At 48.7% G+C, this 60,948-nt stretch overlaps 2 protein-coding genes across 5 annotated transcripts; both read left to right on the top strand.

The window, feature by feature from the left end:
• Positions 1 to 4,767: 4,767 nt before the first annotated feature.
• On the top strand, positions 4,768 to 12,155 carry STOML1 (stomatin like 1). The gene is made up of 5 exons (XM_032772674.2): positions 4,768 to 4,896; positions 8,134 to 8,337; positions 8,999 to 9,221; positions 10,046 to 10,261; positions 11,932 to 12,155. Exons 1-5 carry the CDS (start codon positions 4,768 to 4,770, stop codon positions 12,153 to 12,155), a joined length of 996 nt encoding a protein of 331 aa, XP_032628565.2.
• A 5,740-nt stretch (positions 12,156 to 17,895) lies between these two features.
• LOC116820314 (protein PML-like) lies at positions 17,896 to 37,901 on the top strand. Of its 4 annotated transcripts, none has more exons than XM_032772664.2 (10): positions 17,896 to 18,055; positions 20,387 to 20,865; positions 21,821 to 22,401; positions 26,352 to 26,671; positions 27,191 to 27,260; positions 29,255 to 29,292; positions 32,456 to 32,702; positions 34,052 to 34,110; positions 34,967 to 35,105; positions 35,786 to 37,901. In XM_032772664.2, the coding sequence occupies exons 2-10, from the start codon at positions 20,390 to 20,392 to the stop codon at positions 36,556 to 36,558; spliced, it is 2,703 nt and encodes a 900-aa protein (XP_032628555.1). In that variant the 5' UTR covers positions 17,896 to 18,055; positions 20,387 to 20,389; the 3' UTR covers positions 36,559 to 37,901. The 4 variants fall into 4 exon arrangements, with proteins under 4 accessions (XP_032628555.1, XP_032628554.1, XP_032628556.1 ...); XM_032772663.2 differs by having other exon boundaries at positions 17,913 to 18,055; positions 35,789 to 37,901; XM_032772665.2 differs by lacking the exons at positions 26,352 to 26,671; positions 27,191 to 27,260 and having other exon boundaries at positions 17,929 to 18,055.
• Positions 37,902 to 60,948: the final 23,047 nt, after the last annotated feature.

Here is a 60,948-nt window from a genome sequence, read left to right as displayed (position 1 = left end):
GTCAGGCATATTTATTGTTTTGATGGATATATAATGTTAAGTTCAAGTTTTATTTGTTACAGGATGCTAGAGCTGGCAGCAAAATAGTCAAAAATGGTAATTATTAAAAAAATGAAATTTCACAAAGGTTTTCATGATTCTTTCCCTCCCCTCTTCCCATTTTTCGTAACCATCTCCATGTTTTTTGTTCACTAAAGTTATTGTAATTTTACCTGTGAAATTAGGACCACACATTATCACTGCTGCAATTGGTCCATTAAAAGCCTGATCCTGAAGCCCAAATACAAATCCATAGAGGACAACCACAGAAATGAACATCTGTCCAGATATCTAGATAAATAAATCTGTAGAAACTGACGCCCACACCTACCTGCAGATACACACATGTATTCATATGTACACATCTAGCATGCACTAACACATATACTTCCACATTATTTAATATTACAATTGTTGTTTAGTGCCTAGTGTCACAGATTGTGGGGGGACACAAGGCCCTGCACCCCCTGCTTCCTGCAATTCACCATGACTCTCAGCCAGCCAGTAAAGCAGAAGGGTTATTTAGACGACAGGAACACAGTCCAAGACAGGTCTTGCAGGCACAGACAACAGGATCCTCCCCAATTAGGTCATCTTGGGGGCCCCAGGGGCACCACAGCCCCATTGGGAAATCAGAGCCCCGTCTGCGCTTCCCTCCATTCCCCAGCCACCTCCTGAAAAAACTCTGTCTCCCCAGCATCTCCTCCTCCCAAAGTTTGTTTAGTTTCCTGGGCAGAGATGTCACTTGGCCTCAAACCCCTTCCTAGGTTCTCACGTTACATGCTCAGGCATCTTTCCTCAAGGCCAGTCTCCCATCCCCCAATGCAGACCATCTTCCCAGGCCAACCCTCCCCACTCAGCATTCACAGACCACATTAAGAACAGTCCCAGTTCGTCACACCTAGAGATCCCAACTAAGATCAGGATTCCAGAGTGGTAGGTACATACTGGACATACACATAAAAAGAGAGAGTGCAACAAAGAGTCTATAACGTAGCTAGACAAAGGTAGGGAGAAATGTATGATACACTGGCCCTTCTGCAATTCCTAGTCAACAACATTCACTTTTTAAGAAATAATACATTTCTTCTAGAGTTCCTGTCTCTTTTAAAAACTTACAAAATGAATACACATATATTTTATGTCATCAAATTTTTTGTGCACAAGCCAGCAAAAGGAATAAAAGTCAAAGAGTTAGACTGCAAATTTTGTTCACATAGATATACCCACATGTGGCAATACACACACCTCCCCTACACAAAGACACACAGTCTCTTATACACATATAATGCATGCATGTACACACTTGCCTACACAGACACATTTTTTCATACACTTTTCCAGGGGTTGCCTAAATCACCCAGCTGGGAAGAGAGGAAGGTGGGCTGGAGGGTAAAAGATGGGGGTGGGGTTGAGGAGAGAGGATGGGGAAAGAAAGAAGCCAAGGATGAAAGCAGGATGAGAGTGACAGGGGGCAGTGGAGGAGAGAGGATGGGGAGTGAGTGGGTATGTGGGGTGGATGGAGATGAAGGGGGAGGCAGAAGGCAACAGGTGTATGAGGATGTGGGGAGACACAGGGGTATATGAGACATAATAGGAGTGCAGCAGTATATGGAGGTGAATGGGGTGCAGGGCTGTGGGGGGTGAGGAACATGTGGGTGGCAGCTCTGGGAGGTGGAGAGGATGGGTGGGAAAGCACTGTAAGGGGTACAGGCCTGAGACAGGTAGGTTTTGGGGACAGGACAGGATGGGACGGGGGAAGGATGCAGTGAGGGGGGTGGGGAGGGGACAGGGAAGGATGCAATGATGCCCCCAGTGATGGGGGATGGGGGTACAGGGGGGTTGGGATGGAAAGGGATGCAGTGATGGGGGTGTGGGGACGGGACGGGGAGGGATGCAGTGAGCGGGATGGGGGTGCAGCCCCATTCCCAGCACTTGGAGATGGTGATATTCATACCTCAAACTCCTGGATGCTGGTGATGGGGTGACAGACAGACCGTGGTTCACCGCAGGGCACACAATACAGCTCAAGCCTAGCCATATGAGGAGTGCGAGGAGAAGAGGGCCAGACAGCAGTGAGAGAGGCGTGCGCCATGGGACCCTTCAACAGCTGCCTGCTGAGCACTTGCGAGTTCCTCCTTTGCCCTGACCCAGCTAATGGGAGCTGCGCCTGCAGGCAGGGGGTGGGGGAGCATGTGGACTCCCCGTCCGCCCCTAAGACTAGGAGCCGGACATGCTGGCTGCTTCCTGACCCAGGAGCTGCACAGCGTGGCAGCTAGCAGGGAGCATGTCAGCCCTGCTTTGCGGCACAGTGGCGCCGCCAGCTGAACAGCCAACAGCCTGGTCAGTGGTGCTGACTGGAGTCGCCAGGATCCCTTTTTGACTGGGTGTTCCAGTCCAAAATTGGACATCTGGTCACCCTAAACCCACATGAGGCCCATTGCCCTTCCCCCATGCTGGACCTCTGGCCTCATGCCATAGGATGGACACCCCCAAAAAAGCTGTTTGCTGGGCCCACTGCCAGCCCTCTGCCTGGAGCACCACTCCTGCTGTGTGCTCAGGCTGGGGCCTGTCCCAGAAGAGGGATGACTTAATCCCCACCCAGTGCTCTGCGGGTATGGGTACGGGGGGAGCCTTGGGGGCAGCATCCCAGCAGAATGAAGCCATGACAAGCAACAGGTTGGGGATCCTATTGGGCAGGTGTTGGCCTTGCTTACATAGGATTTTACCCCTTCTCTGCAAGGGGTTCAGGCTGGGGATGAGTGGGTCCTTTGACTGATAGGTTTGTATCAACCCCATTGTCAGAGCCAGCCACCACCTGACTGTCCAATCAGGACCCTCTGCCAGTGCAATCCTCACCTCCATGCTACAGAAACTCTCTGATTCTCTTCCCACAGCCCAGCTTCCCTCCACCCCAGCCTCCCCACCCCATAGAAAAGCAGAGAGTGACAGATGAGGAGCAGCTGCTGCCTCACACCAGTGCTGAGAACCTGGGGCTGGAGTCTCTCCCCATAGGGCCGTTTCAGGAAACAGGGGAGGGGGGAGTGGGTCAGCCATAGTCGGGGGGGGGGGCATGGGTGACCCCAGGGGATGATTTGGCAACTGAGAAAAATCTTCCCCACCCACAGCCTAAATCCCCTGTGCTGGGCTCCTAGTGAATGCTACTCACCCCACACCCCAGGGGCTGCCCTTGGGGATCCCCTCGCCAGTATTCTCATTAGATTTGTTGACAATGATCACCCCAAAGGGAAATCTCCCTCCCAAAGACTTTCCCCCCAATCCCCATCCTTGCTGGTCAGTGTCAGCTTTCGGAAGGGGTCCCTGCAGCTCAGCGAGAGGGGAGCTCCTGGAGAGATGCCATTCTGCTGCTGCCTCTGGGGAGGTTGAATGGAGGCCTCCCCATGGCAGATGGAGCTGTTCCGCAGCTGATGAAGCAAACCTTCTTAGGAAGAAAACCTTCCTCCTCCCCTGCTCTGCAGCCAGTACTGTTCTCAGTGCCCACATGACATAGAAAAGCAGGAAGTGCTACTGCGCCAGCCTCCCTGCCTGGAAGGAGACAGACCAGATCAACTGGCAAGGGCTACAAAGGGATCTGCTGGCGTTACAGAGGAGACACAAAGCAGATGGAGACACCCACTGCTCCAGCCTAGGAAGGATTGTCTCTTAGCAGCCACAGGAGGGGATTGGATCAGGGTGCTGGGGAGCGAACCCTTAATGTTGCTCTGTGATGGCTCCCCTCGGATTAGCAATGATTGTTGCATTGCTCACTGCATTGTGTACTGCTGCAGCCTTTCCAGTGGGCACCTATGGCATAAAAGCCAAGTGACAGGAGTGGCAGCATTCTCTCCACCTCAGGCCAACCCCTTTACGCTGCTGAGAAGACCCAGCTCTCCAGACTAGAGCCAACCCACCAGCTAGTCTATAGCGAGTCTAACATCAGGAGTTCCTGTAGCGCAAAGGCTGCCACTGGTGCACACAGTGCTCTCTCTGCATTTCTAGGGCACCTTTCCCCTGAGGATCAGAAAGGCTTTATAATCATCATGAATGAAGCCTGGCAATGCTCAAGGTGTGAGTGCAAGAGGATCTCTTGGGGGACTGGAAGGGAGCAGTGTCTTTATTTTCTACTATTAAAATTTGTATAAATGTGTATTCAAGGCAAATGCAGCTGCAGGCTACTGGCAAGTTGTCAGTGCAGCCTGTGGCATCTAAAAGTTAGGGATCTCCTGGTCTTGAGAGGTGCCGCGTACCCTTGACTCCAGTGGGAGCTGAGCTTGCCTGTAGTGTGCATCATCTGGACATGAGATTCTGCTCAGCTTACTGAGTTTACAAGCAAACTTCTGGGGTCACCTGTCAGAGAAGGGTATACCTCGCAGGTGGGGCCACATGACTTTTAGAAATCTCAGTAGTTTTTCATTTTCTCCTCGGTGGATTTGAATGTAATGAATCATGGTCAGATGCAGCAGAGACCATGGTTGTCCTTGGGGATTGAACCCACGAGCTACACACCAGAAGCACAAACCCTTACTGTTGGTGCAGAAGGATGAGCTCCATTAGCTATGTGGGGCTTTTATGTTTGCCAGAGCCAACCACTAGAGGGAGCACTGTGCATTAAGCCCAAGCATTGTAGGGACAGAGAAATAACTTTTCTTAAACTGCCCAATGTGTGTTTTTCCTCCTGCCTATTTGATTTAAATGTTTCCTTTCCAGATAGTCCCTGCCTATGAGCAAATGACTATATTCCGCTTGGGCTGGATCCGAGCCCCCCAGGTGCCAGGCATGGTCCTGCTGTTGCCATTCATAGATCACTGGCAACTAGTAGACTTGAGGACAAGAGCCTTTAATGTGCCACCACGTAAGGTGAGCTACATCCATTTCTAAGGTGGAGGGTTTGCTATGTGATGGGGCAGCTTCTCCAATGAGCCTGGTTATCCATTGCAACTCTCTTGAAGAGATCAGGGTATAGACCTTTGCAAACCTTCCTAGTGAAAGCAACATGTTGAATCTTGCATGCTTTGGGCTTTCATTCCAGTTGTAAAATTGTAGTACAGATTCACAAACCTTTTAGATGAACTGAGGCCAAATATCATGAGATCGCAAGCCAGGTTTTCCTTCCACACAGCCTTCCAGGGGGCATGCTGAGCCAAGATTTTCAAAAGCAACCAGTGGTTCTGGGTGCCTGAATTTGTGGGTGTCCAAGGTAAGTGACATCTGCTTTTCCAAAAGTGCTGAGCATCCACCTGTGAAAATCGGGTCTTTTTCAGGTTTCTGCAGGTAGGCACTCACAATCACTACTCTTGTAGAACTTGGCTGTGATTTAGACCAGCCCAACCTTGGTGGTTTGGGCCAGGCTGGTGTTTATTCCAACTTAAAATGAAATGCGGGGAGGGATCTGAGCCATGGACAAAAGACAAATGTCTCATCAACAAAAATTATTAGTTGCAAATCTGTGTGATCTGAAATTGAGATGATGTTGTTAATGTAACCCTTCTGCCATGTGGAGCCAGCAGCAACCAGGGTTGGGTTCAATATCTAGGAGTTTCTTTCCATTGATGCAACACAGAACCGGCTCGAGCCCCCACCGCATAACCTGTGAAAATTACACATCACCCCTAGGCGCACCTGAGAGGCAATAGTTTCCCACTTGGAAGCACAGAGTTTGAGTGTTAATGAAAGGAGGGAAGTCACCCAACATTAATTAGGGAAAATGCCACAAGCGGGATTCATAATCATAAAACTGTGAGTAGGACACCCATCCCAGCATGCGTGGGGCAGTGCTTTCCGCCTCATGTTCTTGAGTTCTACAACCAAATGTTCCTTTTCTTTGCCACTCTCTGCTCCCTTACCATACCCCACTCACAGTGATTGTCCTTGGTCAGAGAAGATCCAGGGTTCAGAGGTGCATCTGTGTGAGTTCACCTCCCACCTGGGGAAGAAGGCACCTTGCTTGCTTCACCATCTGAGCACTTGCTTTAGCTGGCCGCCCCATCAGCTGTGGTTCCTCTGCACTGGCCGTCCTGCCAGCCGCTTGTTCTCACTGCTTCACCAGCTGCTTGTTCGCCAACCGACTGTCAGTCACCTTCTGCTGTCCTCTGCACACCAGTCTCTTAGTAATTTTCAACTCTGTGCAGAACACAGTCCCACCCCAACTGATATCAGCTCTGATTGAGCCTTTAAAATAATAAGGAGGCTCCTAATGAAGCCTATTTAGCGCTTTCTTTTAACAGTGTGGAGGAACAGGTTAAATCAGTCTGGGGAGGACCCCTGGGGAGGGCCCACATCTAGCTGGAACACCTGTCCCCACCCCTCTTACTGTCACAGGGCTCTGGCATTCGAGCCCCTGGCTTAACAAGGTCCTTTCAGCTGTGGGGGACCCTTTCATTTGGGACAGGTTAAGCAAATTTCTGTTCCCTTTTATTCATACAATACTGACAACATTGGTAACAGCATTTCACTGCCCCTGCATTCAGTACTAAAATGATTTGTAACCCAACACTAGCCAAAGTTGACTACTTTGAGCAACACACCATTCTATCTGCTTGATATCTAAGCAGAGCAGGAGCAAACTGTATTTACATGAACACACTTAAAGTCTCCCTCCCTCCCAGCTAGCTGTCAGGGAAGGATTCATTCAGACCTTGCTTACATCGATAATAATAATCATGTTCTTTATGACAGTGTCTAAGGGCCAGCCAAGAATGAGGCCCCGTTGTGCAAGAAGTGGACAACCACAGAGTACCAGATGGCCCCTGCATCTGTAATCTTACAATCTAGATAGACAAGACAGACACAGGGTGAGGGAGGGGGTATAACTTGTGCCCTCCCCCCATTGGTGCTGGGTGACCCTGTGAGGGCGTAGCGTTTGGGTCTGGACAAGTACCTTAAAGTTGATTCAGATACTCACCCAAGGCAGCAAAATTCAGCCAGAAGGCTCACGCTGACAAGTTGCCTGGTGAAATCTTGAGTACTTCCGATGTCAGCTTGGGGTGGAAACTACACAAGAAGAGGAGCCCTTAGTCTCTTGGTTGCATTGGCATCTGGTTCCAGAAGGACCAAGAAGTGCCATCAGTAAGGCCCTACCAAATTCACGGTCCATTCTGGTCAATTTCATGGCCATAGGATTTTAAAAAATCATAAATTTCATGATTTCAGCTATTTACATCTGAAATTTCTCGGTTTTGTAATTGTAGAGGTCCTAACCCAAAGAGAAGTTTGGGGTGGTGGTATCACAAGGTTATTGTAGGGGTGGTTGCAGTACTGCTACCCTTATTTCTATGCTGCTTCTGGTGGTGGTGCTGCCTTCAGAGCTGGGCTGCTGTAGAGCGGTGGCTGCTGGCCGGAAGCCCAGCTCTGAAGGCAGAGCCAGTGCTAGCAGCAGCACAGAAGTAAGGATGGCATGGTATGGTATTGTCACCTTTACTTCTGCGCTGCTGCCTGCAGAGCTGGTCCCTCAGTCAACAGCGGCCATTCTCCAGCTGCCCAGCTCTGAAGGCAGCAGCGCAGAAGTAAGAGTGGCATGGTATGGTATTGCCATCCTTACTTCTGCGCTGCTGCTGGCAGGGCACTGCCTTCAGAGCTGGGTACCTGGCCAACAGCTGCAGCTCTCCAGCCACTCAGCTCTGAAGGCAGCCAGAAGTAAGGGTGGTAATACCTGAAATAACCTTGTAAGCCCCTTGTAACTCCGTTTTGTGTCAGGACCCCTCAATTTGAGAAACACTGGTCTCCCCCATGAAATCTGTATAGTATAGGATTAAAGCACACAAAAGACCAGATTTCATGGTCCATGACACATTTTTCATGGCCATGAATTTGGTAGGGCCCTAGCCATGATGCATGAAATGAAGGAGAGGGAGTTAACTCATTTGGGTTTTTGTAACTCTATAAATAAGGTTTGGTTTGAGATTTATGGAGGTTGGTTTGTGGGGTTTTCCTACATTTTGTTTTGCCTGTTTAAATGAATCAGGGATGCCCCACTGGTCAGGAATCAGAATTTGGGGGATAGCAGTCCAGATCTTCCAAGGTGTGTGGGCACTTAACTTCTATTGAATCAATACCTTGGAGAATCTAGGCCATCTTTGTTAATGCTGCTGTTCACAGCTGACCTCCAAGGATGGAGCCGTGATCTCCATGGGGGCTGATATCCAGTTCCGAGTGTGGGATCCAGTGCTGTCTGTCATGATGGTGAAAGATCTGAATGCAGCCATCCGAATGATGGCCCAAAATGCCATGACCAAGACCCTGCTGAAGAAGAATCTGAGGGAGATCCAGACAGAGAAGCTGTGGATTGGGGACCAGCTCCTGGTGAGGGTTTGCTTATGACTTTGGGCCCTGCTCCTGTGCTGTGACATGGAAAGTGAAGCAACCCATTACAGTCTGTGCCTCACCAGCTGCAGGACCCCGAATCCCTAATTCTCTAGCTATGGAACACACAGAAATAATGACCAAGGAGGGAAACTATAGTTTCCTATAGTCCTGAGACAGGTAACCAGCCCAGCTACACCTCCCTCTCCCACTCCTGCTACATGCTCTGCTTTTATCCTCAGGAAGACACTCTGAGTCAGCCCACAAGGGACTATGTGGACTCTCAAGGTTTCACTGTGTCTCAGAGCCAGAGGTGTGCTGGGGTGTGTAGGATGCAGGGATAGGGTGGAGATGCAGCCCCTGTGGGGCAGTCTGGGGTTGTTACACCTGCACAGGAGAGAGGCAGGCAGAATGCCTCAGGGGGAATCAAGCGAAGGGCTACCAGGTGTAAAGAGGATAAGGTGGATACACAGAGGACACCTCAGGACTACAAGGAGGGAATGGAGCATACTCTGGGGGCCTCTCTCATTCCACGCAGCCTGCTCAGCCAGAGCTCAGAGTGGAAGGGGTCCTTTCCATGCTCCATTATAGTCTGTTGCTTTGCACTTACCCAGTTCTGACTGGGATGTTTTTGCTTCTTGCTTTGCTGCTGTTCTTTTAGCTTGAAATCAACGACATGACCAAGTCTTGGGGCCTGGAAGTGGATCGGGTTGAGCTGATTTTGGATGCAGTGCTGCAACCCTCCCAAGAGAGTCTGTCCGGACCTATGACCATAATGCCCCAGATCCCTGGGTTTGAAGGACTAGATAGCACTATTCAGCAGCTGGCTGCTCACCTCTTTAGCAATAGCATGGCGGTGGCAGCAGCAGCTAGTCCTGAGACAGGTAACCAGCCCAGCTACACCTCCCTCTCCCACTCCTGCTACATGCTCTGCTTTTATCCTCAGGAAGACAAAACAAGAAGTCCTTGGTTGGCTTTTAAACAGCCCGGATGTCTATAGGCATCAATAGTTGAATCTGGCTCTCAGATCCCGAGTGGGACAGACCATGTCTGTTGTGGCAAAGTTTTGCCAGAAGTGACCGTAGAGCAGCAGCTGAGGTGCACGGACACCTCCCGTTGTGAGAGGAGGGATTTAACTGGTATCTCTGATGCTGCTGTGCAGTGAGTGTTGCCAAATGTCTCTTTAATGGTCACTAGGACAGGAAGAAGAGATTAAATGAGGACTGTCTATTTAGGTACTTCTCAAACCCTTGCCCTAGTATATGGGCACCTCACAATCAATTGTATTTAGCTGCACAGTCCCCAACAGAGGTTGGGCAGTGCTTTTATCCCTAGTATACAGAGGCACAGACAGGTTAAGAGACTTGCCCTAGCTCAGACAGGAAACTTGTGGCAGAGCAGGGGATTGAAGCTGGGTCTCCTAAATCCCAGACTATTACCCTAACCACTGGATCATCCTAACTCTTAGAACAGGACTCACAGTACCATTCTCCTCTATTTTTATGTTGTAGCAGGGGATTCGCGTGCTATACGTGTGGCTGATAGAGGATGGATGGACAGGAAGGACTAGGGGACTCCTTTCTGACTGCTTATCAGAGCTTTACTGGACAGTGGCTTGTGGATCCCTGCCACTCCTGGGCTGACAGCTAACTTCATCCCAATCAGCCTGGCACCCCCGAACCCATCTCTACACCTTTGTCCCCAGCAGATAGCGTGGTGACAGTGAATGAGGCAGAACCACCAGCTCCTACCATCACCACCACGAGTAGCAGCAGCAGGAGGAAACCTAGCCCTGAGGAGCTGCTGTCAGCTGTGGAGCTGTTCCTGTCTGAGTCCTTGGTTAGCGCAGTCGGAGCTTCCTACCAGTTCAACATCATGCTTCTGAGTGGTGCCCAGAGCACCTACTTCATAGATCTCACTTCAGGTCACTGCTATTTATTCTCCCTGTGTTTGAGAGGCACTTTGGTGGGTGAGGACTTTGAGCTGTGTTGTGTGTGGGTGCAAGTGTGTGCATGCTCTTTATTCCCCACACACAGAGCTGAATTCATTAGTAGAGTTGGTTGGAAAATGCAGAGTTGGGGGAATTCCTTGGAAAAATTCAACTTTTTGAAACCAATTGAAATATTTTGGTTCTGAAATGGTGCCACTTTGGAGTTGTAGTATGCTGGAGGTGGGGTGGGGGGGGTGAGGCACCCCAGTTTCCTCTCTAACACAAGCTCCTGGTAGTATTTGTTCTCTGTATAGGGGTGCAGCACCCCATGGATCCGCCAGAATTCACAACCAGGACAGCTTGGGTATAATCAAGGAGGCTCCCTGTTCTGCTGTGTAAACAGAAACAGGACGCTGAGCAGGAGATGGGACTATAAGCAATCCAGGTTGCAAGGGGTGATGATATTTCTCTGTCCTAGGCTCCAGAAGATGAACCTGACTTGGCTCAGACACTTTGTGTCAGGGGTCTGGGTGCTCGCAGCTCAGCTCAGTGGTTAGAACTGGGCTGAGGGAACAAATGGCTGGAGCACAATCCATCACAGCTGCGGGGCCCAGCATTGAGCAGCCAGTGACCGGTTGCTGAGCTTAAAAACAGGCCTGCTGACTCTCTTTAGGCAGCACTAGCAGAACCCATCAATCAGTCTGGACAGTACTCAGGCCCAGTGGGAGGTGCCTGGTTCTGACACCTTGCTGTGAGGTCTTTGAGCTGAGGAGTTGTGAGCCAGGGTCTAAAGGAGACAAATTTACTCTGATTAGCTTGTTTTTTGGCTTCCACTTGTCCAGATCCTTTATGAGGAACATTTTGATACCAACTGGGGAATATAAGATAGAGCTAACCTGCAGTGTCACATTCAGCGACAAAAGGGTGCACAGGGATGGCATATAGCTATATATTTCCCATGATACCACACTGTTCCATGACCATGCCTTTCATGGCAATGATGCACCATGGGAGACGAAATCCAGCCTGGCTGGCACAGGAAGAATAGGAGCATGAAGCGCCGAAACTACAACTCCTATCAGGCACCGCGGCAGCATTTCCAAATAGAAGTATTTTGGTTTTACAGCTGAAAATATTCCAGTTTTTGGGCATTTGGTGGTTCAAGAAAAAATCAGTTTTCTGTGGAGAGCAAAAACCCAATATTCCTTCAAAAAAACATTTAGATGGAAAATTTTACATACAGAAATATGTCTCCTGCTCATCTCCAGAACGAGCAGTGACTGTGGTGTGGGATTGCTAGTTGTTGTCCACCTGTAGTCCAAGGTGGCAGGAAGACACTCCCTCCAATGGCTGCTTGGCCTAAAGCACATTGTCTGGGTGATCTCCACTTCTTAGCTGACGGCAGCCATGTTGCTCGGTAACTCACCCTCAGCGTAGAGAGTGTCGAGGAGGACATCCCTTCCCATCTGGGATGCTGCTGGAGCAGTGTAGGGAGAAGCTTGCCCTGCTGTTGGAGGGAGGGGACTGTCCCCTTTCACCAGTGCTAAATTCACTTCATTAAACAAACCAAAAACAAAGGGCCTCTGGCTTCCCCAAGGTGTTAGATGTTAAACCCTGATACTGATCCCCTCTCTCTCCCTCTCTCATATATCCATGCCCTGCAGGCAGTGGGCGGCTTGGCCATGGGGACCCTGAGCGCAACCCTGATGTGATTCTGAAGATGATAGAAAATGACCTGCAAGCTTTCTTCTCAGGTGAACTTCATCCTCTGAGTGCCTACATGAGTGGGAGGTTCCACGTCAAGGGCGACCTAAGTGTTGCCATGAAACTGGAGGAACTCTTCAAGGCAATGAAACAACGTAGACAGAGAAAGAGAATGTGTGTGTGAGTGTGCGCGCACATGTGTGCCTGGTGTGAGAAGGCAGGAGAAGCGAAGAGTCTGACAGGAGAACCATCTGATTGTGAAGGGAGTGAGGATTCAAGCTCTTCTATTCTCTATTTCATGCTCTGGGGATATTGATCATTGACCAGGGAAGCAGGAAGACAAAGCCCCTCTTTGATGGGATCCCTGGGGTGCAGCCTGGGACCATGGGACTGCTGTACCCGCTTAACTCTCCAGCCTGGGCTGTCTCTCACAATGCTTTGCAAATGACAAGTAGCAAACCCCTCTAGGTGCTGTGATCACTCAGCACAACAGCATGTGGAACCCCACACGCAGATAGATTGCATGAATGCTCCCAGACCCACTCATGAATCACAGAGAAAGGCAGCAGCCGAATCCCGCCAGTTCCCAGCACTGTCCTTCAAGAATATACCATCCTGCACTGCTCAAGACAGTAGTGCAAGTTTATTAATTGGTTTGCCACTTCGTCAATGGAAAGTGGATATACACCAGCCTTTGCAAACCTGAGCAGATTTACCAAACACTTCAAGCAAATTCACTGGTAAAGATAAATAGTAAAAGAAGTTTATTGACTACAAAAAATAGATTTTAAGTGATAAGCAAAAAGTCAGTGTTAGTTACCAAAATAAAATAAATATAAGCATGCAGTCTAAACTCTCAATTCTATTAGACTGGGTATTATCTAGATTAAGCAGTTTTTCTCACCCCCCTGGATATTGCAGTACACAGATTTCACCCTTGAAACCTTGGCCCGTCTCCTCTGTTGGAGTCTTCAGTCTTCTGAGCACCCTTGCTGCTTGCAGCATAGGTGGGGGAAGGAGAAAAGGCCAAGCATGTGGCCCTGTGTTCTCTTTTATACCCTTAGTCGATGTGCTTGGAGAACACAAGTCCAGGCATGTCTGGTGGGCATTGCTGAGTTACCACCTGACAAGGTTAAGCAATTCCACTGGCATGGCCTTATGCAGGTGAGTCATTGCATTGTAGCTCCCTTGCTAGACAATGGGTGTTGATGGTTGTTCAACACTCGCCCAGGCATTGGTTATCACCCTGGTTATTGTCTCTGGAGAGCTAGGATCCGGGAGCTTCCCAAACCCACAGCGTATTTTAGTGACAATCATACAACACAATTCTCATAACTTCATATGCACCAATGATATATATATATATATATATATATATAGATGGAACAGTGGGTTTCAGCAGATCATAACCTTTCCCATGATACCTTACATGGCATGTTTTACATGCAATTTCACAGTTAGATACAAAATGATTAATATGTAGGTTATAAGGCGCTCCCCTGGGGTGTAGTGTGTCACACCTGCTAAATAGGAATGCCCTGGGGGAGCACAGAATGATAACACCAAGAGGTCACACTGAGAACCCAGCAAAATCCGCTTGGCACAAGGCTCTGATGATGGAGGTTGTGTACCAATGGGTCAGGCCTAAGCAGACTTCCGAAGGGAAGTGGTGGATTCTGCAGCTCTCAGTGCCATCACAAGAAGCCTGGAAGCTTTTCTGGAAGATGTGGTTTAGCCAAGCACAAATTGTTGGGATCAGCACAGGTGTACCTAGGTGAATTATCTGGCCTATGCTATGCAGGAGATCTAATGGTCCCTTCTGGGCTTACAATCTATAAATCAGCTCAAGAAGAGGAAAAACATCAGGTGAAAGGCTTCATGCACAGCTGGGTTTCAACCTAGGCTTTTGTTTTTGTGGATGCACATGTTAGTACAGAACCTCTCCCCCTACCCCACCACTGAAATTTGTGTTACTTCCTAATTGAAATCTACAAGAGTTTTGTATCCCCTGAATGGGGACATTTGGGCAACCAAACCCTTAAAATACCATCCATCTTGCTGGGCATCTTGCCCTGTCAGGTGAATTCCATTGAGTGGCATTGGGTTCCTGTCAACAAAAGATAAACTACTCCCTTCCAGCAGGAGAGGTGGAATTGCAGTGCTCCAGGACTGCAGCTAGTCATCTAACTACTTGATTTGTTGGTGCAAAGGGATGTTTAGGTCTTGTCCACATGGAACATTACTGCAAGGCATGGCAAGGAGAGATGTGACTCTACAGCACACTAGCTTGCCACAGTGCAGCATCCCTGTGTGGACACTGCTACAGCATATTAAAAATGCCAGAATGTGCATGGATTCACACCCTGACTTGCCATGCAGTAACTTCTACATAGACAAGCCCTATTCTCTAACAGCTGATTTTTGCACCCACGATTTGCAAGTGAAAAATTGTGCCTTTGAAAACAAAAGCATTTCTAAAACTTTGGGCCACAGAATCTATAGAGGAGGGGTTACAGAAGGAGATTTTGGGAATGTCCTAGACTAAGGATCCCTAGAAGTTCTTGAATGTCCCTGGACAAGTTGTTAGAATTCAGTGGTTGGGCTAATTTGTGCTTTAAAGTGATTTGCATGCTTTTGATTAGCTATATATGTGGGTGTGTATATCAACATATATTTATTTTTTAAGTTCCTCTAAATTAATTCTTGATCTACAATAAACATGTTACATGTACCTAGCTATCTGAGTGTGGTGGTCTGATCATCTGTATACATTAAGAAAATAAAGCACTGGGCTAGGACTCAGGAGATCTGGGTTTTACTTCTGGCACTGCCACTGATTTGCAAGTGTCCTTGGGTAAGTCACTTTGCCTCTCTGCCTCAGTTTTCCCATCTGTAAAATAGGGATAGTGATACTGCCTTCCTTTGTGAAGTGCATTGAGATCCATGGGTGAAAAGCCCTACATGAGAGCTTGGGATTACTAATGAACACTTTTGTGGTATCTGTAGCTATGTAACTTTGGTGTACTGTGGCTTTAAATTTCTCTAGCTCTGCTGTCTGCCAGGATGCATTGCAGAACTCATGCAGCATGCTGGAAGTGGGAGATCCCCACTCTCTCTCTGCACACTTTCTCAGGGGAACAATCATTTGTCTAAAATAAATGTTCAGCCTGAAAATATGGAGACTACAAAGAGCTCTGAAGGCCAGGGGCCAGATCCTCAGGTGCTGTGAATCAGCATAACTTCAGGGAAGTAAACAGAGGGAACCTTCAAGCTCCATCTTGTGAGGTGCTGATCCCTGCCTCTGCATGTGCTTTGAGATCGTAGGGTCTAGGACGATGGGGCCCAGAATGGGTGACCTGTGGGCACTTATACAGTAGAAATGTTTATTAATAATGTGCTGTACACCAAGGATAGATGACTCCATTCATCTGGCACCAACTCCTTTTAAAAGATACAGGAAGACAAGGACTTGTCCTAGCATCCAAAGCTGAGACAGCCTCAAGAGCAAGCTAGGCCTGCAGCAGACCACTCAGCTGGCAGCTGACACAGTCATAAGCCTCCTGGTTCCATACCTGTGTCATGGCCAGGGGTGAGGGAAAAGCAACAAAGGAAACACGCCCACCGCTCCCCCTATAGAGCATGTCTTGCTCTAATCTATGGTGTGAGTATATCCTGGGCAGGGCTGGCAGGTTCCCTAGCCAGGAACCTGATTGTTGCCTTAAGCACCAATCTTTGAGCAGCACAAAACCACCAGGGGCAAACTCTATTATCCTTAGTCAAGCAAAGAGCCCAGTGCCTTGATCAGGAGTTTTGCTATATAAGGAAGGTGCACTTTGGCCCATAACAATTCATTACTAAGCTGCAATAAACAAGGAGGTGCCTTTTTACCGGTGTTTTCAGGCCTGATCTACAATCCCTTCTGCTGGCCCCGCTTTCTGTAAATAACCATCCTGTCCTGAAACAAGCTTTAGATTTCTTTTAAATAGCAGGCCGAAGCCCTACTGTGGCTGAAAGCAAAACTGCAACAGAGTAAGAGATTTATTCCCCTCCCCACCCCTCCTCTTGGGCCAAGACAGGCTAGTGTTAATCAGAAGTCCCCACAAATGTTGAGGGAACTGATCTGACAACATTGACTTAACAGATCAGGAATCTGGCCCAGTGAGATAAAAGACCTACCTCTGCTCCTGAGCCTTGTGCTAAGGGGAGGTGAGGATTTCATTGGCACCCATGGCAGCACTAGGCACCCAGCACAGCTGTTATTGTGTGGTGAATCCCATGCATGTTACACTGCGATTGAATCCCAGTCAGAGGGTGGTCCTCAGTGCCTGTCCCTTGTCACACATCTCCAATGACCCTGGTAGCAGCCATGAAATGATGACGTATGTTTGCATGTTAGGTCATCTCTTGTATTGTGCTTATGAGTCACAAAAGATGAAGCAGAAACAGAAGGGGTCTAAAGATGCCACAGAAATAAACAGTGCCATGGAAACCACATCAGCCCGTTTGTATCATTCTAACGCACACAGGGGTTTAGCTTCTTCTCTCCCATCCCCTTCAAGCTCCTCCTTCCCGCCGTGCCTGCAGAGAAGACATATTGAGGTGTGACTCAAACACTACTGCCGCCTGACCATCCCCATCTGGTACAATGGTCCCTTGGGGGCTGCTGCAATCACATGTTGTGGAATTGGTAAAGTTACCATATTCGGAGTTGAACATTGAAAAAAGAGGACACTCCAGGAGGCCCCCTTCCCCGGCCCCATTCCAACCCCTTCCCCAAAGTCTCCGCCCCCTCCCTGACCCATTGGACCCCTTCCTCAACTCCCCGGCCCGGCCCCGTCTCCTCCCCTGAGCGCACCACATTCCCCCACCTCCCCCCTCCAGCTACCCGAAACAGCTGCATCCTCTCTAGGCTTTAACTTTCCCGGGTCCCGCCGCTTTCCAGCCCAGCCGCGGGATCCCTCTCTGGCTGGGCTGGAGTAGAGAAGTGCTGCGTGCGTGGCCCAGGCCTTGCCCCCGGGCTCAGGGGGGCTTCCACCCCGCTGACAGCCGGACCTGGGGAGACTGCGGCAGCTCAGGCCGGGCGGCTGCGGGAGGCGCTGCAGCTCGGGCCCTTCCTAGGGGGAGGGAGCTCGGGCTCCCGGGAACCGCTGCCGCGCGCCGAGAAACTTTCCCCTGCGCTCCTTGGGAGGGGAAGGGGAGGCAGCCCCAGCTTCACAAACCGCTGTGGGCGGCGCTCCTTGCACCGCCCAGAACCGTGGGGGATGCTCGGAGGAGGGAGAAGCGACCGCGGGTCCCCACCCCCTCACCCGCAGCTGGCTGCAGAGACAGGAACGCTCTGTAACAGCACTGGAGGGAGAGGGGGTTGCAGGCTGCAGCAAGCTGACACCCCAAGAGGAGAGAGAAAGGGGCAGTGGGTAGGGTTATCACATATCCCTACTTTCCGGACGTTTTATAATATGTAAAAAGTCCTCCCTGACAGCGATTAACAACTAAAAAGCCGGAGGTGTCCGGGAAAATACGGACATGTGGTAACCCTAGGAATCGGTCCACGTTAGCAGCTGTCCCGCCCACTCGCAGCGATGTATGGAGTGAGTGCTGCAGGCAGCTTGTCCAGCGGCACCTCCCTGTCTGCCAAAGGGGGCCTGGAACAAAAATGGGGTAGTGAATTAGGCCTCTTAATTGTAAGTTAAAGTCTTTTCTGAGAGGTTCAACCTCCCAAATGCTGATCAATGCACCCTAGAGCTTTGGAAAGCTCAGGCCTGGATCCAGACCCAACATGCATGGCCTCAGGGAGATGATAAGCCTGAGAAGCTTTTTCTCTGGGAGGGCCGGGTGTTCTCAGAATTATCACCAGAGGGCAGGGCAGGAGAAGGCTGCACAGGAAAAGAGACTCACTACAGGCCAGAAACAGGAAGAGAGGTTATTTTCCCTTCTCAGAAATCGAAACTTACGAGCCAGAACCTGCTGAAGCAGTTACTCAGCAGAGGAGTGCCCGGATCACGCAGGTACAGTTCTGATAGAAGCAGGGCCTCGTGGACTGTGGCTCTCTTGTCCCAGGTGAGCCCAGGCAGTCTACAGACACAGGTGAGCTTATTGTGATGGTCGGATCTTCTCCCTGAGGGACTGGCTGGTGTGTTTAGTGACTGAGACATTCTGCTACATGTAAAAGGAGAACGAGGAGCAGCAAGATGTGTAGGAGGCCTGGAGATGCCTGAGGACCCCACCTCCCCATTGCAGGTGGTACCGTGTCCAAGCCACATGGGAGCTTAGCATGACAGTAGTGACCATGTGGCAGGGGAAGTGACTGGGCAAAGGGGAAATAGGGCATCAAAGGGGGCAGGGAAAGTGAGAGACAACCTGGAAGTCGGGAGGTCTCACAGCTCTGTGGAGTCTCCTGCTTGCAGCTGGGGATTCTTGCCAGTTACCCAGCTCCGCCCAGGACTTTTGTAGGCTGCTTCTTCAGCATGCCCTTGAGAGGAAGGGTGGCCCAGTGGTTTGAGTGCTAGCCTGGGTGTATCAGGAGACTTGGGTTCTATTCCTGGTGCCCCACAAGTTCCCCATTGGACCTTGGCAAGTTGCTTGACAAAGCCCTGGCTGGGATGATTTAGTTGGGGATTGGTCCTGCTTTGAGCAGGGGGTTGGACTAGATGACCTCCTGAGGTCCCTTCCAACCCTGATATTCTATGACTCAGGCCCAGATCCTCAAAGGTAGGGAGGTGCCTAACTCCCATCGACTCTAGGGGGGTTTCAGAGCCTATTTGAGCATCTGTCATGATATAATTCCCCACTCTGAACCTTAGTGTCCAAAAGATGGGGTACCAGTATGAATTCCTCTAAGCTCAATTACCAGCTTAGTACTTGTAGCGCTGCCACCAACCAGGAATTCAAGTGTCTGGTACACTCTGGTCCCCCCAAAACCTTGCCCAGGGAACCCCAAGACCCAGATCTTCTGCGATCTTAACAACAAAGGAAAGTAACACTTTCCCCCACTGTTGCCCTCCCAGGCTTCCCTTTCCCGGCTTACCCTGGAAGATCACTGTGATTCAAACTCCTGAATCACAAAACAGAGAGGAAATTCACCTTTCTTCTCTCCCTTGGAGAGGAGACAGTAATCCTAACACAGAGAGCAATTTGTAGCCTTTTTCTCCCAGCTTCCCTCCCTTTCTCCCCACCAGTTCCACGGTGGTGAATCCAGAACCCAGTCCTCTGGGGTCTCACAACCAGAATAAACAAAAAAACCAATCAGGGCTTCTTAAGGACCCAAGCAACACTTTATGATAATTTAAGAAAGAGAAAAACAGTAAAATAATTATCTTTGTAAATTTAAAATGTAATAGGTACAGGGTCTTTCAGCTGTTACGACACTGCCGGTGAATACCCTCCCAGCCTAAGTATAACTAGACTAACAAATTAAATCCTTTAGCAAAATACAAGTGTTGAAACTCCTCCCAGCCAAATACACATTTGCACAATAAGAGAAACAAAACATAAGCCTAACTCGGCCTTATCTACCTTAACTCATTAACTCACCCTATTCTGACTTATAAGAGGCCTGTATTGGAGAGATTTGGAGCAGAAACCTGCTTGCACGTCTGGTTACCTCAGAACCCTAGAGAAGAACAACAACTAAATTCTAACAGCCCACACAGAAACTTCCCTCCCTCAAGATTTGAAAGTATCCTGTCCCCTGATTGGTCCTCTGGTCAGGTGACAGTCAGGCTTACTGAACTTGTTAACCCTTTACAGTCAAAAGAGATATAAAGTACTTCTGTTCTATTAACTTCTACTATTTGTTTATGACAGCATCTGTGTCACAGTTTCCGATCTGTAAAACGGGCCTAACTGATCCCCACCTCACCATTGTAAGAGTGAGTGCCTCAATGGTTATGAGGAATTGTGATAACAGGGGTGCAATAAGTACCTTAGAGAGATGGAACAAGGCTGGCGAGATGCATCTACAGTGGGGGAGGGAGCGTCAGCCCAGAGTCACTGAGCAGTACTCCCTCTTAGCCCTGCCAGAAGAGAGACAGCTTCATGGGGAGGGAGTAATGTACACCCTGGGGGGTGAAAAGTGAGGTGTGAGAGAGAAGGAGGGGAAGAGACAGATGTAGGAGAGGGAGGGGTTTCTTGGGATGGTACCCAGCTGAGAAAGTAAAAGATACTTTTCCTCTGTCTCCTCCATGCCATGCCCCTTATGCTGAGGCTGGGATAGGGGGTGACACAGGGTCACCTCACACCCCCCAAGAACATGTGACTTGCTCTGTGCTACCAAAGCAGCAGTGGGAAAGCACCCTTAATGGGGTCCTGGCCCATCAAGTTGCCTGCATATGGCATGTGTCGCCTCCCTCACTGGGCTGCAGAACAGAGCTGTACAGCACTGGTAACCCCAGGTCTCAATCTCTCTCCTTCCCAAAGGCAATGGAGGAAGAATTCCAGTTCCTGCTCTGCCAGGGATGCCAGAAAGAACTCAGAAATCCTAAGCTCCTGTCTTGCCTTCACACTTTGTGCACTGACTGCCTGGAAGAGAACAAGCCTGTTGGCCAGTGCCCCATCTGCCACCATCCCATCCCACAAGCCAGTGGGATCCCAGACCAGGACAACCTGCTGTTTGCCAATCTGCAGGCCAAGCTGAGCATCTACCAGAAGATCGTCCAAGGCAATGACCTGGTCTGTGACAACTGTCTGAAAGAGGGAGAGTTCTGGTGCTCTGACTGCAAGGAGTTCCTCTGTGTCAAGTGCTTTGAGACCCACCAGAGGTATCTAAAGCGAGAGAGCCATGAGGCCAAGGCGGTAAAGAATCTCAAGATGGGATCTGCCAAGGAGTTTCTTGATGGTTCCAGGAAGCTCAGTAACTTGTCCTGTCCCAATCCAACCCACGCAAACCAAATGCTGAGGTAACGTTCACAACCTGATCTTTTTTCCATGCAGTTGCACCCAAAGTCTGTTTCCAGGCCCAGCTTTCTTTTTCACATATAGGCAAAATAGTTCCTCAGCCCATCCTGGACTCCAGCTCCCAGCCCTGTGCCTTGGTCAGTCCTTCCTGCTTCAGGGCCTGTTGCAGGATTCTTCTGTCCGCTCTTAGCTGAGCATCACCTCCCACCGCTCTTATCTCAGAGGCTCCCATTCCCCAGCAGGTTCCCACTGCCTCCCCTCCAGGGGACTCGCTCTGCTCCTGCTCCCCCTTCCCTCTTGACAGCCTGGCTCTTCACAGCCCTAGCTGCTGCCCTGTATCTTAACTGGCCAAGCTGAGAGCACGTGTTCTAGCACAGGGCACTGGATCTGCATCGTTTAAAGGGGCCCACCACCCTGTGGCAGACACTGTTGGGTGACAAATCATATTGGGCCAGCTGGTGTCAATGGGCCTCACCTCTTTAACTGCAGTGGTTTACCCCAGATGGGATCTGGCCCATTTTCTTTAGCAAGCAGACGCAGATTGGCAAAGAGGAAGTCGGAGAGAGGAATGAGAATGTCAGTGCAGACATAGGAGGGGGAGGTGGCTGGGAATCAGGCAGTCTCTGTCCTAGTCAAGGAAGTTGCTGGGGAAGTGGGTTGCGGGAAGAGAAGGGATGTTCTGCCTGGGGAATGATCTGAACTCCTCAGCAGGGAGCAGTATAAGGAGGGAAGAAATGAAGGCCTTTATCTGAACAGTCAATTGAAACTCAGCACAGCCAGACATCCCAAGTCACTCATTGCTGGGTGTAATGGCTCTACTGTTGTTATCCTTGGCCACTTTCCCATACTTCCCTTAGACGAAGGAGAACTGGCACTGGGAAGGGGGTGATAAGGCCACCAGCAGAATGGGGTAAGAGTCATTTAAATGACTGCTCTAAATTGTATTTTCATCAACAGCATCTACTGCACAGAGTGCCAAAAACCGATCTGCTGCATCTGTGCCCTGCTGGACAGCTGGCACACAGGCAAGCACTGTGATATCAAGGTGGAAATCCAACAGAGGCAGCAGGAGCTGGGGAGCGTGAGTGAAGAGCTGAACAAGAAGGAGGAACTCTTCCAAGATGCCTATTGTAACCTGAAGAGAAAAGCTGACCATCTGTACCAGGTGAGGAATGAAACCCAGGAGCTGATCCAAAAGAGAGTTGAGCAGATGGTGCAGCTGATCCGAGAGAAGGAGCAGGAACTGCTGGAGATGGTGGAGAGGCTGCACCACCTGGGGAATGAGGAGCTGGAGGGGAAGCTGCAGCAGACAGAAGCTGTGCTCAAGAGGATGGGCGCCAGCAAGCAGCTGGTGGAGAAGATGCATCTCTATGCATCGGACCAGGAAGTGATGGACCTGCACTCCTTCATCAAGGGGTCACTGGAGGACCTCAGGAAGCTGCAGCCCCTGGCCGTGGGAGCCACTATCCAGGCTGGAGGCTTCGCCAAGTGTAAAGCCAGACTCCAGGCTCTGTTTGAAAGAGTGACTGGGGAGGGAGGTAAGACACTTTCACAAATCTGACACATGTCTGTGAGGTAGTGGTTGTGGACATGGTACCATCGTTATCTCTGGCTGCTGCCAGCATGGGATGGAGTGGGGCTGGTGACCCTGTCATGTGTGACTGCATGATGGAGCTTTTGATTGCTCTTTTAATGTTGTAAGTTGGGTGAGTCTGAAGAGTGAGTATGGAGCATATTGCCTCAGATAGTGTGTGTGTGTGTGAGAGAGAGAGAGAGAGAGAGAATAGAAGATGAGCATCAATTCTACAGCCTGTCTGGGAAATGCCCTGTCCTGTGTTATGCAGGTGACCAGACTAGATGATCATCATGGTCTCTTCTGGCCTATGAACTAGTGATCACTAAGGCTGGCAATTAATCGCAGTTAACTCATGCGATTAACTCAAAAAAAATTAATCATGATTTAAAAAAATTAATCGTGATTAATTGTGCTGTTAAACAATAGAATACCAACAGAAATTTATTAAATATTTTTGGATGTTTTTCTACATTTTCAAATATATTGTTTTCTGTTACAACACAGAATACAGTATACAGTGCTCACTTTATATTATTTTTATTACAAATATTTTCATTGTATGAATGATAAAAGAAATAATATTTTTAACTCACCTCTTACAAGTACAGTAATGCAATATCTTTATTGTGAAAGTGTAACTTACAAATGTAGATTTTTCATTTGTTACATAACTGCACTCAAAAGCAAAACAATGTAAAAGTTTAGAGTCTACAAGTCCACTCAGTCCTACTTCTTGTTCAGTGAATCGCTAAGACAAACAAGTTTGTGTACATTTATGAGAGATGCCGCTGCATGCTTTCTGATTTACAGTGTCACCTGAAAGTGAAAACGGGTATTTGCATGGCACTTTTGTAGCTGGCATTGCAAGGTATTTACGTTCTAAATATGCTAAACATTCATATATCCTTCATGCTTCGGTCACCATTCCAGAGGTCATGCTTCCATGCTGATGATGTTTGTTAAAAAAAAATAAAGTGTTAAATACATTTGTGACTGAACTCATTGGGGGAGAATTGTATGTCTCCTGTTCTGTTTTACCCCCCTTCTGCCATATATTTGATGTTATAGCAATCTCGGATGATGACCCCAACACATGTTCATTTTAAGAACACTTTCACAGCAGATTTGACAAAACGCGAAGAAGGTACCAATGTAGATTTCTAGAAATAGCTACAGCACTCAACCCACGATTTAAGAATCTGAAGTGCCATCAAAAATCTGAGAGGGATGAGGTGTGGAGCATGCTTTCAGAAGTCTTAAAAGAGCAACATTCAGATGTGGAAACTACAGAACCTGAAACACCAAAAAAGAAAACTCAGCCTTCTGCTGGTGGCACCTGACTCAAGTGATGAAAATGAACATGCGTTGGTCCACTCTGCTTTGGATCGTTATTGAGCAGAACCCATTACCACCATGGACGCATGTCCTCTGGAAGCATGGGGTTGAAGCATGAAGAGACATATGAATCTTTAGAGCATCTGGCACGTAAATATCTTGCGACACTAGCTACAACAGTGCCATACGAATGCCTGTTCTCACTTTCAGGTGACATTGTAAACAAGAAGCCGGCAGCCTTATCTCCTGCAAATTGTAACCGAACTTGTTTGTCTGAGTGATTGACTGAAGTAGGACTGAGTGGACTTGTAGGCTATAAAGCTTTGGTTTTGAACGCAGTTATTTTTGTATACATAATTCTACATTTGTAAGTTCAACTTTCATGATAAAGAGATTGCCTCTACAGTACTTATAATGGGGGAATTGAAAAATACTATTTTGTTTTTTTACAGTGCAAATATTTGTAATAAAAATAAAGTGAGCACTATATACTTTGTATTGTGTTGTAATTGAAATCGATATATTTGAAAATGTAGAAAACATCCAAAAATATTTAAATGGTATTCTATTATTTATTGGTGTGATTAATGGTGATTAAATTTTTTAATCGCTTGACAGCCCTGGTGATCACCCAGTTTCCCCACACCATCGACGTTATCTGCTTACCATGATCATTCACTAGAGTGGGCTGAATGGTAAAAGAAAGGATTTGCCAATATGTCCTCTAACCCAAACATCAAGCTGCATTCACTGGCTGGTGAGGGCGCATTATCTGTGAGCATCTGAAAAATAGCTGGGTGTTTGACAGCCCTGAACTTTCACTCTAATGAACTGTTGTCTGAAAAACAGTGCTGGAAAGAGGGAAATTCCTTACTTGTTATACTCAGTTATCCAGTCAGGGAGTGAAAAGGGTTAGGTGACAAATCATACGGCAAGAATCATGAACAGTGACTAGTCAAAGTGAAACATTGGTGAACAATCCTTGATCTGAAATGTGTTTTGTCCAGACTCTTCAGTGAGTACTGATAATAGCAAAGACACAGCTGGTTCTGGAATGACTTGCTAAGCAAAAACAAGGGTTAAGGCCGGAGTTTCCAGGCGTGAGTGCTCTCCTTTGGCTGCACTGAATGTGATGCTTGTTTTCAAGATGTCAGTTTGGCTGTATAAGGGTTTCAGAAAATACACACTGAACACTGCCCATTAGGGATGGGTCTTGGCCCCTCTCCAGGGGCGTGTGTGCAACTCACTGGTAGGTGGGTGTGACAAAGCCTCTGTCTATGTCCGGTGCACAGGAGATGTCTGTTACAGCTCCAGTTAGTGAACTCATGCGTTTAGCTCTGGCCAGAGCCGCTCAGAGGATTCAGGGGGCCTGGGGTGTTCGGCGGTGGGGAGCCCCCGCTTTGGCGGCAATTTGACGACAGGGGGTCCTTCTGCTCTGGGACCCCCAGCCGAAGTGCCCGAAGACTCACGGCGGGGGGCCCCCGCCACCAAATTGCCGCCAAAGACCCGGAGCGGAAGAAGCTCTGGGAGCCTGGGCCCCGCGAGAGTTTTCCACGGCCCCTGGAGCGAGTGAAGGACCCCGCTCTAGGGGCCCCGAAAAACTCTCATGGGGGCCCCTGCGGGGCCTGGGGCAAATAGCCTCACTTGCGTCCCCCCTCCACTCCCCGGTCTGGGTGGCCCTGGCAGTTCCTGGTTCAATCCCAATGTGTTGGTCAAGATAAAAGCAGTCACAAGTGTTCAAAAGGAGACAGTCTGGCCAGGAAGTAGTAGCCACCTGGGGTATGGGCAGCAGCAGGGTTGCTACTAGACATAGCCACTTCACCATATGATGAAAGAAGAGTGTACTAGGGGGAGAGACCTACCCGCTTGGATGGGCAGGAAGGGAGGCACATAGCGATGAAACATATGTAGGCAGACAGCACAGTGGTGGACCCTGGTGTAAAGGAACAACTGGGCTTGAATTACATGCACTGTCGTGTCTCATGCTCCGCATGGGAGCTGTGCACTGCTACCTCAACCTTCATGAGCAGTAGCACTGATGATTAGATGCTAGCCTTGGAGTCTGAATGAAGCAGCGTAGCTGTGCAGCAGATGGCACTAGCTCTGAGGCAGACATGCAGCATCACTGAAATAAATGTGGCGTGTGTGGTGGTCTGTCGTGGGCTAGCTGGTCGGGGGCACAGGGGCTCAATGTCTCCACCCAGGATTTGGCTTTGCTGGAGGGCATGCTTTGAGACACCATAGTGGGCATTGAGAGATTGGGCATCATTGGCATAGCTTGCAACTCTGTTCATCCTTCCTCCTGGGGTCCATGGCACAGAGCTGGGGACAGGCATTTCAAGGAGGTCCTCAGAAGACCCCTACTGTAGCCAACTGGAAAGAGACTGCCCTAGATGGCTGGGGTTTCCAGTAAAGAATCTCCATCCCATCTATTCTCCTCCCCCATCTACAGTGTTACCACCTGTGCGAGCAGGCGCCCGTGAACCCTACGATCTGCTCTGTTGACTTGGTCACTGGTCCCATGGAGCAGGCAGCCCTTCAGCTCCTGATTCTCCCTCCTATGTCCCCCTCCCACAGGTACCTCTGCTCCCCAATGTGCCCCCCCGTCGGAGGACAAGAACACTGTGACACTCAGCCTTGAGCCTCTGCATCCTCCAGAGGCTTCCCACCAGCGGAGACACCTCCCTGCCAATGACAGTGAAGGGCTGTTCTCCCATGAGGACCTCATGTGTTCCCCCAGCTCCCAGACTGAGCCCTGCCCACCCGAGGATGGAGGAGGAGATGTCTGTCCAGCTAACTGGGGTGATGGCTCTCCAGTGCTACAAATCACTCCACCAGCCCAGGCACGAAGGAATGGGGAGGAGGAGAACGCCTTCAGGCAGCTCACAAGTGCTGAGGTGGAAATCCCGAGTGTCCTTGGGGGGATACGGGGCCCTCTGGCCTCCAAGCATGGGGATTTAGCAGCCTGGTCCAGGGCCAGTGTGAGCCAGGCAGACAGCCTCCTGGTGTTAGGAAGCAGCATCCTGACAGGACAGCAAAGCACAAACAGGCACATGCTGTCTATGTTGCGTGGGGTCACGTCCATCTCCCACTCCCTCCACACCCTCACCTCGGCCTTGATCCCCTTTCTGCAGGAGACCACTAGCTGGTGGCAAGCCATGCAGCAGCCTCCTCCAGTCCCTCCGGGCCCAGGGAGCCCATTCCTCCCTGAGACCATGGGCTTGTCAGTGCCATTATTGCCCTCCATCCTGCTGGACCTGTTCCTTCCTGACACCCCCGAGGGCAATGTCCCCCTGCTCCCAGCAGCACCCATTGCTCATCGCTCCAGCAGCCACTCCATCTCCCCTCCTCCCCAGGCATCTACCTCCTCCACCATACCACCTGTCCAACCCCAGCCTTTTCACTCCCACAAACAGGCAGGAGAGAGGGCCAGGACAGGAGATGGGGCCAGGACAGGAACCGGTGCATCGATGGATCATGGCAGAGGCAAGTGATGCAAGCGCAGAAGCCAGGGCCTGACTACAGCCGCTTCCAAAAAGAGGAAGCATTAATGTTCCCCTTGCTGGTCCTCTTGATTTCCTGGTGCTTTGATAATTACCAGAGTTGGATGCTGCATGTTTCCTTTCCCCTTATGTCCCTGAAAAGCGAGTGTCACTAAGGAGAAAGGATGGCCTTGTGTATAAGGAAGACTAAGGTGACCTGGGCTCAGTTCTCTGGGTGAGCCCGGGCATTGCATTCCATCTCTCCGTGCCTCCGTTCCGCAGTACAGAGGGGATAACAGCACTGTGTGTATCAGTCTTTTGGGGCAGAGATGGTCATACACCATGTGTTTGTACAGCACCTAGCATTAAGGGGCCTCTGCATAACACTAGTACTACAATGACATCATCTCAGTGTTCTGCTGGAATCAGCTTCTGTGCCAGTATCCGAGTTACAATGGAGTGTGAGCAAAACCTCTCCTTAGATTACTGCAGGAATCAGAATAGTCATCTCATCAAAAAGCTGTGAGGGAAATAACTGTTCTTGACCCTAGAAGAGAGGTGGCAGCCAAGGCCTAGCACATGCAGCCACCAGCCCCTGGGGCAGGAGTGACAGATGGACACAGCAGGTCAACCCCCAAACCCATTGGGCTGCCTCATCCTGGTGGATTGTCTAGTCAGGCTGGAAGCTGTTCAGACCAGCACTGTTTCTCATTATGTGTCTGCATAGCATGCAGCAAATACCCCTGACAGGTTCCTGAGGCTCTGTCTGTCACCCTTGTATAGCCTGGCAGGCCAGTGAAGTCCTGCTGGATTGAACTGTAGGTGTGTCTCTGCATCCGGGGGACCATTATGGTCATCTAGTCCAACCTGCCTGTATAACACAGGTCAGTGAACCCACCTGGGGTCCTGCAGAAAACCCAAAGCTTATGGTTGATCTGAAGTGTATGTTTTAGACAGACATCCATCCAGTCTCAGTGTAAAGACTTCATGGCATGAGAATCCACTGTCTCCTTTGGTAAGTTCTTCCAGTGGTCAGTTACCCTCCCTGTTAAAATCTGCCCCTTATCTCTAGGCTGGGTTAGTGCACCATTAGCTTCTGGCCATTGGACTTTTGGATTCCCCTTCACCCTCCGCACCTCCTCCTCTCCTCCTTTGTGTGCCTCAGCAGCCTCTTGTGGCCTTGAGAGAAGGGCCATATGGCTCCTTCCCCTCAGGGCCTCACTGCTTGATGAGGAAGTTCCCCCTTCCCTTACACCTAGCCCCATCTATTCCTCTCTCATGAGTTCCCTAGTACATGTCTGCATGTGTGAGTGCATGAGGATGTGTGTTCTCTCTGCCTGCCCCTCCCAGGTCCCGTGTGCAGCCCCGATCCTGCAGTGTGTTAACTGGGCCTTGTGAGCAGTGAGTAGGCTGCTCTGCTGGTGTGCAATGGCTGCTTAGTCCAGGGAGCAGCTGTGTGAGCCGAGTGGATTAAGTGGTGCCAGCTGACTCAGTCAGAGCAGCAGCACATGTTCAGGCATGTAGGACAGTTGCTAGGGCTTTTGAATAATGGCAGCTGATGTGCCATGGCCATTCATCCCATGCAGCTCCAGTGTACTGCAAATTTGAGTCCTGTCCTTGGCAGCTTTCTGAGAATGGGTTGTGCATATTAGTTGCTCTCTGGCTGCATTCTTCAGGGGCTCCTACCAGCAATTTTGGAAGGCAGCTTTGCCTAGTAAATAGACCACTGGACTAGGATTCAAGAGACCTGGGCTCTGTTACTGGCCCTTCCCCAAGTCTGCTGGGTGATCTTGAACAAATCACGTCACCACTCTGTGCCTCAGTTTCCCCATCTTTAAAACAGGGAGAATGACGCTTCTTTTGCAAAGCTCTTTGAGATGTACTACTGAAAAATGTTACATTAGAGCTAGGTTTTGTTATTAGCCAGAACTGCTGTTCCCATGTATGTCAATGGTGGTTTGGCCAGTTACTTAACTCATTCTTTTCTGTTCTTTCTAGAAGCTGCCCCAGCTGGATTCACGGATAATTTCAGCAAGGTAAGACAGTTTTGTGCTTGTTCTGACAGAGGTGGGGATCAGCACATGCAGCATTCCCTGCACCTGTGGCAGGAATCCAAGCTCAGTTCCCAGGCTCATTGGCTGGAATGGAGAGCTGGTTGATATACATGCTCCTCTTGCCCCGTCTTGTTTTTAAAAAAACAGCAATTTTAATCTAAGGTCCTATTGTTCCGTCAGTTCCATCCTTTTGCTCTGCCTCAAGGTTTGATCGCACATATATACTGGTGGACACGTGAGCCAATAAAAATATTAATCTCTAGTTCTTATTCTCAGGAGGTTGGTTGGGTGAACCGGGCTGACAGCACCATCCAATGATGTTCCAGGATATAGCACCCAATAGTTGGGGTTCTAGGTGCTGCTTTGTTTCATGGGGTTATTGCCCCATGGTGAGATCCCAAGGGGCCACTTCGCCTTGTGGAGATATTGCCTTGGTGGGAATCCAGGGGACTGCTTCAACTCGTGGCGTTATTACCCTGTGGTGAGAGTCCAACGCGCCACTTCAGCTCACAGCCTTATCACCCCGTGGCTGGGAGTACATGGGCACTCTTCGCCTTGTGGCGTAATGGCCCTATGGTGAGAATCCAAGGGACCGCTTTGCTTCATGGCATTATCGCCCTGTGGTAAAAGTCCAAGGGACCGTTTCGCCTCGTGGTGTTATCACCCTGTGGTGAGAGTCCAAGGGGATGCTTCGCCTTGTGTCGTTATCGCTTTGTGGTGATAGTAGAAGGGGCTGCTTTGCCTTGCACAGTTGTCACTCTGTGGCTGGGAGTCCAAGGGGCCGGTTCGCCTTGTGGTGGTATCAATCCGTGGCTGGGAGTCCAAGGAGATGCTTTGCCTCGTGGTATAATCGCTCTGTGGTGAGAGTCCTAGGGACTGCTTCGCTTCGCAGAGTTATCATGCCATGGCTGGAAGTCCAAAAGGGTGCTTCGCCTTGCGGCGTTATTGCCCTGTGGTGGGAGTCCAAGGGTCCGCTTCATCTCATGGCGTTATTGCCGCATGGTGAGAGCCAAGAGGACATTTTGCTTCACAGAGTGATAGCATCATAGTGAAAGTATGAGGGGCCGCTTCACCGTGTAGCGTTATCCACCTGTGGCTCGGAGTTCAAGGAGCCACTTCACAGCATTATCGCCCATGGTGAGAGCCAAGAGAATGCTTCGTCTCACAGAGTCATCACCCCTGAGTGAGAGTCCAAGGGGCCACTTCAGCTCATGTGATTATAACCCCGTGGCTTGAAGTCCAATGGGCCGCTTCACCTCACAGCATTACCACACTGTGGTGGAAGACCAAGGGTCCACTTCCCTTCACAGCGTTATCACCCTGTGGTGAGAGTCCTAGGGGCTGCGTCGCCTTGTGGCGTTATCACCCTGTGGTGAGAGTCCTAGAGGCTGGTTCGCCTCATAGAGTCATCGCCCCTTGGTGAGAGTCCAAGGGGCTGCTTCGCCTTACGGAGTTATCTCGCCGTGGCTGGGAGTCCAAGGGGCTGCTTCGCCTCACAGCATTGTTGCCCTGTGGTGAGAGTCCAAGGGCCCGCTTCACCTTGCGGCGTTATCGCCGTGTTGTGAGAGTCCGAGGAGCCTCTTTTCCTCGTGACTTTATCGCCGTGTGGTGAGAGTCTGGAGGGTAAGGGAACTAGGGCCCACCCTACTCCATCATGTTCTGACCCGGGGCCCTTTAGAACCAGGTAGCCTAGCACAGAGCTCAGGCCCAATATCTCTAAGATCATACCCTGGGTTGCTTCCTGCCCTCATCTCATTTCCTCCGGCATCATCTCCAGGGTCGTGTGTGGGGTATCTCTTGTGATTGCACTGGTCCATCTGGGGCAGCTCCTCTGCCGGTAATAGCAAGTTATCCCCTTTGGTTCCCATGGCGACTGACTAGGAGGCTTGGCCCCAGCAGCTGGGAGTCCTGGCAGCTTGCTGGGAAGAGACTGCAGCACACAGCTGCTCTCCTCAGTGAGCCCAGACTGTGTTGTGCTGCTCCCTTTTGAACACTCTCTCTACTGGGAGCATACCCAGAAAAGGCAAGGGGGTGTGACGTCTTGGGCCCAAAGCAGATTGTTAACCCTCACCTCGCCAGTGTGGGGTTGATACACCCTGTCAGACTTATCTAGCACTTGTCATCAGTAGATCTCAAAGAACTTTACAAAGAAGATCAGTAGCATTATCACCAATGGGATTGCTGATGTGAGTAAGAACTCACCAACATGAGGAAAGGCTGCAGAGCCTAGCCTTCACTGTCCTTCTTGCCCTTCCCATGCCACTCCTAACCCTGCCACCTTACATGGTAGGGTGTAGGAAAGACATTGAGCCTTGAGGCATCAAAACACAGGCCATGTAAATATTCCAGATTCTAATGTTAGCAAATGCTCGGGATGTACAGGTGCATATGAACGGTTCCCTAATTGATACTTGGCAAGGGGATTTTTTTGTGTCTTTGGCTCTTTACTCAACATATGTAATATAAAGGAAGCACATGGGTATAGTGGCTCCAAATGAGCATGTTTACTAGACATCTCGGCCTCCCTATGTATATAGGCCGCTGTTCTGACAGGGTCCTGGTGGCTTCAGAAGCACAGAAGAAAGTGAGGGTCACTAATGGGCTCACAAACTATTTAAGGGGATGGGAGAATAGGAGATGTATTGGGGTGCTGGGAGGATGAAGTGACTTGCTGAGAACAGAGACAGAGCGAGTAAGCAGATGTAAGTTCTCCTTATGTCAGAATTTCCTGATGAGGGTTTAAATTGCCAACTTCAGTTTCAATTAACAAAGTTATTTGTACTGAATTACCTTGGGTTTTTTTTCCCCAAAGAGAAAAAAATAATGATACTATCACTGACTATGACTTGGGTGCTGCTCCCTTCTCTATCCACTGGCGAGTGGAGGCTGAAGGAGCCACCCATTTTCCACATTTCTGGGGTCATCTCCAAGAACTGAGAGCATCCACTGCTGTCTGTCCATCCATCCACCATCTATTGTTATGGTATGTCAAGGCCTTTCCTATTATGTGTGCCAAACTGTGTAAAATGTGTATGTCTAGCCTCCACATTAAGTAACCTAGAGCCACGCCATCTCCAAAGACTCTTTCAAACATATTCCCAAGCAGAAAACAATGAGCTGTCAAGGATCTGTTTCCATTGTTTAGGCCCCGTCGTTGTCTTTACCAGTGAAGAGGAAAGGAGTCGAAACCGAGGCCCCTGCGAAGGTGATCAAGACTGAAGCTGATGCAGGCAAATGGGAGCAATCAGCAAGGAAGCACCAGCAGAATTTGCTGGAACAACCAGGGACCAGCTCGTCAACATCAAGCAGCTCTTCTTGTGTGACGGACAGCTTCAGTGCAGCCAGAGTAGCTGACTTGCTGGAAAATAACAGCTACAAACTATGTGAGCCAGGTAGGCAGAGATGATCACTTTGACCATCTACATCAGTGAATTCACAAAGAGATTCCTGAAATAAATGTGGGCCTTGTGAGACCTCATCTGGAGTACTGTGTGCAGTTGTGGTCTCCCAGGTTTAAGAAAGATGAATTCAGACTGGAACAAGTGCAGAGAAGGGCTACTAGGATGATGCTAGGAATGGAAAACCCACCTTATGAGAGGAGACTCAAAGAGCTGGTCTTGTTTAACCTAACCAAAAGGGGAGGGAGGGAGATATGATTGCTTTTGATAAATACATCAATAGGAATAAATACCAGGGAGGGAGAGGAGTTATTTAAGTTGAGGGCCAATGTGGGCACAAGAACAAATGAATATAAACTGGCCAACAATAAATTTAGGCTTGAAATTAGATAAAGGTTTCTAACCAACAGAGGAATGAAATTTTGGAACAGCCTTCCAAGAGGACAAGTAGGGGCAAAAAACATAACTGGCTTCGAGACTGAGCTTGATAAGTTTATGAAGGGGATGGTATGATGGGACTGCCTACAATGGCATGTAACTGATATGCGACTGCTAGCAGCAAATATCTCCAATGGCTGGTGATGGGACATTAGATGGGGCGGGCTCTCAGTTATTACCGAGAATTCTTTCCCAGGTATCTGCCTCATGAGTCTTGCTGACATGGTCAGGGTCTAACTGATTGCCATATTTGGGATCAGGAAGGAATTTTCCCCAGATCAGATTGGCCGAGACCCTGTTGATTTTTCGTCTTCCTCTGCAGCATGGGGAACAGTCACTTGCAGGTTTAAACTTGTGTAAATGGTGGATTCTCTGTAACTTGAAGTCTATAAATCATGATTTGAGGGCTTCAGTAACTCAGCAAAAGGTTAGGGGTCTATTACAGGAGTCGGCGGGTGAGATTCTGTGCCTTGCAATGTGCAGGAGGTCAGACTTGATGACCATGATGGTCCCTTCTGACCTTAAAGTCTGAGTCTATTAGAGCAGGGAAAAACTTCCATAGAAAGAGAGATTGAAAAGATCAGGACTCTTCACCTTAGAGAGGAGATGAATGAGAGGGGATATGACACAGACATACATGGGATGGAGAAAGTAGATGGGGGCTGCTATTCACCCCTTCTCATAATACCAGAACAAGGGGACAGTCAGGGGAGTTAGAAGCAGCAAAATTTAAATCCATGTAAATATTCAGTCTTTCTTTTGAATCCTGCTAAGATCTTGGTTTCAATCATCTCCTCTGGCAGTGAGTTCCACAGGCTAATTGTACATCATGTGAAAAAGGAAGGTCACCTATCACACACACCAATCCCCTTCAGGGGTCTGATGTGCCTTTTCATCTCTTGCAGATGATTCCACAGGTTGTTTGGACAGCTCTGAAGAGGATGACAGTGATGAAGAGTCAACAGTGAGTGCAGCATAATGCTCAACAGCACCTATGGCATCACAGCATCCAGGGCAGATGCTGGGAGATTGAGAGCAACCTCCAGTATGACCTGTCTCAGCTGGAACATACTGTCTGAATATGTGATGTAGGGTGCTCAGCATTTAGACTGATTTTTCAAAGGAGATTTGATGCCCCTGGCCAGGTTGTTAAAAGTATTTAAGCACCTAACAATGCAGAGAGGCACGTAATGGGATTTACCAAAGCACTTAAGGGTTTGTCTTCCCTGCAGAGTTAACCTGGGCTCTTCCCTTGGTGTTGCCCCAACCCCTAGCCTGTCCTTTACACCCAGGACAGTGCTTTACACCCAGGCTAGCTTGCCCAGCTTGGGGGTGGGGGTGGGGGTAGAGCCCAGGTGTTGCTTTCACTGAGGTGGGTAACCTGTCTGTTTTGCAGTGAGGATGCAGCTAAACCACTCTGCTGCTGATAGTCCTCCACTGCCTTCCCACAATCCCCTTGTGCCCAGAAGGATAAAGGAAGTCTCCCCCAGTTCTCTGGGAAGAATCATAGATCAGCTTAGCTCACTGCTGTGTTAAGAACCATCGGTCCCACAGCCCTAGGGACACATACGGGAAAGCACAGCACCCATGACCACTCAGTAACCCAGACAGGACTTTGCTGCTCACATCCGGGCTAGGCTAACCCAGGAGCTCAGCCCCGGGTGCCGATCATCCGAATGAACTCTGCAGCGAAGACAGAGTCTTAGTAAGTTTGCAGTGCCTCAGTGCATCCTGGGGGAACTAGAGGGCATGAGTTTCCAGAGCTGTTGCTCTGGCATCTTTAGGAGCTTTTGACAACAAGTCAGCATTTCTTTCTCCAGGACTCTAGTCTGCCAGACAACATCAACAGCGTCAGTTGTGAGAGCAGCGAGGGAGACCTCCTGGCCTTTCCTGCCAGCAGCCCGAGGGAACTCGACATGAGACAAGCATCACTGCTCTTCTTCGACCTCAAGTTCTTGAGTAAGATCCTGAGATTGTGAATCCTTCCTGCAAATCATTGGGGCAAGATCACTGCACTTAGCAACAGCCCTATTGGGGGAGAGAGGGGCAGGCCAGATGTCATGGGGCTTCCTGGTCATGCTGGGGAAAGTATAATCTGCCATGTCCCCATGAGGGTGCAATATGCTCCCCAGCATGGCGAGGCAGCTCTGCCATTGGGAGGAGCACCAAGTCCATGAGGACATGAATATTTTTATGTAAGAATGGTCAGGTGCAAGTGGCCAGTGCACCTTCTACATGGTCATGCAGGGCTCTAGGTTAATGGCCACAGGACTTCCTGGAGCAGCCATTCCCTTTCAGAAGTGACACATTTGAGGGAGGAAGCACCTGCTTTTCAAGCACCTCAGATGCCCCATCATAGCAGTGTCAGAGAGACACTTTTCCCCTCTCCCAGGAACATGATGCTACAGAGATAGCAGTTGATACTGTAAATGGGAAAAGTTAGCTGAAGCATCCCTGATGCAGCAAGCTATAGTTGGATGTCAGACATTGATGACCTGCTTGGGGAAGGCTGTAAGGAGAATTGGAATGGGCCAGATCCCCAGGAGCTGTTAATTGCTATTGAAGTCCATAGTTATACCAGGTGAGGAGCTCACTCAATGTTCTAGTTTCCCTCGACTAATTCTGTCTTTCACTCCCAGCAGTGAATACGATCCTTCAGCTGGCTGTGGTGGACGGAGAAAAGAGCTTTACCGTCTTGATTCAGCCGCTGACATCTTTGCCTGGCTTGATCTCAAAAGGCAGCGTCTGTGAGATTGGTGTGAAGACCTTATTCCGCTGCCTCTGCTCTGTCCACAAACCCATTTTAGTAGGGTATGACCTCTGGTCACCAGCCCTTCCTGTCCTGTTTCAATCCCTTGATCTCCTTAGCAAGAAAGAGGAGTTTAGTGCAGCTGTCTTTGGTTTCCTGGACATCTTGCCCCTGATTAAAGAGAAGATCCCTAAGGCTGGGAGTTACAAACTGAAGAACCTGGCCAACACTTACATTTGGCGGCAGCTCAGTGATAACAGCCCCCTGGATAATGCAAAGGCCCTAAGGGATCTGTGCACAGTTCTGGAGGTTGATCCAATGGAGGACCCAAGGCCTGTGGTCACCTGCTCTAATCTGGAATGTTATGCTTCCCTTCAGCCATTGCTGAATAAGAAACTTCTCAGTAAGCCTTCGGTGCAGATGCTGTCCATGCACAATGTGAGCCTTTCCAAGCTCCACACCTTATACCTGATGGACCCTGAGAAAGGGCTGCAGAAGTTCTGCAGGTTCTTCAATTCTCGGCTGCAGAGCTCTGAGAAGAAAATCCGAAAGCTAAGTAAGATCAAAGCCCATTTCCAGAGCCCACAGCCATCAGCTGGGCACCAAGCAGCAGCAGCAGCAAATGAACTGCCACGAGCGATAAAGAGTGAGCCAGACTACTGACGTACATCTACAGCTCAGACAAATATATCTGTGTATGGCACCTCAGGTATGAGGCTGAGCAGCAACATTCAGCTCTCAGGTCCAGACTCCACCAGAATTCAAGAAGTTTAGATTCACCATTTTCAGTTTGGCCCATTATTTAGAGCAGGGCCTGTTAAAAGCTCACATCTAGATCTAAACTATGAATTTCAGGGATGCTTGGATCAGGTGTTCAGAGGGGGGAGTGGAGCTCTCCTCCCACCCTCCATTTGTATTTATTTCATGTACAAAACTTTGTTAAGGTGAAGTGCTTAGGACAGTAGCCTAGGGAAACATGGGTTCAAGTCCCTGCTCCACCACAGACCTCCTGTGTGACCTGGAGCAAGTCATGCAGCCACTCTCTGCCTTAGTTTCCCATCTGCACAATAGGGAAAATAGCCCTGCCCTGCCTCGCTGGAATGTTAGGAGGCAGTGGTTATATCCTATGGGACCAAATAAGTACCCAAGATAGACCGCAATCAGGATTGCAGAGCCATATCAGTGGCTTGAGGACATACTGCCTGTCAGGAATATTAAAGTCCCTCAAGCATTAAACCCCCCAATGATGCAGAGTTAAGGGTGCTACTCTGAGGAGGACTTCTGGTAGTAATAACACTGCAATCTGACCATACATGGTTTCCACCAGTGCTGCCATCAATGGAGCTGCACCAGTAGTTGTGGAACCTAATTTTCCTAGTGCAGACAAGGCCTGTGTTACCTGATATATCCATTTCCTCCCTTCTGCTTGGTGTACAGCCCAGATCCTCAAAAGTGTGTAGGCACATAACTCCATTGAGAGTCAGGCACCTAAATACTTTTGAGAATCTGGACCTACATGACTAGAGGGAGGACTCTTGTCTGTCCAGCCAGTACTTCCTTGTATTTATCATCACCATCAGCCTGGAGATTAAGCAACTTTTGTACAATTATATGCACAAGAATTGCCTATGTGATTGATTCAGGGGGCTGGACTCGATGACTTTTCACTGTCCTTTTAGTCTTACATGTCTATGATTGTGTCAGCAGCATGCAGGGCAAGGGGAATTTTAATTATAATAAAATGAAATGTCGTTGCTCCCTTCTAGAAGTGTGGCGTAGATCCTCAAAGATATGGCACCTAACTCACGTTGATTTCATGCAAGGTAGGAGCTTAAATATCTTGGAGGATCTGGACCACTGTCCTTTTTGTATTTTCCTACTTACCCTGCAAATTTCCTGCTACTTTCCAATGTAGATTGCAAATTCCTTGGGGCAGAGAATCCATTGTCATTGGTGTTTGTAAAGAGCTATGTAAGAAAGAAATAAAATTCATAATTTGATATGAATCCAAAGTTGTTCTCTCTTGACCCATGCTGACCACACTTCCTTAATATCCTCTTGCGAAGGACCCTACCTTGGGTTTTGGGGTAAATCATGCACACCTACCCTCTGCTTGCCACATGCACACAAAACCATCAGGATACTGGTGCACGTGGACAGGGGCTATGAGAGCAGGACTGTCATGGTATAATTCCCCACTCTGAACCTTAGCGTCCAAAAGATGGGGTACCAGCATGAATTCCTCTAAGCTCAATTACCAGCTTAGTACTTGTAGCGCTGCCACCAACCAGGAATTCCAGTGCCTGGTACACTCTGGTCAAACTTTTAATTAAAGAGAGAAAAACAGTAAAAATTATCTTTGTAAATTTAAGATGGATTAGGTACAGGGTTTTCAGCTATAGACACTGGGAATACCCTCCCAGCCTAATATACAAATTACAAATCTTTTCTTAGTACAAATTAAAATTTCCTTTCAGCAAATACAAATTTGAACTCCTCCAGCCAAATAACAATTAAAACTCCTTACTAACAGCACACACAGAAACTTCCCTCCCTCAAGATTTGAAAGTATCCTGTCCCCTGATTTGTTCTCTGATCAGGTGACAGCCAGGCTTACTGAACTTGTTAACCCTTTACAGTCAAAAGAGATATAAAGTACTTCTGTTCCATTAACTCCTACTATCTGTTTATGACAAGGACATATAGTGAAAAACTGTATGTAAAATTCACTCATAAAAGTGGAGAAAAACCAAGCTGATTTGAAAGCAGATCTCAGCTTTGTGTCTCAACCTTGCCCTTAATAAGTGAATACGATGAACAGGCGCTATCCCATATGTTGCTGGAAATATCTTAAAACAGGGGACAAGCCAAATCCCTGGTCTGAATGTAGGAGAAAGATTGCAAAAGGTACAGTGAGTCTCACACACCGAGACACTGTCCAGGAAGCAACTGGACCTTTTGTTTGTTCATGGTGTGGAGGGGAACTCTTGACTTTCAGCTGTGCACAGAAACATTACACCCTCCCTAATGATCATCCTAGTGACAGTTATCCTCCTCCACACAACACCCACAACAAAGTGATTACCAATAGCTGAGTATCACCAACCAAGCTGCTTCAAACTAGCTTTGCCAGGAACACCCTGGGCTATCACTCTAAATAATGTTCAGGGCAAAGGCGGAAACCAAATGCAAAACAACTGTAGTGGGTTCGCCAAATGAAGTCTCATCCTGTCCTCACAGGCAAGGATAGTGGCTAAGTCTGCACAGCAGCTGGATGGGCACTTCCCAGCAAGGACAGACAGACACACGCTGATGCTTGAGTTAGCATGCTAAAAATAGCAGCTTGCCACCAGGTAGAATCCTGCTCTCCTCCCCTCCGCCCCCCCCGCATACATACACAGGCATCTAGCCTGAGCCATGGCCACACTGCAATTCAGTGGCTGTCTAGCAAAGCATGGCATGTTTGGGGAAAGGGCAGGGAGATGGGAGATGGCAGGGCTTAAAACTGAGAAAAATAGGGGACTGCTCAAAGAAGTGAAAACCCCAGAGAGGGGGGAATTCAGTGCATGAATGCAGTTATGGGTTCAGCAGGCAGGTAAAGGGAGCTCTGCTTACAGGCTCTGGTAGTCATAGAAATGTGAGGCTGGAAGGTACCTGAGAGGGCATCTAGTCCAGCCCCTGTGCTGAGGCAGGACCAAATAAACCTAGAGCATCTCTGACAGGGGTTTATCCAACCTGTACTTAAAAGCCTCCAATGATGGGGCTTCCACAACGACCCTTGGGAGCCTGTTCCAGAGTTTAACTAACCGTTATCAGTAGAAAGGTTTTCCTAATATCTAATCTAAATCTCCCTTGCTGCAGATTAAGCCCATTACTTCTTGATTAAGCCAATTACTTCTAAACAACCTGTCATCATCTCTATCCGTTACTGTCATAAACAGATAGCTAAGGGTTAATGTTTCTTTTACCTGTAAAGGGTTAACAAAGGGAACCAAACACCTGACTAGAGGACCAATCAGGACACCGGATTTTTCAAAGTGAGGGAGGGAACTTCTGGGTGTGTTTGGCTTTGTTCGCTCTGTTTTGTTTTCTCTCGGCTATGAGGGAAGACCTTTTTTTTTTTTCTATCTCCAAGCTTCTTTCTACCCTTCTGTTCCCAAGTTGTGAGTACAAAAGGAAAAGCAATAGGTTTATATTGTATTTTGTATTTACATGTGTGTAACTTGCTGGAATGTTTCAAATTGGATATCTTTTTGAATCAGACTGTTTATTCATATTTTCTTATAAGCAATAGCCCTGTAATTGTCATCTTGATGCAGAGTTTATATTCTGATGTCTTTCTTTCTTTTTATATAAAGTTTTCTTTTTAAGACTTGTTTGAGTTTCTCTCTGGGTAGGTTAAGGAACAAGGGGAGGGGATTCTCTTTGTGTTAGATCTACGGAGGGTAAGCTCGGCAGCATCAGGGAGTTGGTGGGAGGGGGAAAGAGAGATAGGATCATCTCTGTTTCCTTGTATTTGGGGTTTGTCTCTTTGTGGAATAAGGAGACATGCTTCTTGGTATTGTGATGTAAAGAGATTGCATCAGTCCCTCTAGTCAGCCCAGAGAGGAAAGTCTGGGTGAGAGAGGGAGGGGGAAGGGAAGGGGAGTATTTCTCTTGCCGGTAGACTCAGAGCTTCTGGGTCTTGGGGGTCCCCCCAGGGAAAGGGTGGGGAGATCCGGGAGAGTTGATCAGGTACTCTGAATCCTGATTGGTGGCAGCGAGATCAGATCCAAGCTGGTAATAAGCTTGGGGGAGGTTCATGCTAAGCACTCAGATTTTGGACGCTAAGGTCCAGATTTGGGACAGGAGGCTTACGACATGGTGGCAGCGGACGTGGGATCTACTCATGCCCAAACAGAGGATTGGGTGGGCAGGAAAGTATAATAGAGTTGTGACTTAGGTCATGATCCACCAAACTCTTGAGGTTAGAGGAACTATGCATGGGAATAAAGTTAAGCACATGCATAATTGTTTACGGGAATGGGGGAGGAGTAAAGAACAAGCTCCTGTGTCAGCGTTTCTCAAATGCAGCCACCAGCACGTGGCCACCAGGGACATTTCTTATGGCCACAGCCTCCTGGGTGTGACTGGAGGTGTGTGTGTGCAAGTACTGGCCCCTCCCTCTCCCTGGTGCTCCTGGATGTACCGCCTTGGGATTGGTTGCTGGGGCCACCAGCAGGGGTTGGCTCTGTCCCCCCCGAAGACACCTGGGGCACAACGCTTGAGGAGCAGGCAACCAGTCAGTTTTCTCCCTTCCCAGGGGCAGTGGAACTCAGGCTTCAGGCTCCAACTGTGCAGCAGCAGGCTCCAATCTCTGATCGTGGGACTTTGGGCCTTGCCTGGCCCCCTATCCAGGGCTTAATTTGTCCCCAGGCTTGCCCAGACTGAGTAAATCCGCTATGAAAAGTAATACTTGTATGTTTGTTAATATCACTCTTCACAACAGACTTACTAGCTAGAATGTATAAATTACAATGATTTGGTCATGTATATGGGCATATTTATTTTTCCTAAGATATTAAGTATTTTAGGAAAAATTGTCAGCATGGCCACCAGCAAGAGTTGGTGACCATACTCTGAGGCCACCAAAAAGTTTGTCCTGAGAACCCCTGTATAATGTCCCTGATATCCAGCATGAGTGTAGTTTAATGCCATAATAATCCATGTGTAAGGAACTGTTTTGTCAGCTGTGTGCTGGACTTTGTGTAGTTGGCCATGGATTACCAGAGCACTCAGATATAACACCCGGAAATCCATATTTACCGAGTCCTGCAGCTAGCCCCCAATCACAGCCCTTTGGTGCAAAGGGTTACCCTTGTGTACCATTGTTTCTTCATCAGCCCATCAGAACCTAGCATTCTGGCACATTTGTCTTCTGCTAAGGAAGTGCTGTCGCTTGTAGCTTAGGAGAGCTTTCGTAGGGGAGAAATCCCAATGAAACCAATTCCAGTTCAGGTGATCTCTCTTAAAAATACCTCATACATCTCTAGCTCTATAAGAAGGATGTGTAAAAATTGGAAAGAGTCCAGCTAAGGGCAACAAAAATGATTAGGGGGCTGGAACACATGACTTATGAGAAGAGGCTGAGGGAACTGGGATTATTTAGTCTGCAGAAGAGAAGAATGAGGAGGGATTTGATAGCTGCTTTCAACTACCTGAAAGGGGGTTCCAAAGAGGATGGATCTAGACTGTTCTCATTCTCCGTGGTAGCAGAGGACAGAACAAGGAGTAATAGTCTCAAGTTGCAGTGGGGGAGGTTTAGGTTGGATTTTAGGAAAAACTTTTTCACTAGGAGGGTTATGAAGCACTGGAATGGGTTACCTACGGAGGTGGTGGAATCTCCTTCCTTAGAGGTTTTTAAGGTCAGGCTTGACAAAGCCCTGGTTGGGATGATTTAGGTGGGAATTTGTCCTGCTTTGAGCAGGGGGTTGGACTAGATGACCTCCTGAGGGCCCTTCCAACCCTGATATTCTATGATTTTATGATCCCATAAATGTCCAGATAGGTGTCTAGATTGCTATCTAAATGAATCTTCGGGCCTCTAGATCTCGTTCTAGATTACTGTCCAGCCAGACAGCTGTAGACAGTACTAGGGACTCTCACTCTAAAAACATTTTATTGAATTTTAGTTGGCAGCCTATCAAGTGGAGTGTCCCAAAGGTCAATCCTGGGGCCGGTTTTGTTCAATATCTTCATTAATGATCTGGAGGATGGCGTGGATTGCACCCTCAGCAAGTTTGCAGATGACACTAAACTGGGAAGAGTGGTAGATACGCAGGAGGGTAGAGATAGGATACAGAGGGACTGTAAAGGTGCACGGCCGGGGCTCGACCCTCCCTGGGGAGGAGGGGAGCCACACCGGCCTCGACACACGTCATCTGAGGCCACCTCTGTCTTCAGGGCTGAGAGCCACTGCACAGTCAATTGGGCTCCGGACTTCTGCTATAGGGCGGGGCAATGAATACAAAGTTATAGAGGCTCAGGCCCTTGTGGCTCAGGCTTGAGCAATCACCAGTTCAAGCAGCTCAGGCCCTTTGGGGCAGGACCGAGCAGTAGCACAGTTAAAGGGGCCCAGCCCTTGGTTCGGGCGGGGCCCAAACACACAGTTACAATCGCTCAATCTCTCTTGGCTTGGGGTTGAGCAGTCACCAGTAGACTAAATGGCCTCCTTAGGCCGGGGAGAGGGGGATTCTGCCACCTGGGTACAGGTGGCAGGAGGAACGCAGGCCCACCCACTCCACTGCGTTCCAGCCCGGAGTCCCTAGTAGCGGCTATCACCGCTGATGGTCAGTGGGGTTCCTGACTGCAACACACTGACATGGGTTCAGGTATACTTGCAGCCTGACTGGAGTCAGCTGCCCCTGGGGTACTTCCAATCTCCCCCTCTGGGTTTACCTGACCTGTGGCGTCAGCCCCTGGGAAGTCCAGTAGCATGGGCTCCTCCCAGACAGGGCTGTGTGGTAGGTCCGGCAGTACCTCTGGGAAGTCCAGCCAGGCCTGGTCTGGGGGTTCCTCGGGGTAGCAGCAGGGACGGGGCAGCTCCGGCCACTCTTCGTTGTAGCAGGCACAGGGAAACTCTGGCAGCTCCTCGTCGTAGCAGGCACGGGGAAGCTCTGGCAGCTCCTCCTCGTAGCGGGCACGGGGAAGCTCCAGCCAGTCAGGGCACCGGCCCCGGGCCTCAGCAGTGTCCTAGTCACAAGCACCCTCTGGCAGGTCTGCTCCCGACAGCGGCTGGGCTCCAACTGAGTGTTGACGGTCGGCTTTTATACTTCTGGGTCGCCTCCTAACCCTCTGAGGGGCGGCTCACTGCTCTGTGGCCACACCCCCTTAGGTGCCTGACGGGGCTCCACCCTCCCTGGGGAGGAGGGGAGCCACACTGCCTTGCTACAGGGACCTAGACAAATTAGAGGATTTAGCCAAAAGAAATCTGATGAGGTTCAACAAGGACAAGTGCAGAGTCCTGCACTTAGGATGGAAGAATCCCATGCACTGCTACAGACTAGGGACCGAGTGGCTAGGCAGCAGTTCTGCAGAAAAGGACCTAGGGGTTACAGTGGATGAGGAGCTGAATATAAGTTAACAGTGTGCCCTTGTTGCCAAGAAGGCTAACGGCATTTTGGGCTGTCTAAGTAGGAGCATTGCTAGCAGATCTGGGGACGTGATCATTCCCCTCTATTCGGCATTAGTGAGGCCTCATCTGGAGTATTGTGTCCAGTTTTGGGCCACACACTACAAGAAGGATGTGGAAAAATTGGAAAGAGTCCAGCAGAGGGCAACAAAAATGATTAGGGCGCTGGAGCACATGACTTATGAGGAGAGGCTGAGGGAACTGGGATTATTTAGTCTGCAGAAAAGAAGAAGGGGGGGGGGGGATTTGATAGCTGCTTTCAACTACCTGCAAGGGGGTTCCAAAGAGGATGGATCTAGACTGTTCTCAGTGGTACCAGATGACAGAACAAGGAGTAATGGTCTCAAGCTGCAATGTGGGAGGTTTAGGTTGGATATTAGGAAAAACTTTTTCACTCAAAGAGTGGTGAAGCACTGGAATGGGTTACCTACAGAGGTGGTGGAATCTCCTTCCTTAGAGGTTTTTAAGGTCAAGCTTGACAAAGCCCTGGCTGGGATGATTTAGTTGGGGATTGGTCCTGCATTGAGCAGGGGGTTGGACTAGATGACCTCTTGAGGTCCCTTCCAACCCTGAGATTCTATGATTCTATGACTATCATCAGCTCATTTGGACAATATACTGTGGTATTTGCCCTGTGGATGTCAGCTTAGTTCACCTTGGCTTTGCAGTTTGTTTTTGTTTTTTACTAATTTCTCCTACTGTACAAGAGAATGCTCATGTGCTGAGAAGAGTCTGTCGCTATGTAACTCACTGGTGAATGTGTGTTACAGGCCCCCACTGTGCCTGATCTGCACATATGATAATGTCTGTCAAATGCCAGCTGAAGACTGGCTGACAATGTCACTGCATGGCAAAGCTCAAAGAACGTCCTGCTCAGCAATAACTCTGCCCGTGTTATTATTGTTATTTCCTATTTGTATTATAGTAGCACCTCGAAGCACCACTTGAGATCCAAGTGTAGCCAAGTCACTTCACCTGTTTGTGCTTCTATTTCAGCCTCTAGCCATTGGCAGTTAGGAGGAAACTTTCCCTGGAGGGCACATTATCCCCTAGGTCACTGTTGGTGATGGGCTATTGGACTGGGTAGACCAGTGGCCTGATTAGAGTTGGCAAATGCCATGTCCCTAAATTGTGGAAGTCAAACAAAGCCTCTTCTCTCATTCATACCAACATTCCCAAGCATGCAAAATATGCTGACACTCATATTTAATTTACTGTGTTTTGTTCTTCACTACTAAAACAATGAAGCCAATGACCTCTGTGACGGGTTCAGTCACAGAGATCCCCTTGGGACTGTCAATGTGCTGAAATTACCTCTGAGCCCATTTTCCCTGCCAGCTTGGGACTCTAGAACCCTGCCTTGTTGAGCTAGACACACTAATCTGCTGCAACACAGACCCAGGGTCTGGGCCATGCCCCCAAAGCTGCAGACTTGAACCAAAAACTGCTCAGCAGGTTACCTGTCCCCAGCACCCAGACACCCAGCTCTCAGTGGGATCCAAACCCCAAATAAATCCGTTTTACTCTGTATAAAGCTTATACAGGGTAAATTCGTAAATTGTTCACTCTCTTTATCACTGATAGAGAGATACACAGCTGTTTGCTCCCCCAGGTATTAATCACTTACTCTGGGTTTATTAATAAACAAAAGTGATTTTATTAAGTATAAAAATATGATTTAAGTAGTTTCATGTAATAAGACAGTACAAAGTAAGTTACCAAGCTAAATAAAACAAAACAGGCAAGTCTAAGCCTAATACAATCAGTTAAGAAACTGATTACAGGTAATATCTCACCCTCAAAGATGTTCCAATTAGCTTCTTTCACAGACTAGACTCCTTCCTAGTCTGGGCCCAATCCTTTCCCCTGATACAGTCCTTGTTAGTTCCAGCAGACATCTCAGGTGATAAGCAGGGGTTTTCTCATGACTGGAAGCCCCATTTGTCCTGCTCCACCCCCTTTTATAGCTTTGGCACAAGGTGGGAATCTTTTGTCTGTGCTTCTCTCCATCCCTGCCTCATCAATGGAAAAGTACAAGAATTAAGATGGATTCCAGTATCATGTGAGATGCTCACATGTCACTGTAAGATCCCAGTCTCCATTCTTTCTGGGTTGGCCCACATATTTACAGGAAGGTTTTCACGTAAATAAATCATTTACAACCAATTTTCCTAGTCAATGGGAGCCATCAAGATTTTAAACCACCATTAATGGCCCACACTTTGCATAATTACAATAGGACCTCAGAGTTATACTTCATATTTCTAGCTTCAGATGCAAGAATGATACATGCATACAAATAGGAGGAATACATTCAGTAGGTTAAAACCTTTGTTATGATACCTTACAAAAGACCTTTTGCAGAAAGCATATTCCAGTTACATCATATTCACACTCATAAGCATATTTCCATAAAATATATGGAGTGCAACATTATAATCTTCATATATAATGTTCCTATTCAAATAACTTCTAGGATAAAGGGGAAACTCAGAGTAACTCAGTCTGTAGAAAAATACAAATGCTAAAGTATAAGTGGAATATGAAGTGTTATTAATTCATGATATGGTTCCGTTTCCTTTTTGGAAGAGGTTGGGATTCCTTCTTGGGATGCTTTAATTCCTATGAAATCCCATGGAAACTCATTAGACTGCTAGAAATATCTGTCTAAATATTCTGAACTCTTCATCTCCCCGGCAGTTGTGCCAATGGATGAAATCCTGCATCCACTGATGGCACAACTCTCATTGACTTTGGTGGGGCCAGGATTTTACCCTAGATGGCAGTATGAGGCCTAAGACTCATTGTGTTAGTTAGTGTGTTTAATTTACCTACATGTCCACTCAGTGTAAATTACCTAGTGGTTGGAACACTGCACTGGGACTCAGGAGGCTTGGATTCAATGCCATGCTTTGATGCTGGCTTGCTGGGTGACGTTGGGCAAGTCATGTCTTTCTGTGGCTCAGTTTCCCCATCTGTAGAATGGTGATAATGACACTGAGCTCTGTAAAGTGCTTTGAGATCTATGGATGACAATTGCTAGGCATGAGCTACATTTAAACCATTGTGACTCATCACTTACTTCATTTAGGCCAAAGATGTGGGAGCAAAATCATGTGAGCTGAGGACAAAGTCTGTGGTTTGGGTTGAGCTAATAAGAAAGCTGCACTGCTTTGTCTCTTGTGGTGAGTGCTCTGGCGTTACGGAGGACAGGGAAATACGTTACATGGGAGTGCAAAATGGGAAAGAGAAGGTAAAGCTACTGTGTAGGGCCAGGACCTCAGAAGGTGTAAAATTGGGGCAGCCACATTTAATTTGATGGGCTTGATCCTCTGCTGATATAAATCAGCACAACTCAGCTGACATCAGTGGGCCCCTGGTGTAAATCACCCTGGCTCCACTGAAGTTAATGGGCTAGCTCTTCCACTGGTGCCAATCACTATAGCTCATGTGACACACATGGGGTCAGATCCTCATCTGGTGTCAATCAGTGTAACTCTGGGATGCCTGTTACAGCAGCTAAAGATTGGGCCAGAGGCTGGGAGGATTCAGGCTGGGCTCTGGCTTTGGCAAGTTGTGTGTAGGGGTGTCACACCATGCTTCTTGCCCAGGAATGAATAGATCTCTGCTTTTCTTTTGTCTAGCCCCCTTGGAATGTGTGGCCAAAATCCCTCCCCCACCCCACGCCAGGTGAGGAACAGCGAAATTCTAGTCACAGAAGCTCTTCAAATATGTGAAAATGACATGTTCTATGCAGTGCTGGGTTTACAAAGGCACCAGTGGCACCATGGAGCCAGGCCCATGCTCAGAAGGGGCCCCGACCTGCTCCGCTCACTGGCTTCCTCCTGCCCACCACTTGCTTGTCTCATTCTGCAGGGTTCTCTGCCTTTGTGGGGGGATCCCAGGGGGGCTCTGGCCATAGGGAGTCAGGGGGATGGTGTTGCAGAGGTGCTGAATTTCTGATTTCCCCACAGGTGCTTGACCTCAGCTCTGTCTCAAGCCTCGTCCCCACTCCACCCTTTCCCCCAAGGCCCTGCCACCCACCGCTTCCTGCCCCCACTCCACCTCTGCCTCTTCCTGCCCCATTCCACACCCTGCCCAGAGTGCCCCTACCTCTTCCTGCCCCTTCTCCGCCCCTCCCCCACAGCGCCTCCTGCTTGCTGCTGAACAGCTGATCAGCAGCAGGCGGGAGGCCCTGGGGACAAGGAGGAGGATCTGATCGGCAGAGCTGCCAGTGGGTGCTGAGCACCCATTATTTATTTTCTGTGGGTGCTCCAGCGGAGCACCCACGGAATTGGAACCTATGGGGTTTTGGGTGGAGGGGGGGTTGTGTGGCGCAGCATAGGCCAACCCCCAATGGAAAGGGGCATGCTGGTAGCACATGGCTGGGCGGGCCACTGTGTGTCTGGCTACTGCCAGTTTGTAAATAGTGCCCTCACGCTGGGCTGGGCGGAGTGGGGCCACTCCTGCCATGCCCCATTGCCCCAGGCTGGCCCCTTGCTCTGGGGACTGACCTCCCCACACCATGCTCCATTGCCCCTGTGGGGGCCCACAAATATGTTTGGCGCCAGGCCCACATATTTTTACTCTGGCCCTGGTTCTGTGGGGACAATTCAGGCGCTAGGACATGGGGAGTCAGTCTGGGTTTTCAGAGAGCCTTCCCAAAAGGAGTTTGGGTTTCTTTGAACTCGCTGATAATCATCATTACCTCTGGTGCAGGGATAATCCGGACGTAGGGCTCCTTCCTCTTCTGTCTCAGCCACGGTCACACATCCTCTCCACAGCTCTGCATGCACATTCACTATTTGACAAGCTGTCCTTTGGATTGAAGGGGAAAAGATGGTCCCTTTTCCTGGACAGGATTAGAGGCTCACTCTATGCTGGAGGGATTAAATGTTTGCTGTAGAATCTGATCCAAATTTCTGCTGAATTGAAATGTTTTTGTGCCAAATGCATCTTTAGTGTAATGTCTTTTAAATCAGAGGCTAGGTCAGACTCATCTCTGTTCCTAGGATTTATCATGAGGTCTTTCCCCACTCTAATTGAGCCTCAGATATGCTCCTTTGAATCCTATCTTTCCCAGCCAGGGGGGTTCGCTATTATGATAGAAGGTGCTCTCCTGTGCTGAAGCCTGAGCATGCTCACTCTAAGCTCTGTCCTCCAAGAACAAGGAAAATAAATTCTACCTCTTTTGTCACTTTCCCCACTGGAGGATGTGCAGTCTCCGGCCCTCGTGTCACTGGCTGTTCTCTTCCCCTCCTGTGCAGTGTATGCGCTGGGTCTTGGGCATGATAACATTGACAGATTTGGGGAAAAGCTGAGGAAAGGCAGTAGAGACTGTGTGTGGGCTCCTCAGCACCTGCTTCTCCCTGCTGGCTGGTCCTTGGCTCAAGGAAGGGGAAGATGTCACCCACTGGGCCTCCATCTTGAGGAGAAGCTTTAAAACTGGGATATAGGAGTCTGTTTATGGGAACCAGAGAGAAACCCAGTACGGCCTCCACTCCAGCATGACTGGGCCCTGTCACCCTGGCCATCCACTGATACTCCCACTATGGTGCTACTTATGAATCAGCCCTGCCACTAATCTACCATCTTAGAATGGTGCCTGAACTACATAACCTCCAGCAGCAACTAGCAGCCCCAGAGCACTGGGCACTTGAGGGCAGTGTCTCCTGTGAGGTCTGCTCACAGGGCAAGTTGTGCCCATTGATAGGAAGGCCACAGAGGCCACTATGAGCTCACCTGCATTTTGGTTTGGGCACAGTGACTCAGCAGCTCTCAAACCTTCTCTGAGCTGCAGAGCCTGGGGAAAGGCACCAAGTCGCTGTGGCTTGTGTTAAGGTCTGTTTTATCCCCCTTTCATTTGCTGCACTCATTGTTTAACATCTAAGTAAGGGGCAGGCAACCTATGGCACGCATGCCAAGGGTGGCACACAAGCTGATTTTCAGTGGCACTCACACTGCCTGCGTCCTGGCCATCGGTCTGGGGGGCTCTGCATTTTAATTTAATTTCAAATGAAGCTTCTTAAACATTTAAAATACCTTATTTATTTTACATACAACAATAGTTTAGTTATATATTATAGACCTATAGAAAGAGACCTTCTAAAAACAGTAAAATGTATTACTGGCATGCGAAACCTTAAATTAGAGTGAATAAATGAAGACTCGGCACACCACTTCTGAAAGGTTGCTGACTCCTGGTCTAACTTAAACAGAGTTGCTGACATTTCTTTTCACTGTATCTCCCACTCAGTTTTCTCACTAACGAATATTTGAGCAGAGGGTCCAGGGCTAATTTACTACTGTTAGTGTATGCAATGCTTACACTGAAATGATTGGCTTCTTTCCATGTGCTGCATTATAGAGCAGTCTGTTATCAGCGTGGACCACTCAAAGCATCGGAGTAGAAGAGGAGGAAATAGGAGAAGCTAGCTGTATAATCTGCTTCTCTTTCCTTGAGCCTAACACATCAGACAATGGCTTTCAGGCCCACAGGCACTGTGTGCAAGTGCATCTCACTTAGGTACATATAGGTCAGGGGCAGGCAAACTTTTTGGCCTGAGGGCCGCATCAGGTTTCGGAAATTGTACAGAGGGCTGATTAGGGGAGGGGGTCATAGCCTGGCCCCCACCTCCTATCTGCGCCCCGCCCCCCCAGACACCTGTCCATCCCCACCCCCCATTCCTGATGCCCCCCCAGACCCTGCCCCATCCACACATACCTGCTCCTGTTTCCTGACCACCCCGGACCCCTACTCTTGACTGCCCCACACCATCCAGCCCTCTTCTCGTTCTTGACAGCCCCCGGGACCCTGCCCATCCAACCACCCTCTTCTTCCTGTCCCCTGACTGCTCCTGCTGCGCATCCAACCCCGTTCCTTCCTGACTGCCTTGGGACCCTGCTCCCATTCAACCCTATTCCACCCGCCGACTGGTTCCAACCCCTATCCACACCCCATTGACCACCACTTCCGACCTCCTGCCCTCTATCCAACCCCCCCCCCCCAGCTCCATGCCCACTTACCGCGCTCCTGGAGCACTTGTGGCTGGCGGCACTACAGCCGCACTGCCCGGCTGGAGCCGGGCCATGCCGCTGCTGCTTCCACAACGCAGCTCAGAGCACCGGGTCAGGCTGGGCTCTGCAGCTGCGCTTCCCCAGGAGCTCACAGCCCCGCCACCCAGAGCATTGTGCCAGTGGCGGAGTGAGCAAGCTGAAGCTGCGGGGGAGGGGGGACAGCAGGGAAAGGGTCGGGGGCGAGCCTCCCAGGCCAGGAATTCAGGGGCCAGGCAGGACAGTCTCGTGGGCTGGATGTGGCCCACAGGCCGTAGTCTGCCCACCATCAGACTGGCTTTGGGGACATCTCCTGCTGCTGCACTAGCAGGCAACTCCATTCATGATAGCTGTGGTGAAAGTGTAGGATAGATAGGGCCCTGGCAATGTTAAGAGCCATGTTGTCTAGCCCTGCTTTGAGCTGGTCTCAATGCCTTGTCTACACTAGAGCTGGTTGATTTTTTTCTGTCAAAATAGGGAAAACTGGGGGTTTGACCCCCCCCCGCCCCAAAATGTGAAAAGGGTCTGCTTTTCAGGAAAAAAAAGTTTTTTTTTGTTGAAAAACCAAACACTTGAAAAACTTCTATTTGGGTGAGACCGCAACAGTATCTCACGGCAGCTGTACTTTGGGGGCCTCATACCCCCCGCTATCCTCTATGGGCCAGGTTCTCAGTCAAACTGCAGCTCCCACAATGCACTGTGGCTGTGGGACTCCCAGGATGCACCACAGTGGTTTGGCAAGAAGGGAGACCATGATGCATCATGGATCATATAGTCTTGTGAGGGATCCCAGACCACAGAGGAGAATGAGTGTATGAGGCACCCCGACTATAGCTGCCACAAGCACCAGAGTAGTATTTCTGACTATACACTTTTGTTTTTTAGTGGAAAGTTTTTGGTTTTCAGCTCAAAATTCTTCCATTTTTGCTTTTTCACCAAAAAAATCAAATATGTTTTCTCTAGGAAAAATTACCCTATTTGCCAACCAACTGTATGATCTCATCTCTTGATACCAACACTGGGGCTGTATTGGGTGTGGTATAGTGGTGGCAAATTTCCCAGAAGAGTCTAATATAAATAAGTCCATAGAGGTAGCCTCTTTTAGTAGCTAGGGCACTGGATCGAGATTCAGGAAGCCTAGATTCTTTCTGGCTCTACCAATGACTTTCTATGTGACCTTGGTCAACTTGCCTAAATGCTCTTTTCTTCAGTTTCCCTATCTGTAAAAGCAGAGCAATGCTATTTATCTTCTTGTGTACTGGGCTTTGAGATCTACAGATGAGACACTATACAACACCCATCAAAGCAGAGATTGAAGAGGTGCAGAGGCTTGTGCTTGTTCTCCACACCAAGGTGAATTTCACCTTGTATAACATTTTTTCCCAGTTATAGCAGTCAATTTTTTAATTAACTTCATGGCTAGGAAGGGATAACAGGGTAATTTGCCCCACAGGCTGGAAGAACCTGGGGCTAAATCAACCCTAATGACTGAGTGAGCCCCACCTAAAAGGGATCAGGTGATTCCAAGTCAGAAAGCCCAGGAAACCGCAGCAATGTCTGCAGATGCTACAGGGAGCAAATGGGCTCCTGCAGATCCCTGAGTCATCAGAGGGAAGTCACCAGCTGAGAAGGCCTGTGGACAAGGGCAGACACTCGAGGCAGGAGATGCTGGGAAGCAGTGAGAGAGTCCCCTATGGAGAAGGGGCTGTGTCCAGCTGAAATTGGGATGAAGACAGTGTGCATTTGTGGGTTTTGGATGTCCAGGAGACACTGAACTAGGGGGCGGGAGCCTAGAGGGCTAGTGTGTGCCTCACGGCTGGGGTCTAAACTCTCTAGATGGCCAGTATGTACCTCAGGGCTCAATCAATTGGATCCCCAGAGAGAATTGTTTGAACTACCTTTGAACTGAGTGAATTGTTAAGGGGTCTACAAGAGGGGGCTAACAAGGACAGGGTGTGGGAATAAGGATTGCAGGATGAGGGTCCATATTAAATGACACAACTCTGAGATACAATGTCAGATAACATACATGAGGCACTGATTCAAAAGGAACTTAAGTGCATGTCTAACTTTAAGCATGAGTGCTTGACTTCAGTGGGACTTCACATGCTCTTAGGGTGACCAGATGTCCCAATTTTATAGGGACAGTCATGATTTTGGGGTCATTTTCTCACATAGGCACCTATTACCCCCTACCTCCTGTCCTGATTTTTGACACTTGCTATCTGGTAAGCCTACATGCTCTTAAAAGTTAGGCATGTGCTTAAGTGATTTGCTGGATCTGCCTTTAAATCAGGGGGCAAAGCTTTGCTAGCTAATCCCAAGGCTATTTCTGTTTCAAAACAGTCAGCCAGGGAAACTTAAAGAGAGTTTTCCAAATGGTTTGAGTCAATCTGTGCTGTTAGAGCTGAGATTTCCTTTCCCAGGCTTCCTTTCCCTATTGTTCCTTTCCCTGTTTGAAAGAGGATCATGTGGCCAGCACACATGGTATCGACACACATTACTGGTAGTGTTCATTAGCCAATCAGATTGGTTATTTACCCCTCTTAAGAATCTTGCATCCTTTTCTTAGATTTTTAACTGTTAAAATGACTTTTTGGCCTGCTTCTGAAACACGGAATGTGCAATCATTGTGCTCCTGTGCACAGCACTCCCCCTAACCCCCAACTTCACTACCTCTGCTCATGCTTGTAAAATTACTTCCAGAGGAGTTTCTACAAGATTATGGCTTTACAGAACAGTGATAGTTGCTGCCATTCCACACTGATCATATGATTGTCTCCTTGGCTGAGTCAACTCAGAACCTCTAGGCTTTATGGTTTGATTAGTCATGAAACCAGATCAATCACTAATGAATATTATCAGTCTCCAACCTTCAGTCTCAAAATAAAGAATCTGTTTACATAGCAAAATCTGGGCCCAGGCTAGCCAGCTCAAGTAGCATGACCAGCATTGAAGACACCATAGCACGGGGTTCAGCACAGGTAGGAGAAGCCCAGCACAGACCCTGGGTACATACTCTGCTTGCTAGAACATGCTGCACTGTTTCCACTGCTGTTGTTACCTTGGCTAGTTGGGTTCAAGCTAGCTCAGGTAGGCTAGTCCCTGAATAGCTTTTGCTTTGTCTGCCAAATAATAAGCTTGGGGTTCTTTTTATAGTGGTGTTGGATGATTAGGATTTACATTTTCATGCTCTTCTCTACAGCCATGAAGGCTAGAAACTTTTATTTTAAATAAAAGCTGCAATTCTGATGTCTTCACATGACTCCAGGAGCTGGGGCTTGAAGAAAAATTCCAAACAATAATAAAATCACTAGAACTGGCATCACTCTTACCTTTGTTTTCTCCTTATCTTCATGGGCAACAGTTCTGAGGTATTAATTGCATGATATGTGAGAGAGACTATAGGGGGTTGTGGCCATCCCTCCCTATCAGTCTTGAAGGGAGGCCATGCCCCCTCTCTCTTGTGCCCCTATCAAGGTAATGATTGCTGGGGACTTAGCAATCTCTGAGGCCCTGGCTCTCTAGAAAGAGCCAAACAGCCCATTGTCCAGAGCTCTGGTCCCGGGCAGGGCAAGGCACAAACAGTTTAGGGCTCAGGCCCTCAGGCAAGGTGGCGCACTAAACAGCCTAGGAGCTTGGGCCCTCAGGCAAGGCAGAGCACCACACAGTCTATTGCCTGACATCCTAACTCAGGCAGACAGTAGAAAAGGATTTGGGGATTACAGTGGACGAGAAGCTGGATATGAGTCAGCAGGGTGCCCTTGTTGCCAAGAAGACCAATGGCATATTGTGCTGTATTAGTAGGAACATTGCCAGCAGATCGAGGGAAGTGATTATTCCCCTCTATTTGGCACTGATGAGGCCACACTTGCAGTATTGGTCCCTACGCTCCAGTTTTGGTCCCTACGCTACAGAAGGGATGTGGACAAATTGGGGAGAGTCCAATGGAGGGCAACGGAAATGCTTAGGGGGTTGGGGCACATGACTTATGAGGAGAGGCTGAGGGAACTTGGGTTATTCAGTCTGCAGAAGAGAAGAGGAGGGATTTGATAGCAGCCTTCAACTACCTGAAGGGGGGTTCCAAGGAGGATGGATCTAGGCTGTTCTCAGTGGTGGCAGATGACAGAACAAGAAGCAATGGGGGACGTCTACATTGGATATTAGGAAACACTATTTCACTAAGAGGGTGGTGGAGCACTGGAATGGGTTACCTAGGGAGGTGGTGGAATCTCCATCCTTAGAGGTTTTTAATGTCTGGCTTGACAAAGCCCTGGCTGGGATGATTTAGTTGGTGTTGGTCCTTCTTTGAGACAGGGATTGGACTAGATGACCTCCTGAGGTTTCTTCCAACCCTAATATTCTATGGTTCTATGAAACACAGGCCTTTTGGCCTAAGAGCGGGGAGGCTGCCACCACAGGGGTGGGGTTGGGAGCAGGAGGTAGGGGGACCCGGGCCCACCTTACTCCATCAGGTCTGAGCCCAGGGCCCTAACAGTGGTGGAAGGTTCTGCCACTGGGTCAGAAGGGATCCAGCCAAAACACACTGACCAGTTTTCTGGCTACACAACTGGGTGTCCCTGGGCTACTTCCTACTATCCCTTTGCAGTGCATCTCAATCTCATGGAATTCCTCTGTCTCCCTGGGGTACATGACCAGCAGGAGACCCATTAGCTCTGCGATGCCCTCGTCGACTGGCAGTCCTGGCAGTCCCCTCGAGTGCTCAGCGCTGCAGAGGGGTTCCCGCTCTAGCAGCAGGTAGGAAGTATCTGTTTCCTTTGCCAGCTCTGGCACAATGGAGTATAGGTGCAGACTTCCCCTTTTCCTGCTGTGTGCTCGTCCCCCATCCCTCACCCCATCCCTGCACTGCCTCTTCCCGCCCCTGCACTGCCTTCATCTCACCCGCATTCCACCCCTTCCCCAAAGTCCCCGCCCCACATGAAAGACTACACCAGTAATAGAGGACCAGCTAGGTACCACAGATACAATAACAAGCTGGTATTGAAACTTTACATGTAGCTACATTTCCTTGCAGGCTCGTGTGTTGGCTGTAGCTGAAGATAAATGCTGCTTATAATTAATGAATTAAGCAATGTTCTAAATGATTTTGTTCCAGACGGTTTTGGGGCCAGATCCTGATTTCAGTGGGAGTTATCAGCCCAAACTTGCTTTTCATTATGAAAATGGGAAGAGTCTTCTTTGCCATAGATTTCAGAGGCAGCAGGATCAGGCCCCTTACTGGATAATTACATCTGATAAAGAACATGAGATTGTTTCTATTGCTGACATAAAGTTATTCCATGGCTGTGTTTCAGAGCTGAAGGACCAGGGTTTCCATTACTACTCTGTTGCTGGGTGTTAGGACCTGATCCATGTATCACCTCGGCAACCCATGCATGGATCCGGGAACTGCTGTGCCAGGGGCTGTGCCAGGTGCTGTATGAACACAGCTTCTTCTCATTTCAGCTGTGAGCAATCAGACAGATTCAGAAGCCAAAAAGCCTGAAGGCATGCACTGAAGAGGGCCTTGCTACCGGAATAAACCAGGGAACCCAGCAGTAACCAGCCAAGCCAGTGCTGTGTCTAGGAGTGAGATAAGGAGACTGAAAGCTGAGGAAGCTCCCGAAACATCCACAGCACCAGCTGTGCCTGCCTTCTCATTTCAGCAGCAGCAATCCAAGTGTGAACTGAAAACGGCTTTGTTGCCAGAGGAAGATGGGGGATGCAGCACCTATTGTGAGAAGGGGAACAGAAGCTGCTGTGTTGCAGTCATGAGGGGAAGAGAGCTTGTCACAGAGTGGAAAGCAATGTGAATTTCCACCCCAGGAATCTGTACACCATACGTAAAACACAGCTGTCTCTCTACAAAGGCTAACAACCCAGCATTACAGCAACGGCACTTGTTACAAAGGAAGACTGGTATTTTTACAAAATTTCCTGCAAAGCATTTTCCTTAAGAAAGATCATAAATAACTGACTCAAAACCGTGCTTGTCAGATCAAGAGAGCATGTCTTGGGCTGCATTATCCTTGCTTCTTTGCTTGCTTCCTTAGCTTGAGGGTAGCAAAGGACTAGCCAAGCCAGCTCTGTGCCAGCTTGGGATTTCACCAGGCCCAGGGCACTCCCAACCATTGGTAGCTTTGTGGTTAGGCTGGCAGCATGAAGGAGCCAGAGGATCTGGTCTGTATTGTCTGGGCTTGGCTTAGACTGAATAATGGCAACCCTGTGTCTCCCTGCCTTGCCCCCACCGCCAGCTTCCTCCAAACTATGCTGAATCGTCTCTTCACATGCATGAGAGAGTCACCATGGAGCCCAGGCCCTAGGCAGGTGGACTAGTTCAATCCATGGGGAGTGGGGGGAACTCAGATGGGAAAGCAGAGACACATCCCTGTTTTGTTTTACCTCCGGCTGTTGTGTTTCGTTTCACTACAAAATAGGAGACTTTGGTCAGGATTTCTGGATGGAAGCGACACTGTTTGCTGGGATAATGGAACATCCCATTAGCCTCCCTCAGGGGATCCCCAGTCAGCATTTAGCCCCTTCCCTGTCCAGTCAGAGCAGAGAGGGATATGAGCCAAAGCACACTGAAGTCAATGGAAAGACTCCCCATTCCTTTCAATGGGCTTGGGAGCAGGGCTTCTGAATGTTTAATTAGGTTAATTAGCCTCTCTAGGGCTCTGCCAGGACTGTCCTGTGGCATTTGCACTAGATTGCCTCAGTGGCAGGTGTCACGGGGTCAGCAAAACACAGTACAGCAGTGCTACGGCTGAACACCGGGGGAGGTATGGGCCCTGTCTCACGGAATCTGGCTCAGAATGACAGGGTACACCAGGGCTGCATCACTGTCCATCAGCAAAACCTTGGCTCCCAGTAACCACAGGCTCCCAGCAGCTAAAAAATCTGCTTGGGATTGGGAGGGCAAAAGGGTGTAGTAGTAGGGTAAATTGTCTGCAGCCCCAAGGAGGCCTGAAGCAAGAAAGTGGCCAGGATCTGCTGGGAAGGCATTGGGATCAGGCCAGTCAAGCAGGACACTGGTTCACAGTGTCTCCCATGGAGCCTCTGGATGGATTTCAAAGATAGCTTACCCTGCATATTCTCCAGAGGCAGTTGCGGACAATACTCTACTGCCCTTCCTAGGCTGGAGTGTCTGCTAGGCATACAGAGCTACAGTACCTTCTGCCCCATAAGGGTGAGTCTGTCTCTATGCATGTCTTTGTCTTGTATAGCTTCTTGGGCATATGCTGTGCCCAAACACCTACAGCAGGTCTACAGCCTGTGTACTACGGAGGTCAGACTAGATGATCACAGTGGTCCTTGCTGTGCCAGGCCTTCAAGCCTTCTCTAGCATACACACAGGTAAGGCCACACCCAACTAGGGTGAGCAGATGTCCTGATAAAATCAGGAATGTCCTGATATTTAGATGTTTATCCCATGTCCCGACTGATCTTTGTCCCAATATTTCGCTCTGCTGGCAGGGCTGGGGTTTTTTTGTGTTTTTTTACTCTGCCAGCAGCACTTCTTTTTTTTTCTCCACCGGCGGACCCCGCCCCCCCCATGTGTCCGGATATTTTCTTCCTCTCATTATTAACTACAAAAGGTAAATGTTAGTAATTAAAAGGGATAGCAAACAGAAGAAAGCAGATTATTTGAAAAATAAAACAAAACACGCCAACTAGGCTTAATACATTAAAGAGATTGGCTACAAATAGTAATTTCTTACCCTAAATGTTGTTTTAAGCATGTTGCAGAGTTTCTTGAAGGTAAACTGCACTGATTGCAGCTTAAATCTCCAAGTATACCCTTCACAGGCTGACCTTTCTCGGCTTGGGTCCCAGTCCTTCTCCCCAGATCAGTCTTAGGTATTTCCATCGTGGGCGGAGATTCTGTGAAGAACTGGCTACCATGATTAACTCACTCTTCACCCTTAAATAGAATTTACATATGGTGGGAATTTTTTGTTTGTTTTGTTTTTGTCCGACCAGCCACCCGCTCTTAATGGAAAAACACTGAAAGCCCAAGATGGGGGTCTAGTAGCAGGTGACACAATCACCTGACCCTGTAGTGTCAAAGCAGCAACCCAGTAAGCTTCTCAGGAAGGTGAGAGATTAGTATCTTCAAAGTCTTATTGTTCTTCCTAATGGCCCATTCTGGCTGATTGCCTACTGTCTGGTGAGTGATTCCCAGATGCAAACACTTTTGCAATTGATACAAATCTTATATTCCTAACTTCAGATACAGCAGTGATACATGCACACAAATAGGATAATCATATCTGGTAAATTATAACCCTTCCAATGATATCTCACAAGACCCATCTTACATCAAATACAACTTAGTTATGCCATATTCATATCATTAGCATATTTCTGTAAGGAATATGGGTCTGATGTGACAATCATAAATGGAAGTAATGTTTTTGTTAAATATAAACAACTGAATGAATTTCAGCTCTATTCAAAATGCAGAGGTAAAAGACAAATCCATGTTGCCTCACAGGCTGGTCACCAGAACAGCTGGGAGAGATGGTGAGATTCAAACTGGTATTTGAAGTATTTTTAGGATTGACAAACAAGAATGAAAAACAAACATGAGAAATTTCAAAAGTCAGTGATTAGTTAGTTGAGAAAGCACCTTGACGTGTGAAGTGCTGAGAATGGTTATTATTACCGTGGAGGGACAAGGAATAGGAACAGGAGCCCAGATCCCCAAAGGTATTTCGGTGCCTAATTCTCATTGAAATCAATGAAAGTTAGGTGCCTAAATGCCTTTGATAATCTGGGCCAGGGTCCCCATTGTAAACTCTGTTCTATGACCAAACCATAACTCATTGGACTGTGATCTCATTAGATCTTATAAATTAGATAGGACCATTTATTTGACCTGTACTATAAAAGAGTGAAGTGAAATAGCCATGTCTAATAATTATCAGTATTATATAGATAGGACAGTTTGTAAATGTCTTATTGCATGTCTCACAGAGCCAGTTGTTATCAGAAATGGAGTGAAAACCCTGGCCTGCTGCATCCCAGACCAATGCCTCACCCCTTGGAGCCCAGTGATTCACAGCCAGCTCTTTAACTCTCCTACATCTCACTTGACTGGTAATATTGGGAAGATACAGATAATACCATTTTGAATGCATACAGATCCTCCTGAGCCATAGTGCTCTGAACACTTACTGAAGCTGGTGGGTATCTGTATCTCCATTTCACAGATAGCTAAAGCAAAGAGAGCTCAAGGCCTGGGGCTCGCGATGTTTGGATGCCAAAGCTGACAACCCTGAAGGTCCTGGAGTTCTCTCTGGCCCATTGACTAACAAGCTGTGCTACCTGGTATCCCAGCAGTGTGCAGTGATTCCCTACATCCACACCTGGCCTGGGCTTCAGATTCTCCATTACTGGCCATTTTAAAATCAAAATGGGATGGTTTTCTAAACCATGTACTCTAATTCAAACATGAATTCATTCAGGACTGTCCTACAGAGGTCTGATGGGATGACCACAGGGGTCTGTTCTGGCCTGGGGACCTATGGATCTGTCAAAGTTAGACTCAGGACTCACAGTTTGTCAGACCACTCTGTTTTATTAGCACAGCTCTCTGCTAATACACCCCGATAATGTGAGCCCCATACAAGACACAAACTATCTTATTTATACAGATAAAAGGGCAGGAGTTTAGACAAAGGGACAAAGAAAGCAACAGACAGGAAAAACCACCTGTGACACAGCATGCAGTGAAAGTAGCAATTAATATATATTGCTAAAAATAAATGAATGCGATTTTAAAGAAAATGGCTTGTCTGCCACCTTTAAGCCAAGATTGTTATTGG

The sequence above is a fragment of the Chelonoidis abingdonii genome, chromosome 9 (genome assembly GCF_003597395.2).
Source record: "Chelonoidis abingdonii isolate Lonesome George chromosome 9, CheloAbing_2.0, whole genome shotgun sequence".
In the NCBI taxonomy this organism is placed as follows: Eukaryota; Metazoa; Chordata; order Testudines; family Testudinidae; genus Chelonoidis; species Chelonoidis abingdonii.
The sequence above is the reverse complement of the archived record's forward strand: the minus strand, read 5'-3'. Positions and strand labels throughout refer to the sequence as shown.

Coding starts and splice junctions, on each gene's coding strand:
- STOML1 (XM_032772674.2), top strand. CDS start 4,768: ATGACTATATTCCGCTTGGGCTGGATCCGAGCCCCCCAGGTGCCAGGC. Junction 4,897..8,133: donor TTAATGTGCCACCACGTAAG/GTGAGCTACATC, acceptor TGCTGTTCACAG/CTGACCTCCAAGGATGGAGC. Junction 9,222..10,045: donor AGCAGCTAGTCCTGAGACAG/GTAACCAGCCCA, acceptor TGTCCCCAGCAG/ATAGCGTGGTGACAGTGAAT.
- LOC116820314 (XM_032772664.2), top strand. CDS start 20,390: ATGGAGGAAGAATTCCAGTTCCTGCTCTGCCAGGGATGCCAGAAAGAA. Junction 20,866..21,820: donor CACGCAAACCAAATGCTGAG/GTAACGTTCACA, acceptor TTTCATCAACAG/CATCTACTGCACAGAGTGCC. Junction 27,261..29,254: donor ATCGATGGATCATGGCAGAG/GCAAGTGATGCA, acceptor TGTTCTTTCTAG/AAGCTGCCCCAGCTGGATTC.